Here is a 60,948-nt window from a genome sequence, read left to right on the forward strand (position 1 = left end):
AAAACAGGCCCAAACTTCTACTGAAATACTAGGAAGTTTATGTATGATAACATTGGGGTTGTTGTAGAAGTTCTAGAAGTATTCTCTCCTGACGTTTCACCCACATCTATGGCAGGCATCCTCAGAGGTTGTGAGGCATGGAGAAATGTTAACATTGTTCTTAATTTTAAATATTGTATAGTTGTCTTATTATTTTTGCACTACAAATAAGATATGTACAGTGTGCATAGGCATTTGCTCATTTTTTTCATACGAAAGTTCCCCCCCTCCCCAAACAATCGGAGGGACCATAAACCAGTCCTCTGCTTAAAAAGTTTGAGGACCTCTGATTTATATAGTCAATAAAGATAAACCAGTCTTCTTGTAATATGTTGTCTCTTTTTTGTCCATTGCAATATTTAGCTGAATGAGAACGTTTCTCCGTGAACCAAGTGACTAAATCTGTCTCCAGAAGATCAATGTATGATTTCTTGATTTCCAACACTTGGCTGCCTTCCTGATTTATGATAATCCTTAAGTGAATGTATCACTGGGTTTTTTCACTGTAGTCCACTGGAATTTCGAACCCAAATTTTCCAGAGTCATAATCCAACACACAAACCACTACACCATACTAGAGAGAGATAGAATTAAATTAGTTCCCACAACAAACATTTTGCAGGGATATCTCAATTATTCTTTCTGAAGTAGTCTTTTTCTTTTGTCAAGAAGTCTGCAGATTTGGCCAAGTCAATGCCTTCAGGGTCAATGCAGATAGTCTTCTACTACTCACAGAAATCTGGTGGGAAACCAATCATCACAGTATTTACCACTCCCTATTTGGAATTGTGAATCCAAAGGAAGGAAGGAAGACAGAAGTTATTATGATAGAGAACAGAGCTTCCAACAATCCTATAAGCCAGAGCCAAGGGGCTTCATGTATTTCTAAAGCACTTCCATGTGTTCATGGAAGCTGTGCCCATGTACTCTTTTTCCTACAGCTGCTCACAGTGTGTTAGATACCACTCTGGAGAGAGCATGGGAGCCATAGTGTTTTCAGCACCCAAAAATGAAAAAAGTAGTGGAAACTTTGAGAATCCTGCCTAAACATACATTTATTCATTTTGTCTCTAAGCTGTTCCATAGGCTCCAGGAGGAACTATATAACATATTTGTTGGGAGGAGGAAGCTTCAAGAACTCTTTAAAATCAAACCATGTGAAATCCAACTCTGTTTCCTCCTCATAAAGCTGGATCTTGCATGTGGCAGCACAAGCACATGATTTTGCACTTCTGTGTTATTAATTTAATTCACCACATATAAATGTGGGCTTTATCACACCAGCCTGTGTCTTGCATTACCCACCTTGCCAGAAGGGCAGTCACGTGGGGGGAAGCGTGGTGTGTGAGTGGTATGCACAGCTTCCCCCCATAGATTGGGCAACACGGGAAGTCTCCCATGTTGTTAGGGCAGTGCAGCATGCTGGTTCTGACCCTCTGTGCCCATGGAACTGGCACAGCATCATTTAATGGAGCCAACTGGCTCCACGGGTGACCAGGGCTAGATTGGTGTTTGCCGCCGAATCTAGCCCTGTCAATGAGGTCGTATGTGGCATGGATTTGCTCCACTCACCCTGCTAGTGGCACTATATACATGTTGATTTCCCATTTTGGGCCCTTCCAGTTTTCCTAATTGACTCCATCTCTGGGATCTCAAGACTACACAAAGTGCATCTACACTGTAGAATTAATGCAGTTTGACGCCACTTTAATTGCCTTGGATCAGGCATGTAGCCGGGGGGGGGGGGGCTTGAGGGGCTTGAGCCCCCCCCCCCCCCAAAATTCTCAGGGTGGTCCATGAGAAAGCCTTACATTTATTATGTAAACTCTTATGTTTATTCATATCATTATCTGATCACCATGCTTAATATATCCCGTATGCATGGGGGTATTGGGGTAACCATACAAAAGGTTTGCTAGGGTAGACCCTCTCCTGCTCAGACTCAGCCCCCCCTCCCCCCAAACCAAAATCCCAGCCCCTTTTGAAACAAAATCCTGGCTACGGGCCTGCCTTGGATCAATGCTATGGAATATTGGGAGTTGTTCCTTTAGAAAGTCTTTAGCTTTCTCAGCCAAAAAGTGCATACCAAACTACAAATCCCAGGATTCCTTCAGCCAAAGTCATGGTAGTTAAAGTGGTGTCAAACTATATTCATTCTATAGCAGGTGTGCACGATCTGTGGCTCTCCAGGTGTTTGAGATTCCAACTCCCGAGAAGTCCTATCCAGCTTGTCCAGCTTGCTAGGAATTCTGGGAGCTGAAGTCCAAAACACCTGGAGTGCCACAAGTTGTGTAGTCCTGTTCTACAGTGTGGATGCACCCTAGGTTGCTTCATGAACTCTGATGACACTCTTAAGACAGTTTACACACCTGGTAATACTCTTGGAACCAGGAAGAAGATAGCAAAAAATGCTTCCAACCACCATCACCCCAATCTCCTTTCTGCTCCTTCCTTCACAAGGTGTGTATCTCAGCCCCATCCTTAGCCAGAACAGTCTTCTGGCAAGAATTATTCTGAAATCCTTGTGTCCGCTAGTAAGAGAAAAGCCCTTTCCAAAACCCAAACAAGCTCACATGCAACAAAGTCTGTGTCTGGAATGACAAACACAGGAAATTAAATACAAAACTAGGTTACAATAGCAAAAAGTATCGGACTCAAATCAACCCAAACAAAAGTGCACAGAGTTTAAATGTTCTGTCCCACATTACAGTTTGTCCATAGCATGCAAGTCAGTCTGAATTTCAAAAGGAGTTTTCAACAATTGAATGCACTTTAGTGACCAAATTGGATATTTGTCTCTCCATCTTCCCTAATCCCAACTACCTTCCCAGATAAGTACAGAACATCATTTCAACTCTTGCATCATGAGAGAAATCCAACTTATCTGGGTGCATTTATACTGCAGAATTAATGCAGTTCTGACACCATCTTAACCGCCATGACTCAATGCTATGGAATCATGGCAGTTGCAGTTTTACAAGGTCTTTAGCCTTCTTTGGCAAAGAGTGCTGGTGTCTCATCAAACTACAACTCATAGAATTCAATAACACTGAGCAACAACAATTAAAGTGGTGTGAGACTGCATTAATTCTACAATGGTCTGTTTTCTACAAAGCAGATGGTCAGATGTCAGAAAAAGGACATAAAGTCGATGGCATCCTCTATGTATCTCTACACCCCAAATTCTCCCTTACAACTTTTTGAAAATAAATGGGACTCTTCTCTCCCCTTAAAGTCAGTTGTCAATGAAAGGGGAGGTTTATGTTGGGTCTAAAGGGCCTGTTTCTTGCATCCCACCAAAAGACTAGGAGTTCATTTCTTCTGGTTTAAATGGCAGCATGGATTGAAAGGGAGCTGAGAGTAATAAGCATTTCATTTCCATACTACACTGAATTGATTTTTTATCAGAACTGAGATGCTTGCTTGCTTGTCCTATATCTAAGTATGTGACTCTTCTTCAGGCACTTAGATGCAAAAGTAGGATTGCTCCCCTCAGACATATTTAAGAGGAATGCCAACATTATTCAAAGACAGACACCTAGAAGAATCTACTTCTCAATTTCTTTCTTGCCTGTCAACTTATGGTAACCTATGAAGTTTTCTTAGGAAATACTCAGAGGTGTTGTGCCATTTTCTTCCTCTGAAAGCAGACTAAAGCAGCTGGTATTCTCTGGCAGCCTCCTTTCCAAGTACTTGATAGGCCTGAGCCAAAATCAGACCAGGACAGGATCTGGTGCCTTCAGTGTATTTAGAGTGGGACTACTATTTTCTTTGACCTGGATGCTATACTCTTGTTGGCACAGTCTAGAATTGCCTTGGCATTTTGGCCACCACATCATGCTGTTGATTCATGTTTCATTATGACCTACTAAGAGTCTTATATTTTTCTACATGTACTGCTTTCAAGTCAAGCGTCACCCATCCTGCATTTAAGCAATTCGTTTTTCCTGCCTAGATGTATTATCTTAAATTTATCCCTGTTGAAATTCATTTTTTTTAGTTTCTCTAGTTTCTCTCAAGGTTATTTTAAACTCTGAATCTGCCCTCTGGGATATTTTCTACCATCGCTCCATTTGGGTCATCAGTGAATTTGATAAGCATGTTTTGCATCCCATCATCTAAATCAGTGTGGTCCAACCTTTAGTTACCCGAGGGTCAATCAAACTTCAATATAGGAATGTGAGGGTCAGAGACATTCCAGAAAGAAAACAAATTGCATAATTAATATTGAATTACATAATTAAAATATTAACAATTAATTACATAACTAAAATATTTTTTCCAGTAAGAAGAGCAAGGGCCAACAAAAATGAATTGGTGGGCCACATGCGGGCTGGAGGTTGGACCACACTGATCTAAATCATTTAGAAAGAGTCAGTCAATATCAGGCCCAGTTTTTCGGTGGTTTTCTTTTTTGCGTGAATCTATTGGGAAGGGCAAGATTCCACCTCTTCCTCTCATCTCTCTGTTGTGGAGTTCATTGAGTATAAACTACTTTTGTGCTTTGAACTCAGTTTACAGCAACTGAAGTAAATTAAGGACAAAGGGAGAAAATGAGAACAAGTGAGAGACTCTGGGGTCTTTTAAAACCAGCTGGAAAAGTGGGACAGCAGAGGATTAATCAAGACTGTTCTGCCTAAATTGGAGAGTTGGAGAGTAAGTTACTATTCTGTACCATTCCTAGTCTTTTTAAAACCTCTGAGAGACTGCTGGAGCTAGTTAAAAATTCTGCAGAGCCCCTGGTCTACATGCTATGGCTTTTCCTTCTCTTTCTCCCTCTCTGTTTTCTCTCCCCTCCCCAGAATTGGCACTTAAAATTCTTCATTTTCCACAGATGCTTACTTTTTTTTCTAGCAAAGCTCAAGAAAGAAACAAAGGCATTTTGGATGAGTAGATAATGGTAAGATTATGTTTTGTAAGACTTGATGTAAAGGAGGTTACTGAAGTGGGGGAACAGGGAACACCCTCCTCTGAACATTTTCTGTATCTCTACAAAATGTCCCCCATCTGCATCTCCTCCTGCAGGAGGGCCCATAATATTGAAGAGCATCCGCTTGCTTGCTTGCTATTTCTCGATCATCGTGGCCCATATCAGAGTAAATAAACAGCCAGGCACTATCCCAGACAATGGGCCCGGGCGATGAATTAATAAACTCTGCCTCTCACATTAGCAGAGTGTGACTGGAACTGGCAGGAGTCCCTGGCTAGACTCCAGAAACTATTATTACTAGACTGAGCCAAAGGAGTCTTGGCACGAAGCAGGGCCCACAGCTGGAGATTAGGTAACAGAGTCGGAGCGCTCCGAGAGCTGCCAGGGTGTTGGCCATTGTGCCTGAAGAGAGGGTCAAAACGCTGTTTCTGAAGCTCACTGCTGCACGCACAAGGCACCTCCACAACGTGCAGCAGTACAGACTGTAACAGCAGAGAAAGATTCTAAAAAAGATTTTAAAGGAAGGGGATCTGTTCTTCCAAATGCCATGGGGTGCTTACAACAGCAATTTATCTCTGGTCTACTAAGTAGCATGGGAAGTGCTGCTTGCCAACACAAGCTTTGCGGTTCTCAGGTGGTTGTTTGGTTTCAATCCAAGTAAGTTACTTCTGATGCTTCTTACCTTCCCACAAAACACACACACACACACAAACACACTCCCATCCAGACAGGCCCAAAAACCAGGATACATCTCAGTTTTACTGGTGGCATTCAAATGATGCCTCCAGGAAAACTGGATTAATTCAGAACAAACCAAGGTTTCCCTGGTTTGATCCAAATTAATTAGATACCCCATTAGATCTGGGCCTACCTGAAAGGCTATTGGGCCTGTGGGGACTCACTACTGGGTAGTCCTGGGACTACCCGGGGGCGAGTCCCGATTGCCATCTTGCACCTTTTGAGCTCTTGGAGCCCAAAGGTGCGGGATGGCACCCACCCCTCCCTCCAAGCCCCAAAATAGCCCCTAACAAGATTTTCCTCCTTGCCCCCCCCCCCCAATCTCCCAACGTGTCATTTCCTTGCACTAGGAGGGTGCAAGGAGGAACATAATGGTGGCTAGGTAAGTTTTCTTTACTTTTTAGGGGTTATTGAGGGGGGGACTTCAGAGTGGCTGCATGCCATCTCAATTGTTATTGGGATGGCATGTAGACACACACACACACCTGCCTGGGAAAACCAGGGGTTTTTTTGGTTTCTTTTTGGTAGGCACAAGGACTCAAATCTGCACCAAAGCGAGCTTTTAAAACACGCTTTGGCACAGATTTCTGGCCTGTCTGGAAGCACCCTAAGTGTATAGATATATAGAAAATCACATTCAGTGCCTCTCTCATTCAGCTTACATGCATAAGACTAAATAATGCAGCCATGGGAACCTCGTGTCTCCAAAGAGTCAACTGAAATGTCTAGAGATGTAGTTCAGCCTTCCTCCCTTCCTACACCTCTGACTTCCTCAGTCTAGAAAGTCAGAGGTGAGAAGCATAAAAAACAGCCTTCAGGGCCCATGTGAAGCCATAGGGCTGCAGTTTACTAGAGTTGCCAAATTAGAGATGACTCCTCTGCTTTTAATGGTTGGGCAGAAGGGGGAATTTCAGCAGGTGTTGCTTATCACACAGCCAGGTAGCAATCTACACATGTTGAAATTCGTGTTCAACACTTCCATTAAATTACAGTTTTCACTCTGGCAATGGTAATACCTCCTCTTAAGGTAGGCATCCAAACTGTCTTTTTTGAACTACAACTTCCAGTAGCTCTTGATGGCATAGCCAGGGAAGGGGAATGATTGGAGTTGCAATCAAACAACTTATCTACACTTTGAAAAACTCTGGACTCATACAGTGATATCCTGTGAGTATTGTGGTTGTGTTTTATTCTTTTGCTTTAAAATGATTTTTCCCTGCTTTGGGTAAAGTTGGGGGATACTCCAGAGTTTGCTGGAAACTCCCCCGGTTTCAGGGCAATCTGGACAGTGGTTTGGATCTGATCTGATTTAGACCAATGTGCTGTCCAGACTAGGCCTCAGCAACAGCACCCTTTGTGCTCATCAGGGTAGGGAAAGAAGATGGATCACACCCATGTTGCCATCACCATTCCTAACTCTCCATGGTACTCTATCTGGCTTTCTGGCCATTGCAGACACCTTCATTGACCTTAAAATAGGGCAATCTCTCTTCCTTCTCGCTAGTTGCACCAGCACCCAGTTCTGATGTCAGCAGAGGCACTCACAATAGTCAGGAGATCAAGCAAACCTCCATGGTTGGCTAGGAAAAAGCTGCAGTGGCAGCACAGAAGAGCTGAAATGTGCTCCCGCCCCAGCGGAACAGATGTGCTCTTGGGCTATCTGAAATCAGTCCCAGATTTAGCACAAATTGTGTTGGATATGGGGCTATATGGGGGCATATATGGGGGCCGGGCTGTGGCGCAGGCTGTTGAAATCACTCTGACCATGAGGTCATGAGTTCAAGGCCAGCCCGTGGCGGGGTGAGCATCCGTCAATTAAAAATAAAAATAAAAATAGCCCCTGCTCGTTGCTGACCTAGCAACCCGAAAGATAGTTGCATCTATCAAGTAGGAAATAAGGTACCACTTATAAAAAGTGGGGAGGCAAGTTTAACTAATTTACGACCTGGAATGAGGAAGTGCCGTCAGAGTGGATGATGAAGCAGCTGCTCCCCCCTGTGGCCAGAATCGAACATCCCCCCAGGAGAAGGTTAAATTGCCTCTGCATCTGTCTGTCTCGGTCTCTGTTTGATGTGTTTATGGGCATTGAATGTTTGCCATGTGTGTATAATGTGATCCGCTCTGAGTCCCCTTCGGGGTGAGAAGGGCGGAATATAAATACTGTAAATAAATAAATAAATATTTACACATGGCTAAACTGCCCTGTGATTGTTAGTCCCTCTAGATTAGAATTATAGTATTAATTGAAATGACTTACAATTTCCTTTTGATCAAGTGGTTCTAGTCTACTTGGGCCTCATGACTGAATTGAGGTAGGCACAGTAATATTTCTCTAAAGCTGGTTGGTATGAGGCATATTCTCCCAACTATCTCTCTGCTTGTTAAATGCAATATAATGCATGATTTGACATGGCAAAGAGGAGGTGTGAAGTGTATCCATCTGCACTATCCTAGACTGTTTATCAGATCAAACAAGCACACAGTAAACTCCTGGGTAAACTCCATAACACTGGAGTATATTGTATCTCACACATTAATGGTGGAAATGGCCACTGCAGGTAAACAAGGAGGGCAGTGCTCCCTGCACAACTTGTTAAAAGCAGTGGTTGGAAAGCAAAAGTAACTGCCAAACAAAAAGACAGGTGGTCAGTGTAAAGGGTGAAAATACATGGTGTGAGGAGGAAATATTTTCATAAAAATGAGTTGTCTTCCACTCAAAGTGGGAAAGCTGGCAGATGTAAAGATATCATCTGCATTTAATAGAGACCAGTGATAAAACATCCATTGGTTTTCATGGCAGCAAACTAAATCCCACGAGCTTGTAAAGTATTTTAAATTTGATTTTTGTGATAAGGAAAACTAAAGCAGTTCCATATTTAAAATGAAAGGTTACACAGGGAATCACCTTCTCTCTCTCTCTCTCTCTCCCCCCCCTCCCCTCCCTGGATGCTGCATGAAAATACAGTCAGGCCTCCATGTTCACTGCAGTTAGGAAAACAGAACCCCCATGAAAATGAAAGATTGCAAAGAAAAAAAATGCCAATTTTACCTAAGAATTTCTAGGTCCTTTGGCATGACTCTGTGGAAACTGACCACAGAATTGCACTGGAACCCTAGAGATTCCTAGAGAGAAGTCCTTGCTAGGAATCTCTAAATCCTCCAGTGCAACTCTATGTTTGCCCTGAAGGACCTAGAGATTCCTAGAGGGAACATTTTAATCAGGTCCATGTACTATTGTGATCGAGGTGACCACCCTCCCCCCCAGGACTTTGTAAAAGATAGTTCAAAAACCAAGACTTTATGTTCTATATTCCATATATTTATAGTAGAAGGTGATTGAGACTTTTTTACTGGAGTTTACTGTGGATTATCCCTGCACTCTGAGGCAAGAGATAACAACTTCATGAATTGTAAGATCATGCTGCTAAAACTCCACTTTTATGAATTTCCATATTGGGTTCCCCAGATGTTGTGAACTTCGTTCTTATCAAATGTTTTCAATTGTTTATATCATTCATGATTCCCCTTTATGCAATGTAACCCACCTTTATGGATTCTCCCTTATTTCCTCGAAATCTATCTATCTGCCTATATGTGTTTGTACTCTTTAGGATCCCCGGAAAATATGTATTTTTCCCAGCAGGGTTTATATTCCAACTTTATTTTATTTTTCATTTTATTTCATATAATTGTCAAATCATGAAATCAAATGGGAAATATTTTGACCCCAACATGAACCTCAGCTCCTATGACCCAGGCTTCCCCTTCCCAAAAACAAAAAGTGATTCGCCCCCAAGGCAAACATTGTCATATCTCACCCAAAGGAAAAACCAGGACATCTCAGGAAGGCACCCTGCTGGGCCCATTTCCACCCATCCTTACTTCCACCTCTGACACCCCAAGGCATATCTGAAATCAGTGTACATGACAGGAACCCCTGATGGCTGTCATTAATCCCTTTAGAAATCGGCCGGACAGGAATTAATCTGATCTTTCCTGCCCTGTCACTTCATTGTTCCAATAACTCCCGCCTTCCCCTTCCTGATTGGCCCGGGTGGGGACAAAAAGCAGCTCCCTATTGGGCCAGCAGAGCAAGGCGGGAAACGAAAGCCCGCCTCGTTCAACCCTCTAGCCTATCCGCGATCAGATGGGCGGGGGAGCGGGGCGGGAAATTCAAGGGGCTGTCAGACTGAAACACTGTATAAATATGGCTTTATTTTTGATATATGGTACGCTAGTAGACTGAATGATCGGTACTAGTGTCCTTTTCAGCTGAATCGCTCAATAAAGACTCCTTGGCGGATTTTCCTTCATCTTTGGCGGACCTTCTTCATTTCGGCTCCAGGTTGTATTGCGGCTCATATTCTCTTATCGGCTCCGCCAAGGTCCGTTCTCTCAGGACCGGATCGGCTCTCTCCTTAAGGGGCCCGATCCCCTAGAAACGCGGTCGATAACATAATTTGGCTTTACCACGAAGGGACTTGCTTGGAAGTTCCAAAAATCAATTTTTAGGCTAAAATTCCAAGCGGCGACCTTGGTCCAAATATTCTGGAACAGGTTGGGGAGAGAAACGGCTGCAAGGAGGGCCCTCCGACCAACAATTTGACCTCATTTCACATCTAAATTTCTCTGGCAGTCCCTTTCTCTCTCTAGATCTGATTCAGGGTACTGAACAAAGGAGCCAGATAGGAGGAAGCAGATTTTTAGCTCCTCGAAGGAAAGGCGCCAACGTGAAACAGGGGACGCCCTGAAAAAAAGGGAACCGGCTCCATTGTTGAGACCCAGGTGGGCGGAGCTCTGGAGGTATTGCACTTCGGATCAGAGCTCGGTAACAAATTCCTGGTGAAACGCGGGAACATCTGGCACCTGGAGGTGTGTGAGAACAGTCTGGCTTGTAGATTACAGGTTCAAGGATCGTGGGGTAGGGGAACGGTTGTGTTCCCGGGGCACCTGCGGATTCCACGGACGCCAGCCATTCAGTCTTGGTGGAGGGAACTCTTGGAAGGACGAGCGGCACCTGGCCGGTTGGGTGAGTCGTTACTCCATTAACTGTCAGGGTAGGCAGGGGCTGAGCCAAGAATGGGTGTTTGTTCAGCACGTCTAGGGTGTCCCACCCCAGCAGACATCCCCAGGGATTCTCCATTGGGCAAGATCCTGGCCAATTGGGGTGGGTTTGCATCGAAAAACATGGTGCAGGCCAGGTTGGGCCAACTCAGCGCGCATAAGTGGCCCCTTGTGGCCCTTGAAGGGGGAACAGCTTGCCCCCCCCCCGCTTGAGTCGCCGAATTCGGAGTGTTGGCCTAAAGGTGACTCACCATGGGGAGGGCAGGTGGTCCCAGCTTGCTTATGCCGCGATGTTCATGGCCCTAAAGCCAGGGAGAGAATTGGAGGGGGGAGGGGGTCCACGTCTTCCCATGCAGAGATTTGGGCTCCAAAAACAACCCCCCCCCCAAAGATTCCTCCCTAGACCCTTTCCCCTTACCCCCTCCTCCAGAGGATTTTCTGGACACATTTGCTTGCCTTCTCCCCACCCCATCAGCCCCCTCCTCCAATCCCCATCCCCACTTTTTCTCCTCACCCTGAGTCCTACACTGATCCTGGACTCCCAAATTGGCCTTCCAAGGGAACCCTTACTTCAGGGATCCCCCCCCCAAGAAATTCCCCTCCAGAGAGTTCAGCCCAGTCTAACGTGGAGGAGGGCTCCCAGCCCCCTCCCCTCTCACCCCGAAACACACCTGATCCAAACACTGTTCCCCTTCTCAAGACACACACACTCAACCATTCTCCACCTCTCCACCCCCCCCCAACCGAATCCCTCTAAGCCTTTTCCCATTCCACCCCAAAAAAACTCCTTCCCCCTTGCGGCCCCCCCTCCCTTAATCTCTCTCTTCCTCTCGCTCGCCCTTTTGGCCAGAGGAACAGGGGGAAAGGAGGGGCCGTGGGGAGATGAGGATCATCAGGAAAAAGGGGGAACTGACTGTTCAGAGACCATAAAACATCCATTGCCATCCTGTTTTATCTGAAGCCTGCATATTGAGTCAATAGTTTTCCAAAGAATCATTTTCCCTTCTCTCCCTCCTTTTAAAAAGCTATCTATTTTTGAATTTTTTTTGAGTCACAGTTCAATCCCCTTTTTTCCCTCTTCTTTTCTGTTTGTTTTACCCATAACTCCAGAAACTCCCCAAAGATCCCAGAGGAACATAAATTTTTAGACTGTCAATTTGCATTTTTTGTTGGTTACAAATTGCAAGTGGGACCTTTGATCTGGCATTCTTTCAAAATCGTCAGGTCACATCTTGAAATTAGCACAAACTAAAGGATCCTGTGTCCCCAAAGACTCCTTTCCCTTTTTCTCTTTTTTTTTACCTAATCCCTTTGGGCAACCCTGCAAAACCCCTCCCCTTTTTGAACGCTCTCTCTCAGCCTCACCCCCCCTCCACTCCCCAACCTTCTACTCTCTCTCTTTCTCTCTCTCTCTGCGCTCATTCCTCTCTTGGAGAGAGAGGAGAAGGAGGGGCCGCGGGGAGATTGTGCAAAGAGGACACTTTTTTTCTCTTCCTGTTTTTGGAGGGGCAAAAGGGGGAGAAGATTCAGTCCTGAAGCCTGCCACCAAGATCTATAGTTCTCCAAGGATCGCTTCCTTCTTTCAAATCAAATCTTCTCCAACTTGATATTCTGCCTTGCCTACCCTCAAATTGTACCCTTTTTTTCTTTTCTCTCTCTCTCTCTTCCCCGGCCTGAGTGAAAATCTCTCTCTCTCTCTCAAATCTCAAATCCATTTCTCCTCTCCTTCCTCTCTTCTCACCTTTTAAAATCCCTTATTTCCCTTTGTTCCCATTTTCTAGACACTATCCCTAAGATTTTACCTCAGTGTTGTCTTATATTTCCTTTGGTCCTTACAAAAGGGGGGAGGGGGGCCATTCCTTTAGCCGCTTCTGTTTCTTAATTTCCCCTTTTCTTTCTCTCCCATCTGGGAAGCATGGCAAAGGATTTGGGTGGGGGAGGGGGACTCCCAAAAAAGTGCTGGTTAAATTTTGTGTGTTTATGTAATGTGTGGGCTGTATACTCTTCTCTACTCACCCCTTTGCCTTAAAAGCCACCAGTGATATATAGTTTTCTGGGAAGGAGGGCTGGAATGGACTAGCTTAGTGCTATGCTCTCTCTCTCCCTTTTCTTCTGTGCCATCTCACCTCCCTATTTTCAAAGGTTCAAGCCCTAATATTTTGTGACCCCCCCCCCCAGAGAAATCCTGCTGCTTCTGTGGTTTTAACTTTTTCTTGTCTCTCTCTCTTCTCAAACCTCCCTTATCTTAGGGACAAAGGGGGGTGGAAGAATGCATGTATTTTTCTATATGTGAGTTTTTTCTCTCTCTCTCTCTTCCACTTCATGTTTTCCTAGGCCAAAATGCACTTCAACATTCTCCTTTTTCAAAGCTTCCCCCCCCCCCTTCCTTCCCAGCATCCCCATTTCTCCTTATAAACATACAGTCAAAATCCTGGTTTACTTTTATAGTAAAGGCACTCTTTCACTCTCCACTGTTCCCCAACAATCTCCTTTCTTCCTTTCGGGTCCTTCTCCCTCCCTTTCCCTGAGTGCATGCGTGTGAATGTTTTAAAAATCCCTCTAACTGCCTTTAATTATGAGGGGGGCAGTACAGAGTCCAGGGGACCTTCCAGGCACAGCTGAAGAGATCCAGAGGACCGGACCCAACCACCTGACTGAGGACATCAGACCAGACTGCAAGACCCATAATCCATACCTGCCACCATGAACAGTTCTAAGACCTGGGTAGGGGCTCTCGGAGTGCGCTGTGGATTTCATGCAGCAGCTAGAACCCAGAAGCCATTGGAGATGGTCCTGTGAGGGTAAGCCCGGACCCCCAGTCACCCAGAAGAGACAGCCCCACCTGTGGCTGATCTGAGACCCCCACGGGGGAAGCAGCCCCATCTGCCTGGCTCAGGGGCCAGAGACTAAGACACTGCTGAAAGGATTCTTGCACATGGCAGGCTTTTATGGCCAGACCACCGTATGGTGCCCTCCAGCTGGCCTGGTTCTGCCCTGGCAAGGGGCTACTGAGTGCAGGTCTGCCTTTGACGCTGCCAAGGAGGCCCTCATGACATCACCAGGGGACAGAATTGGCCGCCATGGCAGAAGATGTCCCAGAAGAAGTGAACAGGATTCTACCAGTGACCACCATGAGGGAAGGATGTTCCGCCCTCACCAGAGCTGTGCCAAAGAAGGACCCCAGGACTGCTGGAGCCCTCACAAGGTATGAGTGACTTCCCTGACTAACCCCACCACGGGAGGGAGGGGGGGCTTATAATCTGTCCTTAGTTTCCCTAGGCACTCTCTCCTTTCCGTCTCCTCTGTTGGAGTGCTGGACCTGCCTGCAGTCACCAGGAGGCGCCGTGCTGTGAGGAGCAGAAGCTGTGCCCAGTTGCCCCCAGCTGCCAACTACAAAGGGGGGCCCAAGCTGCAGCCAAGAAAAGGCAGCCAAATGGGAGTACTGCATCACAGCCTCCATCATCCCCAGCCCTCACCACCTCCACCTTCATGCTCCATTTCCCATGACTCCAGACCAAGGGACATCTGCTTCAACACCATGGGATCACCCACCACTGACTGAACCTCAGCTTTCACCTCTTCAAGCTCCTGCCCTCCAACAAAAGTCACAATCTGATCTACCAAGGCAGAGGCCCTGCATGCAGTGAAATGTCGGGGCTTTGGGAAATGTTCATAGCCATTTCCAAGCCCCGAAGGGGGGAAAATGTGATCGAGGTGACCACCCTCCCCCCCAGGACTTTGTAAAAGATAGTTCAAAAACCAAGACTTTATGTTCTATATTCCATATATTTATAGTAGAAGGTGATTGAGACTTTTTTACTGGAGTTTACTGTGGATTATCCCTGCACTCTGAGGCAAGAGATAACAACTTCATGAATTGTAAGATCATGCTGCTAAAACTCCACTTTTATGAATTTCCATATTGGGTTCCCCAGATGTTGTGAACTTCGTTCTTATCAAATGTTTTCAATTGTTTATATCATTCATGATTCCCCTTTATGCAATGTAACCCACCTTTATGGATTCTCCCTTATTTCCTCGAAATCTATCTATCTGCCTATATGTGTTTGTACTCTTTAGGATCCCCGGAAAATATGTATTTTTCCCAGCAGGGTTTATATTCCAACTTTATTTTATTTTTCATTTTATTTCATATAATTGTCAAATCATGAAATCAAATGGGAAATATTTTGACCCCAACATGAACCTCAGCTCCTATGACCCAGGCTTCCCCTTCCCAAAAACAAAAGGTGATTCACCCCCAAGGCAAACATTGTCATATCTCACCCAAAGGAAAAACCAGGACATCTCAGGAAGGCACCCTGCTGGGCCCATTTCCACCCATCCTTACTTCCACCTCTGACACCCCAAGGCATATCTGAAATCAGTGTACATGACAGGAACCCCTGATGGCTGTCATTAATCCCTTTAGAAATCGGCCGGACAGGAATTAATCTGATCTTTCCTGCCCTGTCACTTCATTGTTCCAATAACTCCCGCCTTCCCCTTCCTGATTGGCCCGGGTGGGGACAAAAAGCAGCTCCCTATTGGGCCAGCAGAGCAAGGCGGGAAACGAAAGCCCGCCTCGTTCAACCCTCTAGCCTATCCGCGATCAGATGGGCGGGGGAGCGGGGCGGGAAATTCAAGGGGCTGTCAGACTGAAACACTGTATAAATATGGCTTTATTTTTGATATATGGTACGCTAGTAGACTGAATGATCGGTACTAGTGTCCTTTTCAGCTGAATCGCTCAATAAAGACTCCTTGGTGGATTTTCCTTCATCTTTGGCGGACCTTCTTCATTTCGGCTCCAGGTTGTATTGCGGCTCATATTCTCTTATCGGCTCCGCCAAGGTCCGTTCTCTCAGGACCGGATCGGCTCTCTCCTTAAGGGGCCCGATCCCCTAGAAACGCGGTCGATAACACTATCAAACTCACAAAAGTGAAATCTACAAATGTAGAAGGCCAATTGTATTTGACCGATTTGCAGTGGTTTTCGCCTATTGCTTGAAAAGGACCACTTCTCACCTGCAACAGAAAAATGGTAATCAGATTATGCTATTCTGTTAGAAAAGAATCATATCTTACCTTCCAACCATCTCAAAAAAAAGATAGTCAGATGGCGTTGATAGGGACAGTCCTAATTCATCTTTTGTCATCTAATTTTTTTCAGCTCTTTTTCAGTTTCTTCTCTTCCTGCTTCTTTCCTTTGTCCTCAGTTTACTTTAGTTGCTGCAAACTAAGTTCAAAGTGCAACTAAGCTAACTCAGGAAGGAGAGAAAAAGAAAGGAGCGGCAGAAGCCTTCCTTTCCCAGTATGCTCAGGTGAAAGCAAACAATTGCAGCCTCTCTTCAGTTATGTGCTTTCCCACCTCATTTATTGCATTTGCCATCTTGATCACATTCTTGATTTTGTCTGGGGCACATCTGTCCCAGTTTTCATCTGTGAAATGTTACAGGGTACATATGGAAGGAGTGAAACCAGGTCAGGAATAATCAACGTAATACATGCAAACACTCAAATGAAATTTCTTTGATTTAATTTGAGAACCAGTTAGTGGGCAACATTCCTATAGAAATCCTGTTTTAATGACTGCACATTTGTATATTTTAAATGGCTATGCTAATGCTTTTATGTTAAACTGCTTTGAGTCCCCTTTGGGGGAGATAAAGTGGGGTATAAATATAATAATAATAATAATAATAATAATAATAATAATAATAATAATAATAATAAATAATCTGTGCATCCTAACAGCAACATTTTCCTGTATCTAGCAATCCCTTACTTAAGTTTATCTGTAATTTATCTATACTCCTTATGTTTTTTCTTTCCTGCCTCTAGATTTCAATGCATTTTACATTCCCTGCTTTAACATTCAGCCATCCCTCCCCATAGATTTCTGTCTTCTTTTATCTTCCATCACCTTCCTGACCATTTCTATCATAATTGTTCCAAATGGTGACCACTTAATTTTTCTCTTAAGCCCCACAGATTTCCCCTTTTAGTGCATATTCAAATATTGTTTTGTTTCTAATCTTAATCTTTCTTTTGCTAACAAGAGGGCTATTGTCTTAATTTCTTTTCTGCAAACTTTAAGAATAAAACTTTTTCGATTTTAGCATTATTAGTAAAGCTTTCTTCTTATTCCAAAATGTCCGTGGAGGAATGCCATACTTGTTTTGTTTTGCCTTGTTTTTTTTTTCTTTTTTAAAAGGTGTCCACACTTCTTTGGAGATTATCCCTCCTTGCCAAATTAACCACATACCGCAGGGTGCATCTATACTGTACAATTAATGCAGTTTAATTTAACTGCCATAGCTCAATACTATGGAATCATGGTAGTTGGAGTTAACATGGTCTTTAGCCTTCTCTGTCAAAGAGTGCTGATGCTTTAGCAAACTACAAATCTCAGGATTCCATAGCATTGAGCCATAGCAATTAAAGTGGTTTCAAATTGCATTAATTCTGCAGTGTAGAAGTCCCCACAGTGTCCAAAATAGATTCCCTTCCCTGTTTAGTCTTTAAAGCTTTCTCTTTTTCCCCTTCTTCACATCCCTCTTCCATTGCTTTATAATTTTATAAGCTCTTCAGTGATGTATAAAATGTGCAAAAATATGTCCCAGTAAAAACAATAAAACCCGGCAAACTGTGTTAATAGTGTGTTACTTTGGTCATGATAACTTCCTTTTATGCACTGTATATTGTTTTGAGGGTCCTGGTTGACCATAAACAGTGGCATTAAAATAAATGCTAGTAAAGACAAATACTAATATTTGCATTTGCAACAACATAGGGGTTTGCTGCCCAATAGACTTTCAGCTGCTGTGCCCATCCATGCCAATATATCTATATTTCCCTGAGTCCATATCATTTAAAAACAATTTGTTCCTTCATGATAGGGGTGGTCTTTTTGTCAGAATTTTATTTTCAACTTAGGGCTATCTTCATCTCTGCATATTGTATGTTTGTTGTTCTTTCCTGTTTAAAATAATGAGGGCTTTACTAATTTTGCAAGATTGACGAAATAAGAGACTATGTTCTATAACTCTTAACAATTAAGTGTCTTTGAAGATGAGATGAAGGCTGCCACTATAGGCAACAGCTATCTTGCTGATGAGAACATTTTACATAAACCACATAGAGCTGGTTCTAAAACAACAGTGTCAGCTCCCAATGTGCTTTAGAATTGGAATTCAAAGTCTTGGCGATGATATTTAAAGGCCCAAATAGGTTGGTACTTCAGTACCCAAAGGAGTGTCTCTCTTGATGTATTTCTGCCTAACCACTGAGGGTGTATCCAGACAGCATCTACAGTGTGCACCCTCCCAAGTTTTCCCCTGGGGTGTGTGTCTATATGATGCCTCAGAGAAAAATGAATGTTTTCTGGACATAGCAGGAAACCCCTGCTTTGTTGTGAAATAATTTGTCAGCTGGAAAGACCCTGGTCTTTGCAGCTGCAGGCACTGTGGAGATGGGCCTGGGGATTGCACTGTGCGACTTCTGGTGCCCATCTACACATCGGTCTTGGGTTTCCTGGGTTCCAGGAGCCCAAGAAACATGAGACAGCCCCAACCCCTCCCAAAAACCCCCAGAGAGAAGGTTGGCATGGATGGGCACAGCAGCTGGAAGCCCCCACCCCTCCCAAAACCAGGAGAGCTCCGGGGAAGGGGGAATGACAGCTGGGTAAGTTATTCTCCATTTTAAAGACTTTTCTAGGGGGTTTTGTTTAGTGTCTGGTGTCCTGCTGGAAAGTCTGACAAGGCATCTGAACACCACCAACCCCAGGAAAGCGTGGATGTTGGGGAGAGGTGTCTGGACTTCCACCGGGCCCAATTGTATTTAAGAAACACAATCGCTCCTGGGTTAAAAGCTGTCTGGAACCATCCTGAGATCTTCATGTGTTCCTTGTCTAGTATTTCACCAGTGAGGGTAAGGCATTTATGTGAAAATATGGAAGAAACTCATCAGTGCTGACTCCATAATGATGTCTCCTACCCATGAAAGACCTTTTAGTGAAGACACTGGATTTATTCAGGCACTAAGTTAAAACTTAGCTTTCAACCAAACATTTTAGATACCAGGAATTATAGACCTGACCTGACTGTATCTCCTCCTCCTCCTCCCTCTCCCTCCCCCTTTTTCTTCCTCCTCCTCTTCATCTTCATATCCCATTTCCTCTCTTAAATGAGAATCAAAGCAAAACTTGACCATCCTTAAAAAATAAGTGAACTATCTTGTTGCACCAAGAAGTTAACCTCCTTTAAAAAGTATCAAAATATATAGAAATGCAGCACAAAACCTTCTGGATCAGTTTATCTGACCTTGGGCTCTTAAGGGACCACTCTGGCCACAAACTTCATCCACTTCTGATAAAGTTGTGTGTTGGATAAGGATGCTGGAAGACTAACCTTTGAATTTCCACCCAGCTATGGAAATCCATTGGGTGATCTGGGGAAAGTCATGCAGGGAAACCCACTCTGAACAAATTCTGCCAAGAAAATCATGTGACAGGTTCTCCTTAGGGTGGCTGTAAATCAGAAATGATGTGAAGGCTCATGACAATGTCAACAACAACAACGATTTGTTCATTATTTGATTTTAATCAACAAGAGGCATAAAGATTTGGATTTCCAAATAGAGATTAAGATCCTGAGCCAAATGGAATAGGTCAGTCTATGAATCATAGCCCAAATTTGTGTTTGGTGTACACTCTCAGCACCCATTGTTATTGTTGTAGGGAGAAATACCAACAGTGTGGAGAAGCCATTGAGAATCCCTCTTTGTGTACTCTAATTGTTCGAGTCTGGTATAGTAAGACACCTTAAAGAGGGTGTTCCTCCAAAGAGTAACAGACCATAGAGGTTCTTTACTGAACAGAAGAAAGCTCTCTGCATATGCTCAGATATTGTAATTTGCATACACCAGTCATTTATTCTTACACAGGCAAAAAGAACAGTTTTAAAAAAGCTTTTTAAAAATTAAAAATCCTGGGGGTGTAAAGAATCTTTGTGATATTTCCCATATTTGAAAGTGATTTCAAATATTTGAAAGAATGTTTGTTTGTGATGTTATACTACAAATCAAGAGTTTGCCGATATTTTCATAGGGTTTACTTCCAAGTGTGCATAGGATCTAGCAGTCAATATGTTGCCACTGCCAATGAATTAAAGCTAAAGCTGTATGGTTTCTCTTATCATCATCTTTTCAGCTTTGAATTTTTGACCAAACTGGAGCCCACACTGCTCAACACTACAACAAGAGAAAATTTAAGTGGAATAAGAACATGCAGACAAATGGGTGAAACATTTCTGAAGGGTTTAAATCTGACATTCCAAAGCAAACAAAGAGGTCAAATGACCTTTCCAGCCTGACTTCTCTCTCTCTCTCTTTTCCCTGAGACATTTAGAAAAACATTTAGGAAAACAATGAATGTTCATGCTAATGTAACCTCCCTCATGGCCCAGTTCCTGCCAAAAACAACATTTCAATGGCTACAAGGTGTGGGTTATAGAGAGGAAGGGGAGAATAAGACAACGAAGGGCATTTTCCCACATGAGGTTTAAATTGGCTTTCTATGACAATGGTTCCTATTGCAAATGTGAAACTATAGTACTTTCAGTCTCACTCCTGAAGAGTCTTCTTCAACTCATGCACACAGTCACATACATATGCACAAAGCCAGATGGTGAGGAAGTTCCAAATACAATTCTGGGCCACTTCTGAAATGCCTGCAGTATGTACTTAATTTCATTCAGCAGTGGCCATCCATGGGTTAAAGGTCAAAAAGTTAGTCACACAGACGAATGCTAAATGATTTGTTCTCTGGATAGCTGTGAGAATATAATCAATGGGTGATAGAAATGGTTTTCATAGGGCATTCAAATTATCCTGAAAAAAGAATGAAGAAAGTCTCAAATGAAAGATGCATTTTGAAACTGGATCATCAAATTTTACACCAGTGATGATCACATTAAGATGTTCACAGATGTGTCAAACAAAATGAAAGTGTACATTTTGAATACAATATGTTTACATTAAAGGTTTAGATCGAAGCAGAAATTTCAGTGACACGTTTTTCCATTCCGTTGGACCAGTAATGTAGAAATCTCCTCCTTGAAACTGGTCAACTTCAAAGTAAGGTTAGGTATCCTTTTGGCTCCCAAAGGCTATCACATGGAGCAAGGACTGGTGGATTAGGGAATGTAACCTGAGAATAGATGGGCACATGCACAAACATACCCATGAGTGCAAAATCACATATAAGCATGCATACCCACAGTGCACCCCTTTCCCTCTTTATGTTGATACCCACGTTTCCTCTTTCCATTCTATCTCAAATACTATTGGGTGAAAATTCATTGCAATTGAGTAAAACCTTCCCCAAATTTGCAGTTGTTGAGGTCTACCTTCTCAGTGTGGCCAGTATGCATGAAACTATATTGACAGATTTCTACATCTCCTTTACTGTTTTTTTTCTCCAAATCGTCCTAAGAGGCACATTTCTGGATTCATTCTAATCTTTTAAATAATGTGTTGTCGAAGGCTTTCATGGCTGTAATCACTAGATTGCTGTGAGTTTTCTGGGCTGTATGGCCATCTTCCAGAAGCATTATCTCCTGAAATTTGGCCTGCATCTATAGCAGGTATCCTCAGAGGATATGGGGTATGTTGGAAAATGAGGTTTATATGTCTGTGGAATGCTCAGGGTGGGCGAAAGAACTCTTGTCTTTTTGAGTCAGTTGTGAATTCCTTTTCCCAGCCTGAACATTCCAGAGATATATAAACCCCATGGTGACATTGTCTTGTTCCTTTTAGGATCTCTAGATAATTTGACATTTGGCCATTTATCCTTAATTTGGCTTTTTGTTTTGAATCAATAGTACTGGTCGCTCTTTTAAATTGCTGGCCCACCTTATAATGAGCCAATAATTTTTCTATAAACTCCCAATAAACATTATCGACAGCTTTCTCCACATCTAGAAATAGAATCATACCTTCTTTGATAAGGTCTTGTTCAGCAACTTCTAGTATGTTTAAAACCCTTCTTACATTTTGATTTATCTGTCTGCTTGGAAGGAAGCCTGCTTGGTCTTCAGGAAAATCTTAGCTAGAATTAATTTTAATTTGTTTGTTAATATTTCTGTAAATATTTTATAATCACAGTTTAATAGCAAAATTGGCCTGAAGTTCTTAACTTGCTTCACGTCTCTTGTCTTGTTTGGGGATGAATACTATAATAACCTCTGCCCACAAATTTGAGGTTTCTCCTTTCTGAAGCACTTGGTTCATTACTGAAAGAAGAGTTGAAGCCAATTCTTCTTTATATAGCTTATAATTCAAGGCAGAGAACCCATCTGGGCTAGGGGTTTTATTTATTTTAGCTTATCAATAGCCTTATCTAACTCCTCCAGTATAATAAATCCATCTAATTCTACTTTCATTTCCTCTGAAAGTCTTGTAATATTCGGTTCATCCAGGTATTGATCTGTCTTTCTTGTATCTATCTGAATGTATGAATTCCTAAAATTATCTTCAAATATTTTATAAATGCGCCGCATTTCCATGATAGTTTCTCCTTTGTTCTTTATTTTTACAATTAATTGCTGCTTCTTGTGATCCTTCAGTTGCCATACTAACAATTTCCCTGGTTTATTTGCATTTCCAAAGAATTTGTGTCTATTAAACATAATTTTCCTTTCCAATCCATTCATAAGTAGCAATTCATATTACTGCTGTAAATTAGTAAACTCTTATTGTATTTTGCTTTTATCTGATTTATTATTCTCTAATTCTTTTTCTTTATCACTAATCCTGGTTAGGATTTTTAGCTGTATTTATTTTTCCCTTTAAACCACATAGTAATTAGTTGAATTAGTAAGCCTCTTATTACCTCTTTCCCTGCATCCCAAAAAATCCTTTCATGCATATCATCCTTTATGTTCTCTTGTAAATAATTTTATATTCCCACTATAATATTTTCTTTAATTTGGGGGTCTTTCAAGATGTGGTCTTTCATTCTCCACAGCTTCCTTTCCCAGTGCCTCCTCCCACCCCCAATTTTAACAAGACTGGATTATGGTCAGAAAACATTCTAGGTAGTATTTCCACCTTTTCAGTTTTTCAGACCAGCTCCTTTGATGAATATAATCAATCCTGGATGATGTGCCATACCTGTGGGAATAGAATAATATGTATATTCTCTTCTGCCCAAATTGTATAACCTCCACATATCTTATAGATCCCACTGTTGTAATTCTCCTAACAGTGAGTCTGGAAGTCCTTTGTATCCTTTTTCTATTACATTTTCTATCCAATTTAGGGTCCATTACCCCATGGCAGTGATTCAAGATAACCATTCTAGCTCCTGAAAGGCTCAGAAGCTATCTGGCTAGGATCCACTTTGTAATTGGTCTGGGATTCTCTCAGATATTATTGCTGGTTGGTCCCACCATGAGGAAATTCAAAGTGTAACTGGATTATTTTGAAGAGTCTGTCTGTCTATTGATCCATCCCCAAAAAGGGCACAATCAGAAAGGAATGTGGTGTGGCAGTTGATGATGGGCTTAATTTCTAGGCTCTGGTAGAAACAGTGGTGTTAGTCCAGATATCCAATGGGCAATTTAAAGTGATGTTGCAAAAAAAATGGATCTGGTACAAAGGCATGGAAGAGGAAACTTTTCCAGATCATATCAGGTAAAAACAAGACAAAGGACCCTGGGCTCTGACACAAGTTCGTTGTGTGTTTCCCCCACATGCCCCAGTTCATTATGGATTATTATAATTTGAGGAAATGTTTCCTTGAGTCTGGGGTGTGTTGGGCAACATGCCAAAGCAAAGTTCATGAAGGGTTACACTGGGCACACTGACTTGCTGTATATCTCAATGGAGCTGCCTAGAAATTCATATAATTCATAATTTGGGGTCTGATTTTTTGATAACAACATGTCACAATTTGGGGAGAAAGGCAGATGTAAGTAAATATAAAAATAATTAAAAATGCCTTGTCACAAACTGTGTCACAATGCAAAACTAACTTGCACTCCGTCACTTGGAAGAAGATTGAATTTTGGCCTTCTCTGTAGGCTCTGGAAAAGCAAATTGCTGCAGCCTCTCTCAGCCTGTAGCTTCTTCCTTATTTTTGTCATCTTGACCTCACTCACATGTATCCAGATTTTCCTCTTTGAAATGCTTCAGAATATGGGGAGACTGTACAGATTTTCAGATTGGCTTTAAAGGATAGAATCACTTTGTTTGTTGGAATAAAATGTCTTGAATTAAATCTAGGAGGCAAATGCTTCCTGGAATGATGAAGCACAATGCATTGGTATAAAAATGTAACCAATATTGAAAGGAGTTGGGGTTATAGCATGGAAAACAAATCTTTTGTACCATTTAGTACCATCAGTTCCCTTGCTGAGTAGTGCAACAGCTCTGGTGTAACATTTCCAGATGCTAAAGAAATCAAGAGGTTCGAGCTTCACTTATTTGGAAATCCAAAATACTTCAGGCTGAAATACTCCAAAATCAAAAATTTCCCTAACGGCGAAGCAAGTAAACATTCAAACACCGTGGTTGGAACTACACTGTAGAATGAATGCAAGTTGGCACAAATTTAACTGCTATAGCTCAATGCTATGGAATCATGAAAGCTGTAGTGTTGCAAGGTGTTTAGCCTTTTCTGCTACAAGATGTTATTGACTCACCAAACTACAAATCCCAGGATTCTGTAGCATTGAGCCATGGTAGTTAAAGTGCTATAAAACTGCATTAATTCAGTATAAATGTATCCTGAGTGTGGAACCAGACTTCTATTCATTCACCCAATGTGACCTGTCTTTGAAAGAACATGCAGAATGTGGGATAGCACTTTGGAACATGGGTGTGTGAGCACTGAAGAATGTAATGCTGTGTCCGACATTTGGAAAAGTTTTTCCCAGGCTCTGGTTATATATGCTGTCATCTGTTCTTCAGGATTTGTAAAACTGGAAAATTGAAAGGAGAAAACATAATAATTTGCACATTCACTTGGATTCACAATGTAAAACTATTTAAGCTGGGAATCTGTCCCCCGACTTTTGTAATGAGGGTTTTAGTGAGTCTGAGGTGCGGGTGTGGGAGCAGAAGAGAGGGTTAGGAAGGTTACATCAACAATTCATCTTGAGCCTTTTGTTAATGTTCATTTTTAATGACTCCTCTGTGGCAGAGAGTTTTTCAAAGAAACACAAACAAAACACAGTTCTGTGGCTCTTCTTCTAGACCCAGTATAAACGCATCAGGCATTATTTTTATTATCTGAGCCTTAGTGAGTAATGTTCAGTTTATTAAACAGTGACTCAATGTTGAGATTTTTTTCTCTCTTTCTTTTTCAGATAGAAGCTTATTTCCCCCCTTCAGTAGTAGGATTAAGCTGACCTGTTTCATCATAATTTACCTAACAGCTGCCCTCACATTGCAACAACTAGCTTCATTTTCATCCCACTAAAACCTCTCTCTTTTATCATATTGTAAATTATTTACAGAAGTGCTGAATCATGAAGGCTTTGAGACTGGAGACAAGGTATTTATAGTTTTAAAGAGGTTGTTCCCACATAATAGTAAGATCCCCCATCCCATACTATTGACATCTAGGGTTTGCCAGAGGAGCAGTTCAAGCAAGGGTCATATTGAAACCAAGGACATTAGCTTGGTGAGTGTTTTTCTGTCCTGACCCATTCAGTTTAGCTTATGCTCGATGGGCACAGATTCTTTTATCCATGGTCCTAGCTTATCAACTTCAATGGGATTTGCATTTCAACTCTTTTGAAGAGCACTGTGTGAGGAGAACTGCTTAGGGCAAAGGTCTAACATTTAAACCTAAATAAAATAAAGAGATCTGGTGTTATAAGGCTACACCACAAGGACCTATATACCATCCAAACCTGTTTGTATGCCTGGATGCATTCTGATGGTATGGAAAGTTTGCGAATCTTGAGAATTGTCTGCATGGGATGCTACTTCATCACAATCAAAGTACTGTAGTTCCACAGAATTAGCCATTTTTAATTCCATCATAAGTGTGCTTGGGAAGTGGATGTCCATGGTGAAGCAAGCTTGTTATTTCTATAATTGGCATTATTCTCAATTGGTTTGTCATTCAGTGTAGGAATTGAGGATCGTCTTCTCAGGAATTCATTTCAGGGTTGGAGGCTTCGTTAGTATCAAGGACTGGATTCTAGATGATGTGGTGGGTCTTTTGAGAACTATTTGGAAAAATTGTGATATTTTCATTCCTAATAGATGTTACATTAATAAAACAGGTGTGTAATAATTAGTCCTTGGAACTATAGTGATTTTCCTAGGACTGCAGTTAGAGAGTCTGTGCCTGGTGAGCAGATAGGCTAGGACAGAGAAACCAACTCACCAGGTTGAAGACAAGCCACAGAGGTTTATTACGATTCGGCCAAAAGGTATGCAAGTAAAAGCAATTTGCTTCCAAAGGTGCAAGGATAAAGATAGAGAGAAATGCAAGACATCTTATACAGTTCATATACAGTTCTGAAACCATTCAGAATTCCTGCTCCCTCCCCTGATTGGTTGGCAAAGAGGCTGGTCAGGAATCTTCACCCAATCTTCACCGGGATTGGCTGAGAGTTCAGTTGATGTCACTGGGGATTTCCTTGGCAGGGAGAATGGCAGACGGGGATTGGTCAGAGCGGATGATCAATCAGTTGTAGAGACACCCCCTGAAAGGGTGCAATCCAGGGAAAACAATGGTTATTGAATGCACATAAGCAGCAGATTCTCAGTTTCATGTGAATTGTATAAACATTTTGGGCTTATCTGGCTGGCAAAGGAAATCATATGTCTACGCATTCAAACAAGGAATCTGATAATTACCTGGCTTGGAAATAGCCAGAGGGATTTACCCAACCTTTTCTATTCCCAGGAGATTATCTGAACAGGGTTACAGAGGGGTGGCTGTCTCTAGGCTACATTTTGATAGAGTTTATATACCTTTCATATAATAAAAAGATAACAGTACACAGTTTGAAAGATAGATAAAGGTAAAGGTTTCCCCTGACGTTATGTTATGGTTGAGCCTCATGGCTCTGCTACTGGGAGACGTGGGCGTAAGACTCCTCGAGAGTCAGATACTCTTGAGGAGCGAGAAAGGAAGCGGCTGCGAGATATCTTTGCAGAACCATCTGATGAGGATTCTTTTGAAGGGTTTACTGAGGGAATGGAGGAAGAGATGGTTAGCTCGGAAGAGGATGACATGGAATGGACTCGTGTAAGGGAGGATTTGGGTGCCACTGGCAATGATAGTATGGAAGGCGATTGGGGACCTTCAGGATTAGACCCGTGGACAAGCTGGAGGGATGGGACGGGATCCACAGCTGGGGATGCTGTGGGGCGTAGTCAAAGGTGTTCCAGTTCTGATGAGGAAAGTGATGAGGAAACGCCCGGGCTAAGGAGGACAGCTGATAGCGATGAGGACTTGTAACTGGCATAAAATGGGGTTTGGGAGCAATAGCAAATTGCGTTGGGCAAGGTAATCTGGACGAACGCTTGGGATCTGTGTGGGAAGTTTTCCTGAAGACAGGTGTGATTCGTTTGCTGACTACCTTTGACCTTCCGTCGTCTTCTTGACGGACGCCATCTGCTTGTTCTGGACTTACGGACTGACTGACTACGGCCTCGGATTCTCCTACCTGTGTCTATCGTTGGAACTGGTGAACTACAAACGTCTGCATCTACCTTACGACCTTTGGAACGGATTGGGACTTCGCTGACTGCTTCTGCCCTCGTCTGCTGTGTTTGTATCGGGAATTTGCCTGCTGTGTGGAGGAGTAACCTCTAAGTTACTCAAACATAGCTCTTGGCAGCAGAGAAGCATCTGCTGCCAATTAGTTGCATTCCTTTGAACTCTTTGTTCACCAGCTTCTGTTTTGTTTATTCCCAGGCTGAAGCAAGCTGTTTTGATTTAACCCAGATTAAACTCCGGTTTAATCCGGTTTATCTTTTGAACGTTTTTCTTGTCTCTTTTACTTTTAAGGCCAGTGTTTGCCTAGCCCTTGTCTTTTACGGGCATTTTTGGTTCTGTAACTCCAATAAACTCTGTTATCTTTTATCTTGTGGCGTTCTGTCTTTGACACGTTAAGTCCAGTCGTGTCTGACTCTGGAGGGGTTGGTGCTCATCTCCATTTCTAAGCCGAAGAGCCGGCATTGTCCGTAGACACCTCCAAAGTCATGTGGCTGGCATGACTGCATGGAGCTCTGTTACCTTTCCGCCAGAGACCTATTGATCTATTCACATTTGCATGTTTTCGAACTGCTTGGTTGGCAGAAGCTGGAGCTAACAGCAGGCACTCACCCCGTTCCCCGGATTTGAACCTGCAACTTTTCGGTCTGCAAGTTCATCAGCTCAGTGCTTTAACACACTGCACCACACTGATACAGTTTATTAAAAGTTTAGGCACAATATTCATGAGGGTATGGCTGCTGCTGGGTTTATTCCCAATCTCCTAAGGCAATATTTCTCAAACTGTGTTCCTCCAGGTGTTTTAGACTTCAGCTTCCAGAAATCCCAGCCAACTTACCAGCTGTTAGGAATTCTGGGAGCTGAAGTCCAAAACACCTGGGGGAGCATAGTTTGAGGAACACTGTTCTAAAGCTTAGAACTTGTTCAACTCTGAACCTCTGGGAAAGGTTTTTAAGAAAAGGAAATATATATATATATCTATCTATTGCAGTGGTTCTCAGTCTGGGATCCTGAGATGTTTTTGGCCTTCAACTCCCAGAAATTTAATAGCTGGCAAACTGGCTGGGACTTTTGGGAGTTGTAGGCCAAAAACATCTGGGGAACCCAGGTTGAGAACCACTGATCTATTGGGTTGCTGTGATTTTTCCGGGCTGTATGGCCATGTTCCAGAAGCATTCTTTCCTGATGTTTTGCCTGCATCTATAGCAGGCATCCTCAGATGTTGTGAGGTAACCTCTCAAAAGCATGTATCTATTGATGGTCGCTTAGTGAACTATAAATCCTTTGGGGTGGGTGGGGGGAGGACCTCAATAACAGAACCGAACTTTTCTAAACAGTAAGTAAGTAATATTGATCAATAGCAGTAACACAAACTTTTTCATGATCCTTAAAACTAGTTCTGGTCTGCTTTAATTCTTATTGACTCACATTGTGCCTTTAATAGTTTCATTTATTAGTGTTATTTCTACATAATTGCTTCTAGTAAGAAGAATACAGTTAGATGATGCTTCACCATGCAAGGCTGCTAGCTGGTCTGCTTTTGGATTATTTCATGCAACGCTTCTTAATGTAGTGTTTTTGATTTTATATAGATATGATAATATTCCTGTTTTTCCATGTGTTTTCTTTTTCATCTTTACTCTAGGAAAAGGGGGGGTTATTCATTATTGTTCTCAAGCAATAACTGCATGAACATATATAAGGCCATAACATAATGTAATAATATTTTTAAATGGTTTTTGATTTGGGGTGCAGAAATCAGAAAATTACAGTACTGTTCACCTAAACCTGTTATCAAATTGATACATAGTATTATTAAAGATGGAGGGTGGATATTGTGTTGTCTAACAGGGTACTTTTTGGATCAAAAGGGGAGAGCTTTGGTAATTTTCTCTTTCTGCTGTAACATTCTGTGACATTTGAAAATCTGTTCCAGAGTTTTGGAGAAGACTCCTGAGCAAGATGGGAAGTGGCTCTGTTTGAAGAACATATGGGATAGACTGAAGATTATGTCCTCATCTCACTACAGTGGAAAGATGGGCAATATATGTTCTTAAAATCCCCACTTTCATATATTCTTGGAGTTGGAAGGGATCCCAAGCATCATCTAGTTAAATACGGACCACACAGGAATACACAACTATAGCACTATTGAGAGAAAGTTATCCAGCCTCTGCATAAAAAGGAAGGAATGTTTGCCATTCTCCAAAGCTGTATGTTCCACTCCTGAAAAGTTCTTCCTAATGTTTAGGTGTAATATCTCTTCTTGTAATTTTGCATCCACTGATATATGTTCTTGTCTCTGAAGAAGCAGAAACCAACTTCACTCCACCTTTCACATAATATACCTTCAGATATTGAAGAACAGCAGCTATAATATAATAGTGATCTTACTTACTTAGGCGATCCCTCGTAGCTCGAGGACGATTGTCTTCCATAATCATGATCATTCTCATCTGGATACATTACAAATTGTCAATATCCTTCTTGAACCATGGTACTCACAACCGGTCACAATATCCCAGGTGAGGGTTGATCAAAACAGAATAGGGTAGTTCTATTACTTCCCTTGAATTGGAATTAGAGTGTTCCCTTGCTACTTTGCGGTTCCCTTTTTGCAGACTCGCTATTTCGTGGTTTTTCTCAGAGTGGCAGCGCCTGCCAGTTTCCCTTTTGTGCATGCACCCTTCCTCTCGTCGGCATCCAGGGGCAGCTCTCTGTTGAGGTGTTGCTGCTGCTTCTCCTCCTCAAGGCTGCCCCTTGCTCCGTGCCTGCCATATTACTCTGGCTGCCTCTGCTACTACAGCCAGGGAAGAAAGGAATGCCGCTCCAGCCAGGCAACTCTGGATGCCAACAAGAGGGATGGCGCAGTGGGAGCTGGTGGGTAAGAGGGTGCCAAGAAGAAGCACAGGAAGAAGAAGAGCAAGGGGTCCACTGGCGCCAGTAGGGAACAAACAGTGCAAAAGGGCCCGCAAGCCTCTCTGGGGCTTGCGCAGGGGAGAAAGGCCACCTAACTACTAAAAAAAGGTATAAATATTAAAATAAATATTACGTCCCTATTTCATGGATTTTCACTTTTCGCGGGTGGTCCTGGAACGTAACACCCGCAATAAGTGAGGGAACACTGTATATTCCTGTTGAGTATAGAAATTGATTGTTTGTCCAATGCATCACATTGTTGATTCATGTTTAACTTATCATCTCTAAGATCCTTAAATCTTTTTTACATGTATTGCTATCAAGCCAAGTGTCACAATCCCATATTTGTGCCTTACATTTATCCTTGTTGAAGTTCATTTTGTTAGTTTTGACCCCGCTCTCTAATCTGTAAAGATCATTTTGAGTTCTGATCCTGTACCCTGGAGCACTTTCTCTCCCTTCATCTGGTGTCATCTGCAAATGTGATAAGCATACTGTCTATTCCATCATCCAAATCATTTATTTAGAAGTTGAAAAACTCTGGACCCAAGGCCAAACGCTTTGGCTCCTCACTAGTCAAATATTATTTGACAGACTACTGTTTGTCATAGCCAACACCCAAAACTGAAGTATGTGAGCACAACAATACATCACATGTAAGGCCAAAGTCTCCCATTTCTGTTGTAGAAGGTCAGCTAGCATGAGTGGTCTGATAGACATCACATTGCTTGGAGTTGGACTCTGACAATATCCTTTACCTGAATGGAATACAAGAACAGGTGGTCCTCTTATGGATTAACCTTTAATTAAACAGAAAGAAGAATGTAGGATTATACTGTCAAATCTCCTAATGAGAGGAATTAAGCAGTGAATTTTTCCAATCTCCTATATTTAGAACCAGTACACTTTAACTTTTACATAAATTATATAGAGTTGGGATAGCAGTGGTGGTCATATTTCTGTCTTGTATCAAATAAGTGTATGATGTGGAGCATGATGAAAAGCAAAGCAGACTGCAGAGAGTTCCAGAAGAGTTGTGTAAATGGTTCATAAAACGATGTGTTATATTCAGTGTAAGCAAGTATAAAGTGAGGCACACTGAAGCAATAAATATGAATGCCTGGATTGTCGGTGAGTGACTGGTAACTAACTAGAAAAGAGACCTATTAGCCATGGTGGATAGCCCAATGGAAACATGAACACAATATATTGCAGCTGTGGTAGAGGCAATTGCTATGCTAGAGTTTATTAGGAAAGCAATTGAAAATAAATCTGCCAGTAGCATAATGCCTTCACAGAGATCTGTGGTCCAGCCATATTTGGAATCCTGTGCACAGTTTGGTTGCCTTTTAGAAATAAGAGAGCTGGTATGATGACTTGTTAGCTAGTAGCTGGCATAATACCTGGGCCTACTTCTGTAGGGGATTAAGATCCATAGTGAAAGACGTTGCAGGCAATAAACAAACCAAAAAAAAAAACTGGCAGCAAACCTGTTTATTTCTTCTGTGGTGGAAGAGGTATAAGTCAAACCAATCTGGAAAGCTGGTATAAAATGTCTCTGATATACCAGGAGCTGACAGAAAATATTTTGGAACAAAACAGGTAGATTTGCCCAAAATAAAACCAAAAAATACAGGAACAAAATCTGGTATTTCCTGGTGTTTTTAGTCTTGTCTTTTAATTAGTCTGGATACCCTGCCATTCCCACAGGAACAATTTTGTTATGTAGCTGGGCATTTCTATAAGTGTCATAATACTTGGAACCTGAACGAGAATGAGAAATAGAATAATAACTTTTCTGCTGTTATTTCTGAAGCAATTCATGTGTTGTTCTGTGTTGAGATGAGTTTATAACCACTGGCTTGTTTCACAGTTAATAGGGATTTATGTATGCAAAGTTTCCATAACAAATTATTGTCATATATTCCAGCTACTTTATGATGCATGTTACTGCATCCCTGATGTGCTTCATACATATATACATACATACATACACACTTGCGCTATACTTCAGGAATATAGGGCCAAGGACAATGTGTGATCCCTGCATATTCAGATATATGTGGCTATACTGTGAACCGATACTCAGCTGTCATGTGATATTCAATTAGATCAGTACCAGATTTCTTGCAATCAGAACTGATGATTTATTGTGGAAGATCTGTTTCATATCATCAAAATGCTCTACATTTCCCTTTTTTGGATTTCTTTCCAATATTTCCACCAGGCCAGACTGTGAATCATACATCTGTAACAGTCACTTTTCTCTGTACATAACTAAGAAGTAGTCCACACCAGCAAATTCATTTAGCTGCAATTCCAAGTAATCCTCTCTGAATTCACACTTTTAGCACCACACCTATATTAAATAAACTGGACTCTGATTTCACCCCCCATGATTTCAAACATATGTAAAGCTTCCAGTTTTTCCCCCTAAAGATTAAAATGTGAATTTATAAATCATATTAACACCCTAAAAGAAGCCCTTTCATTGTGAAATACATAGTATGTCATATGTTTCCAAAGCACGGTGTCAAGGACAGAACGCCACAAGATTCAGAGTAACAGAGTTTATTAGGTTACAGAACTCAAAACAAGCCCGTAAAACACAAAGGCCAGGCAGTATTTGCCTTTAGGAGCAAAAAAGGGGCAAAATAAATGTTCAAAAGATAAACCGAATTAAACTGGAGTTTAATCCGGATAAAAAACAAACTGCTTGCTTCAGCCTGAATATAAACAAAACTAGAGACAAGAACAAAAGATACAAAGAATGCAGCTAATTGGCAGCAGATTCCTCTCTGCTGCCAACACAGTGTTTAGAGTAACTTGCGTCGCTCCCACACACACACAGCAGACAGGATTTCCAGCACGAACAGATCAGCCAGGGAATGCAGCAGAAGAGTAGACCAGTTCCGTTCCGTAGTTCAAAGCCAGAAGCAGACGTTTGTAGTTTTCCCAAGTCCAAGAAGGGGATGAAGCCAAGCCGTGGTCAGTTCAGTCCGGGTATTCAAAGCAGGAGATGGCGTCCGTCAAGAAGACGACGGAAGGTCAAGCTAATAAGAGTAAGCACAGGTTTGCACAAACAAATGCCCACACAATCCCTCCCGCCGTCTGACCCTGGATTCCAATCAACTTACGTCTCAGCACAGGAAAGCACACAAGTCTTCAGGGAAGCGTCCCACACACACACGGATCCCAAGCGTTTGCCCAGATTACCTTGCCCGACGCAATTTGCAATTGCTCCCAAGCCCCATTTTATGCCAGTTACAAATCTTCATCACTGTCAGCTGTCCTCCTTAACCCGGGCGTTTCCTCATCACTTTCCTCGTCAGAGCTGGAACACCTCTGACTACGCCCAGCAGCATCTCCAGCTGTGGATCCCGTCCCATCCCTCCAGCTAAGCCATGGATCTGATCCTGAAGGTCCCCATTCATCTTCTGCCCCATCATGGCCAGTGGCCCCCAATTCCTCCCTTACCCGAGTCCAATCCATCTCATCCTCCTCCGAGCTAACCTGCCCCTCCTCCATTCTCTCCGTAAACCCCTCGAAAGACTCTTCATCAGATGGTGCTGCAAATATGTCTCGCAGTCTTTTTCTCTCTCGCTCCTCGAGAGTATCCGACTCTCGAGGAGTCTTACGCCCACGCCTGTCAGTAACAGAGCCACGAGGCTCAATCATAACACTATCCCCTCTCACAAAGGCCTCCTCCTCCGATGGTGGAGAAGTGGCAGTGATACTCTCTGCTATAGCACCACGACGACTAGAGGTATCAAGTTTCAACAGCGAACGATGAAAGACTGGATGGACCTTTAAACTAGATGGTAAACGCAAACGAAACGCAACGGAAGAAATCTTTTTAACGATAGGAAAGGGACCCAAAAACCGAGGCGCAAACTTTCCCCCAGCCTGCTTAATATATTTGGAAGATAACCACACCAAATCCCCTTCCTCCAACTCCTCCCCTGCCTGCCTGCGGCGGTCAGCCTGAGTCTTCTGCGTTGCCTTAGCTTCCAACAGTAAGCGACGGGCAACATCGTGCAATGCAGCCATTTCCGTAGAGCGGTACACAGGGTCCGAAGAGACCACATTGGTCGACGGCGCCACACCTCCCCGTGGGTGAAAGCCATAAGTAAGCTCAAACGGCGTATGCTGACTAGACGTGTGCACCGCATTGTTGTAAGCAAATTCCGCCACCGGTAACCACTTCACCCAAGCCGTGGGTTGATCTAAACAAAAACAACGCAAATACTGCTCTAAGAGCCCATTAACCCGTTCCGACTGTCCATCCGTTTGCGGATGGAAGGCGGACGACACGTTTAACTTAGTCCCCAAACACTCATGGAAGTGTTTCCAAAAGCGTGACACAAATTGCGGAGCCCTATCGGAAATAATCACCTCGGGTGCTCCGTGCAAGCGATAGATGTGCTTTGTAAATAGTAAGGCCAACGTAGGGGCCGCCGGAATGGTTGAACAAGGAATAAAATGAGCCAGTTTACTAAATAAATCCACCACCACCCAAATACAAGTATAACCCCCAGACTTAGGCAAATCTGAAATGAAATCCATGGAAATGATTTGCCATGGCCTCTCCGGAACAGGTAAAGACGACAACAACCCTCTAGGGCGCCCAACAGGCGTCTTACTCTGCTGGCAAACGGCGCAGCTGTCACAAAAGCGCAGAATGTCTTGCCGCATCTTTGGCCACCAGTAGCTCCTGGTGATAAGCTGTACGGTCTTGAACCTGCCAAAGTGCCCAGCCATGGGTTCGTCATGGTGGGCTCTAATCACCTCCAACCTGAGGGCCCCCACTGGTACGTAAACCTGCCCCCTACGCACCAATACCCCGTCTTGATCTTGGAGATGCGGTAGTATGGTACGGTTACCTGCTGAGAGCAGCATCAGTTGCTCCTGAGTCCACACATCATCTTTCTGAGCCTCAAGGATCTGGTCATGTAACCCGAGCTCATTATCTACAACACACAGCGAGGCAGTAGGCAAGATGGTCTGACATACTACCTGCTCATTGGTCTTAAATTCTGGCTTGCGGGATAAAGCATCGGCCCGCAAGTTTGCCTTCCCCTCCACGAACTGCACCTTGAAGTTAAACCTGGAGAAAAACAAAGCCCAGCGGATTTGACGCTGGTTTAACTTCTTTGCTGTTTGCAAGTGCTCTAAGTTCTTATGATCAGACCTGACCACGATCTGGTGCCGTGCCCCTTCAAGCCAGTGCCGCCACACCTCAAACGCCACCTTAATCGCCAACAACTCCTTCTCCCATATGGTATAGTTCTGCTCGAAGGGTGTTAGTTGCCGCGAGTAAAATCCACAGGGACGCAAGGTCCCTGAGGAATCCTTCTGAGACAATACAGCCCCCAACGCGTAGCTAGAAGCGTCCGCTTCTACCACGAACGGTTTGTCAACATCAGGATGTTTTAGTACGTTGTCCGACTGAAAACTAGACTTAAGTCGTAGAAACGCCTCGTGAGCTTCCCGCCCCCACACAAATGGCTGTTTCTTACGCAGGAGCTGCGTCAAAGGTACCGTGAGCTTTGCAAAGTTCGGAATAAATTCCCGGTAGTAATTAGCGAAACCTAAGAACCTTTGTACATCCTTCTTAGTCTTTAGCTCTTGCCATGAGTTGACGGCGTCAACCTTATGTGGGTCCATCTTAAGTTCCCTACCTGACACTACATGACCTAGGAACTCCACTTCAGGCACATGAAAGACGCACTTGGAAGCCTTGGCGAAAAGCCCATTAGCCCGCAGTCGGTGCAGAACCTGCTTGACATGTTGACGATGTTCTTTCTCGTCCTTAGAAAAAATCAAGATATCATCCAAATAAATCACTAAAAATTGGTCAATTAGGTCCCTGAACACATCGTTCATGAACCTCTGGAAGACCGCGGGAGCATTACAAAGCCCAAAAGGCATGACTCGGAACTCGTGGCATCCGAAACACGTGTTAAATGCCGTCTTCCATTCATCCCCTTCCCGTATACGGATTAAGTTATAGGCCCCCCGCAGGTCAAGCTTGGTAAAGACCTTAGCCCCTTGCACCCTTGATAACAGTTCCGAGATTAAGGGTAGCGGGTACCTATCCCGAATGGTGTATTTGTTTAGGATCCGATAGTCGCAGACCAGCCTAAGTTCCCCAGTCTTTTTGGCTACAAAGAATACTGGTGCCGCAGTTGGAGAACTAGATGGGCGAATGAACCCCTTGGCTAAATTTTCATCTAGAAACTCCCGCAAAGCTTGCCTTTCCGGTACAGTCAAGGCATACAGCCTCCCTGCTGGCAATTTCGCACCTTCTGCCAGCTTGATGGCGCAATCATATGGCCTGTGCGGTGGTAATTTGTCCGCATCCCTTTTACAAAATACATCAGAGAACTCCCCATACTCAGCAGGCACTCCTTCCATATCAGAGTGAGTAACATTTAGAGTGCAACAGTCCTGCCTCTTTAAGATCACCTTACGTGTAGCCCAATCTACTTGTGGGTTTACTACAGCTAGCCAATCCATCCCCAGGATCACATCATATCTAGGCAAGCTTGTAATATCCCACACAAACGTTCCCGTTACTCCCTGCACCTCCCACGTTACTGCTGAGGTTTCATGGTTAACCACCCCAGTCTCCAGCAGTCTCCCATCTGCTCCTTCCACCCACACGTCGCATGCCTTGCGCACTCTAGGAATGCCATGCTTCTTAGCAAACTCAATATCTACATAAGAGACCGTAGCCCCTGAGTCCAGCAGTGCCAAAGTAGAAACAAGTTCCCTTCCCCCAACAGATAATGTAATGGGTACGAAAACATGCTTCCTCCCCTCAGTTGACTGCTTGAGGAGCCCTAGTGCGTTGGACTCACGTCGCACTAGGGCTGGCCTTTTCCCGAAAGCTGGGAAGGTTTCACATTACAGTTTTTGGCAAAATGCCCAGCATTCCCACAGTACAAACACAAGCCCAGCTGCCTCCTACGGCTCTTTTCCTCGGTAGACAGCTTTTTAAAGACCCCAAGCTCCATAGGCTCTTCCCCCATCACCACAGGTGCCCTGGTTACATGCATGGGTGGCGCACACATTGCTTTTGAGTGTTTACGAGCCTCGAACCGTTCCGTTCCGTAGTTCAAAGCCAGAAGCAGACGTTTGTAGTTTTCCCAAGTCCAAGAAGGGGATGAAGCCAAGCCGTGGTCAGTTCAGTCCGGGTATTCAAAGCAGGAGATGGCGTCCGTCAAGAAGACGACGGAAGGTCAAGCTAATAAGAGTAAGCACAGGTTTGCACAAACAAATGCCCACACAATCCCTCCCGCCGTCTGACCCTGGATTCCAATCAACTTACGTCTCAGCACAGGAAAGCACACAAGTCTTCAGGGAAGCGTCCCACACACACACGGATCCCAAGCGTTTGCCCAGATTACCTTGCCCGACGCAATTTGCAATTGCTCCCAAGCCCCATTTTATGCCAGTTACAAATCTTCATCACTGTCAGCTGTCCTCCTTAACCCGGGCGTTTCCTCATCACTTTCCTCGTCAGAGCTGGAACACCTCTGACTACGCCCAGCAGCATCTCCAGCTGTGGATCCCGTCCCATCCCTCCAGCTAAGCCATGGATCTGATCCTGAAGGTCCCCATTCATCTTCTGCCCCATCATGGCCAGTGGCCCCCAATTCCTCCCTTACCCGAGTCCAATCCATCTCATCCTCCTCCGAGCTAACCTGCCCCTCCTCCATTCTCTCCGTAAACCCCTCGAAAGACTCTTCATCAGATGGTGCTGCAAATATGTCTCGCAGTCTTTTTCTCTCTCGCTCCTCGAGAGTATCCGACTCTCGAGGAGTCTTACGCCCACGCCTGTCAGTAACAGAGCCACGAGGCTCAATCATAACACACGGGAAGCAGAATGAGTTTGATGTTTTTAAATCTGTGTAGACAACCCCTTAATTATCATTCAAAAATACTCACCTACCTATGTACTAATTCTGGTCTCACCTATTCTACTCTAAACCTGTGAATGTTTGAAAGCCAGGACCAGGACCCACCATGAGTCCACTCATAAGCACAACTAGAAAAACCTAGGGGAGGCAAGTGAAGAAAAGCCTTTCTCCACACCAGCTAAATGGACAAGACATTTTGCTACTTCAGGCCTACCCCACTGACCTATGCAAAGTTGCATAACACACAAAGCTAAGCAGTGCATGAAGTTGAGAATTGTCTAACAACCTCATCATACCTGGCAAATTTCGGCGGCAACTCCAGTTGTGCCATAGCTTTGCCACGGAGCCCACCAGTTCCCACTACTCATAGGAGAAGTACTTCTGGGACCGCTATGGGGCAAAACTGTGGCAGAACCAGAGTCGCTGCCGAAAAAGCCACCACCAGGAAGCTTCTGTGTTTCATTGCCCTCAATGGGGCAAACCGGTTGGCAGATGCTTCTTCCCATGTGATGAGGGAGAAAGCTGAAATGGTGTGAGGCCTCCTGGGCTGGCACTGCCAGGATTGCCACAATGTGCAGCGATTTGCAGTGATTACGACGGCACGTGTGACAAGGCTGTAAGTACATTCTCCCATCTCTGGGACTAAAAATACAGTAATATCAGTCACTACATTTGCTGGTTTGTTTGGTTGGTTGTTTGCATGCTTCTGGTTGTGAGAGAATCAGCCATCTACAAAGACATTGCCTAGGGGACACCCGGATGTGTCACAATCCTGCAGGCAGGCTTCTCTCATGTCCCCTGGCATCAACCGGGAAGTAGCAGCCAGCAATGAAAGGACCAAGGCAGTAGCATCTCCAGCCCATCCCTTGTTTGGATATCAGCCAGCAAGGCAACGCCTTAAATCAAAAAATTGTTTTCTAAGATTTATAGAAATACTTGCAGGAACACCTAAGCAAGCAAAAGTCCAAATGTGGCAGGCTAAAACCCGGAACCTTAACCCATGGTTGATACTGACCAGGAACAACAAATGGAATGGCTACCAGGACAATAGCAGGCTCTGTTATCCCAAGTTGTTCATGCAGTTATGCTGCAGGCACTTGGTCAGGATCTTCAGCCAGGAGTATAACATGCCCACCCTCTGAGCAATAGCATTGGTTTTGATGTTACTGTACTTAATTTTATGTACAGTGAGGTTGGGGAAGACCCCAAGTGACCTTCAAGCATTTGAAAATATATAAGCAATTTCTGCCTAAGGCAAGCTACAACCTGCACCTAGTCTCTGACCCAGTAAATGTGGGGTAGAAGTTGGGTCTTCTCCAAAGGAAAATGTCCCTGCCACACACACTGTCCAACAAATTGTCCAGAATGAAGCACTTTATGGATGTGTTTGCTCTAAGGTTTATCTAGGAAATCTTCCAAATAATCTTTTGATTTAATGAAATAACATATGGAAAATGAATACACAACATGGAGCCCCTGCATTGGCATGTGGCTTGGAGCACATTCGGCCAGCCCAATTACCTTTTGAAGAGGCTGTGCAGCAGCTCTGAGAAAGGCAACTGCAGTCCTGAATATGCCAATGGAAACCTAAGGTGCAGGATACTTTATCTACAAAAGAAACATTGCGTGGAAGGTAAACCCAGCCAGCAAATTGCTTTAGAGCAGGCAAGCCTCAGACAAAAGCATTCAGCATAACCCAGTACTGACCTTGGACCCTCTTGCCGATGTTGCCAAGGCTGTGGCTTTTTTCCCCCTGAGAACAGTTCATGATCCTGGGTTTTTAATAAGGGAAATTCTATTTTACTCTATCACTGCTTCATTAAACAGCTTGTAATGCGCTAGACAAGCCAGATAGAGGGCAGATTGTTAAAGGTTTAATGAGTAAAAACATTTTCCCCATCCCACCCTTAGCTTTATCCATGGTCATTCAGCCTTAAATAGGACTCTGCCGGGCAAGTGAAGGGGCTCCTGTTCTTGTCCTCAGCACAGAGGAGGTTGTGATAAACCTAACTCATTGAACCAGAACACAGTTCTAAAGAGGAGGCTGGATTTTATGCATGTGATACCATCAACGGCAGTCACTCAGAAAGAGTTAGATGGAAGACCTACCGTACATTTCTCATCCCAACAGCCAGAAATTAAGAGTGTTGTCTGTGTTCATGTGAGTTAGCCACATTTTATTGGGCAGAAATGGTGAGTGGGCATTGAGGTAGTAGTGACAATGAATGGCCAAGAATCCTCTTCAAAAAACTTCTTGCCCCTTCCAAGGTTTCCTCAACAAATGTGAGTTGGCAATTGTTACATCACCAAAAAAACCCCTCTGAATTGTTATCTCTATACTGCATGTTATCTCTATACTACATGAAATATTATCTCTATACTACATGAAATATTATCTCTATACTGCATGGAGGACTGAGCCTGAGAGAGAAAGAGAGAAAATGAAAGTGAAAACAAGGATCTTAGGATGTATAACTTCCACTAAAATCCTATGCATATGTATGCAGGCAAGTCTCATTGAACTGGACTTTTTCTTTGAGTAGACATACCCGTTTTAATGTATTTCTTTCAATTGGTACAATGCGAGGATGTGGACAGGATCCCTGGGGAAGTGAGGGCTACCACGTGCATCATAGACCCTTGTCCTTCAGGGTTGATAAAACAAGCCAAAGGGGGCCTGGCAGAGTAGGTAAGGCTGGTGGCTAACACCTCATTGACCCAATCCATATTTCCATCTAGCCTAAGACCAATTTTGAAAAAGATATCCCTTGACCACTCGGTGATGAACAACTTCCGGCCAGTATCAAATCTCCCCTTTCTGGGCATGGTGGCCTCACAATTCCAGGGGTTCCTGGATGAAAAGGATCATCTAGGCCCATCCCAGTCTGGTTTCAGGCCTGGCTATTGGTTGCCTTGGTAGATGATCTATGTAAAAAACTAGATAGAGGGAGTGTGCCCCTACTGACCTCTCAGCTGTTTTCGATACCATAAATCATGGTATCCTCTTGGACTGTCTTGTGAGAATTTGTAGTGACTCCAGTCCTTCCTGGAGGGTCAGGATCAGAAGGTGATGCTGGGGGACTCCTGCTCAACCCCATAGCGCTCAGTATTGTCCTCTATGTAATTTAACATCTACATGAAAACACTGTGAGGGATCATCTGGAGTTTTGGAGTTCAGTGCCACCTGTACGCAGATGACACCCAACTCTACTACTCTTTTCCACCAAATGCCAAGGATGCCATCCTGACCCTGAACTGGTGTCTGTCAGTTATGATGGCTTGGATGAGGATGAACAAATTGAAATTGAATCCCAGCAAGACAAAGGTCCTCCTGGTCAGTCATAGGGCCAGCCAGGGTATAGGGTTGCAACTTGTGCTGTATGGGGTCACACCCCCTATGAAGTCACAGATCCGCAGCTTGGGGGTCTTCCTGGATTCAGCACTGACCCTGCAGGCCCAGGTGTCAGCGGTGGCCAGGAGGGCCTTCGCACAGTTAAAGCTTGTGCGTTAGTTGTACCTGTACCTTGAACAGCCTGATCTGGCCATGATAGTACACGCCATAGTCACATCCAGATTAGACTACTGTAATGCACTCTACATGGGGCTGCTCCAGAAGAGTGTTTGGAAACTTCAACTGGTTCAAAGGTCAGCTGCCAGATTGCTCACAGGAGCTGGGTATAAGGAAAGAACCACCCCACTTCTAAAACAACTGCACCGGTTACCAGTCTGTTTCTGGCTCCAATTCAAGGTGCTGGTTTTAGCCTATTAAGTTTTATAGGTTTTATAATGTTGTAAGTTGCAAATTTTATGCATCTTGTGGTTTGTGATTATGTTTTTATGTTAAGTAAGTTCTTTCTGATTTTATATGTTGCATGCCGCTTTGAGCCCCTTTCTGGGAGAAAAGCGAGATAGAAATAAATAAAGAATAATAAAGAATAATAAAATTTACACTGTTCTGAAGTGATACTGAACAAGGAAAGAAAAAAGGACAGTGATGGAAAAGACAAGCTGACTTGTAGCACCAAGGCATTTCAAAGTATTCAAAGTTTGGAGTGCTAATGCTGTATATATCTCAAATGAGATAACTTACTCAATCCTGGCTACTAGATGCAATATTTTTAATATGTGGGAGGGGGGTTTATCTAGAGGATCTGGCTATCTTCAGCAGAAAAGCTATGGGGAGAGGAGTCCAAAACAAGGAAAGCCCCCTGCACACCTGTAATTTTACTTAAATGTCCCTCAGAGACTCTTTGAATTATGGCCAAGATGAAGCAATCCATCAAGCACAGTTTGTGGAGCCTCTTTATTTGGGATGATGGTTCAGGTTCCATTTGTTCATGTTAGATTCAGCAAATGCTAACTAGCCCTTCTATTATAGTGCTGTTGGGCAGCAGGCTTAGGACAAAAAGCCTGTCTCAGGTGTGTAACTGTCTTCCCCTTCTCTCCTTTGGATTCGTCTTGTTCTAAATCAAGTGACCTCCAATTTATTTTTTTCTTTCTTTTTGTGTTTCAATTATTAATGCAGCAGCTGTTCATTGTGTGACTGAATTGTACATTTACCAAGAATCTGATAGCTCTTTAACTGCCATGGCTTCATCTTATAGAATCCTTAAACTTGCACTTCGGTAAGCTTTCTAGAAGAGAACCAGAAGCATCTCAACAAACTGCAAGATTTAGTGGGAGGAAGCCATTGGGATAGAACAATTTTAACTGTTAGTGTAGATGGCATGCACCTTTAGGCATTAGTCATTCTAGGTTATAAGTCAACAAATTGAGGAAATGACACATGGTCTTTACCAGACATCCCTCCTGGCTTAGGTCCTTCCGCCAGTTGGAACGGCTTAAAAAATGGATATTAAAAACACGGGCTTTCATCCTGTTAGTCAGTTACAGTTGTAAGTTGAGTTTGCCTAGCCAGCATGGTATAGTGTTTTGAGTGTTAGACAGGGGACCTCATCCCATGAATGGCAGGAAAGTGGGGTAAAGTGGAGGAAACCATCTTATCCCATTCCCTCCATCTTTTCCCATCTTCTGGGATGGCCAGCCATCGCATGTCCTTCCCGCTACAAGGTCCATCTTTCCCCCCCTTTCTGCCGTTTTCAGGACCCCGATGGCTAACAGAACCCTTTGATGCTCAGAAGCCACAATAGGCAATGACACATTAAATTTTGTTCCTTATATGAAATAGCAAAATCAAGGTTTTTTGGAATTTGAAAAAAAGTATTTCCAAGCCATGGATGGTTGAATCCATTGGTGCATGATCTGCGGATATAGGCAGTCCCGAGTTACAAACACCTGACTGGTGGGCTCAGGTGCATGCCAGGCATTTGGGGCATTTGAAAATGTTTAAGCATTTAGATGCACAGGTAAAAATAAATAATATGTTAAGACAAATATATTTACAAGTTGCATTTAAAGTAAAACTCCATGCAATTTAGTTTTGGTTAGTATAGTGTGGGGTTAGAGCCTCTGTGAGATTTTCTATTGCTGTCTGTATCCTCATTAGAAAGTGTGACCTCTTCACACTGCCGGCAAAAGGAAAGGTACATGGGACAGCTCGTGGCACCCTTTCCCTCCTCCCATCAGATGGCATAAAGGGCAGCAACGTGTGTTGCTTCGCCGCCCTTCCTGCCATCACACTGCTAAAAGAAGAGGGAAGTCCAATGGAGCTACCCAAACTACATTCCCCCCTTTACAGAACTTCTCCTCCACTTTGGAAGGAATGTGGGCAGTGCCTGCCGTGTGTCGTGTGATGGCACATGGCTGGTCTCCTCCTTACAGCACATAAAAGTGGCAAAACAGGGCAAAATTGCCCTGTGTGAAGAGGTCCCTAATCTCACTTCCTGTCCCTGGGACAACAGCAAGTAAGAGGAAACTTATCCCTCAGAAAGGAAATTCACTCTTGTAAGAGTTATCATGGGGAAAAGGTAACCCCACTGAAGCTTTATCACCAATCCGTGTTTCCAGAACAACCCAACATTTTCAATATCCAATTGTCACAGGGACAGAAAGTGAGGTAAAATCTTCCGAACAGGGACACACATAACAAAACAAATGCTACAAGGGTGTTAACACTTTCCTATGCTGTCCAAAACTTTTAAAAAGCAGTTTTTTAATATTGGTAGCCAGATTTTGTTCATTTTCATGGTTTCCTCCTTTCTGTTGAAGTTGTCCACATGCTTGTGAATTTCAATGGCTTCTCTGTGTAGTCTGACATGATAATTGTTGGAGTGGTCAAGCATTTCTGTGTTCTCAAATAATATCCTGTGTCCATGTTGGTTCATCAAGTGCTCTGCTATGGCTGATTTCTCTGGTTGAGTTAGTCTGCAGTGCCTTTCATGTTCTTTGACTTGTGTTTGGGCTCTGCGTTTGGTGGTCCCTATGTAGACTTGTCCACAGCTGCATGGTATACGGTAGACTCCTGTAGAGGTGAGGGCGTCCCTCTTGTCCTTTGCTGACCATAGCATTTGTTGGATTTTCTTTGTGGGTCTGTAGATAGATTGTAGGTTGTGCTTCTTCATCAGTTTGCCTATGCGGTCAGTGGTTCCCTTGATGTATGGTAAGAACACCTTTCCTCTAGGTGGACCTTTGTCTTTACTCTCCTGGCTTGCTCTTGGCCTTACAGCTCTTCTGATGTCCATGGTGGAGTATCCATTGGCCTGTAGAGCCCAGTTTAGGTGGTTTAGTTCACCTTGGAGGAGGTGAGGTTCGCAGATTCTTTGTGCACGGTCTGTCAGGGCTTTGATTGTGCTTCTTTTTTGACTTGGGTGATGGTTGGAGTTTTTATGAAGGTATCTATCTCTGTGTGTAGGTTTTCTGTAAACTGTGAAGCCCAATTGTTTATTGGGTTTGCAGATGACCAGAACACTTAGAAATGTCAGTTTTCCTTCCTTTTCTTTTTCCATGGTGAATTGGATGTTTCCATGGTGAATTGGATGCTGTTGAGGTGGTCCAGGAACTTGCTGAGTTCCTCTTCCCCATGGCTCGACAACACATAGAACCTTTCTTGTTTGTAACTTGGGTATTGCCTATACATAGGACCAAATGTACCAGAAGTAAATTTACATAGTGGCCTGTTACATAATGAATGTATTTACTGGTCAAATAGCAAGTGTACAATCCAATAAAAACCAAGTGGCAAAAGATTCCTCCAAACCTTTCCTCCAAGTTTGCTGACTACCCCAATGCCATCTCCCTGTTTGGTTAGTAAGAATGAATGCAATCATTCAGAAAATGAATGGGGCAAATTATAGGGCCATCAGCAATCTGAACAAAATCAGAAGGACCAGTACACCTACACTTTTGTTTGCCTCTACAGAGGGCTTTTCCATTGCCAAACTCCTGGGATGAAGATAAGTTTACAGTGCGTTGTGTAACAATCTAGTTACTGTTTAACCTTTTTATTTCTTCATCTTCCAGGGACTCCTTCTAAGCATAACAAACAGATGACAGGCTCCTGATAGTTCAGAGGAGATGGGGGGGCCTAGTCCTGAGGCAATGATGATGAACACAAGTCCCCTTCCCCCTCTGTTTTGATTTTCTGCTCTGTTACTCCAGAGCTTTGGCTGGGCATGACCCCTGGCTGCTTTTTTCTGTAATTGCCAGCTCCTGCCAGATTTACTGTGGAAGTTAATGTCTGTCCCAGCCAAGTCAACCTTTGTTGTTACGCTACACATCAAGACAGTAACCCCTTCATGGCAAGGCAGACAGATGGCAGAAAGAAAGGGCAGCGGGTGGGGTGGGAAGAGACCCAAGGAAGCTGTGATGTCTTTCGGGGAAAGCGTTGAAGGACTGCTGACATTTCCTTGAAGAGATTTCACTGAGCAGATGCACTCGGTGGAATCCTGCCCAAAGGTTTTCTAATCCTGAACAGCACTACTTCTGAATGCTGATAAGCAAGGACAAAAGTCTCCTGGGTATTAAAATCTCTGGATTCGTTTTCTTTCAGCCACATAATTGTGGATTTTCTTTCTGACATTGCAAATGTTTCTGAAACACCTTTTTGTCTAGCCATTGCAAATCCATGTTGGTTTACCCTCCAAAAGTAGCCAGCCAAAAAGTCCGCAAAGCTGGATTTCTACTATAATTTAACACACAGGCTTCTTGAACTTTCTCATATTGCATTTGCTTTTCTTGACAACGGTGCAGGGATTGTCACCACCTTTGCACTGACATATCAGGGGAATACATAGCCTGAAAAATATCTCCACTCTTTCCAGGACTGCTTTATTAGGTCAAGTCAGTTGGAAGAAGGGAGCAGTGGAGAGTTCTGGCACAGTTATGGTATCTGTGTATTGTTATGCTCGCCTCCTTCTCTCAGTAGCAATTCTAAGGATGCCGCAGTTACTATGTATGGTTTCCTCTGAAAGGCAGTTGCTAGAGGTTGATTGTTGTTTTGTAAAATTTGTCTTTATTTACAAATTTCTAGGTGGTGCCTAGGTAGAGAGATGCAGCTTAAGCATTTTGATGAACAGCCAAAAGTCCACTGCTTCCATAGCAAGAACAAGCAGCTCCCCAAATTGTCATTCCAGCAGGCTCTTTTATATCTCTGTGCCTTTCTTTTCCTTAGAGTCAAATTGGAGCCTCTGGATTGCTTTCTATGCAGATACCTAAATTGCATGATCCTTAGTGGAAAGGGAGCAAGATAGTTTTTTGTTTCTTTTCATTTATTTCATGAGATTTAAGTACAATAGCATAGCAGTTGGTTCCCATGGAAACACGTTGCCAGACTCTTATTACACTTTTGTTAAGTCCAGGTTTCATGTCAGATGTTACTTGAATACAAGACAGTCTGACAGCCCTATTAACAGAACTCTGATAAGAAACTCATAACATTTAGGACCTCTTCACACTGTCCTTTTGGACCATGCCATTGCACCGAAAAGGAAGGTGCACGGGGAGGTTCGTGGTGCCTCGTGCGCCCACCCTCCTCACACAGTGGGGACGAGTGAGGGTCCTTTGTCACCCTTTCCATCCCTAATCAGATGGCAGAAAGAGCAGCAATACCCAGTGCCCAACCGCCCTTTCTGCCATCACATAGAAAAAAAGGCGGTGGAAGTGCAGGTAGCTCCACTGGAGCTACCTGAACTACACTTTCCTCCCCATAGTTGAGGAGAAAATGCCTTTCAGCGCTTCTCCTCCACTTTGGGCAGAATGTGGGCAGGGGCTGTCATGTGTCGTGTGATGGCACACAGCAGACCCCATCCTTGATGCGCATAAAAGCAGCAAAATGGGGCAAAATGCCCTGCATGAAGAGGTTCTTATAAACATACTGAATGAATATGTCGGGAAATGAGGCAATTTTTCACTATGGTTAGCTGTTTTGAGTGTGATATAATGGCATTTTGATATACCCGTAATTATTAAAGGCTAATATGCCATTGACTCTAATGTGCACCTCAATTTTCAAAAGCCTGGAACCAAAAACAGTGTTTGCTGGTGAATGGAGTGCACAGTGGCTAAAAGTGCACTCTACATAATTTGGCCAAAAAAAGGTACACATTACAGTGGCTGCATGCTTGCAATTCCTCCTTTAAAAGAAAGGTGTTAGAACATCAAAGTTAGCTATGGAAAAAAAACCCTATGCATCTATGCCAGGGGTCTCTAAACTAAGGCCCGGGGGCCGGATGTGGCCCTCCAAGGTCATTTACCTGGCCCCTGTCTTAAACTTTAGACTTAGGGTTGACCTAAGTCTAGCTGGTTTTTGGAGGTCTCTTTGCTTACCTATGGTCTTATGAGATTGTCTAGATGGTCTTTGAAGGTCTCTTTGCTTAGCTACAGCCTTATGAGACCATCTAGATGGCTTTTGGAGGTCCCTTTCCTTACCTATGGTTTTATGAGATTGTCTAGATGGCCTTTGGGAGCTCCTTTCCTTACCTATGGTCTTATGAAACCATCTAAGTGGTCTTTGCGGTTCCTTTCCTTATCTATGGTCTTCTGATGGCCTGATGAGATCATCTAGATTGGCTTTGGGGGTCCCTCTCCTTACCTATGGTCTTATGAGACCATCTAGATGGTCTTTGGAGGTCTCTTTGCTTACCTATGGTCTTATGAGATCGTCTAGATCAGGGGTCCCCAAACTAAGGTCCAGGGGCCGGATGCGGCCCTCCAAGGTCATTTCCCTGGCCTCTGTCCTAAACTTTAGACTTAGGGTTGACCTACATCTGAAATGACTTGAAGGCACACAAAAACAATCCTAATTTTGGACTATTTCATCATAGTCTGGCCCCACAACACTCTGAGGGACTGTGAATCGGCCCTTCACTTAAAAAAGTTTGAGGACCCCTGATCTATGCTGTAGAATGAATTGACTTTTAACTGTCCTGGCTCAATGCTATGGAGTCATGGGGTTGCCAAAGAATGCTGATGCCTCACCAAATTACAGACCCCAGGATTGCATAGCATTGGGCCATGGCAATTAAATTAGAGATCACATCCCTCAAATAGGAGCTCCAGGTGCTCCTGAAGTAGCTGCCTCTTAAGCTTTGACTCAGCACTAAGATTACCATATTACACAAATCTAATGCACAGTCTAATTTTGGGAAGGTAATTTAGCTAAAAAAAAGGTGAGCATTAGATTAGAGTAAATATGGTATGTAAATATTTTTTTATTCACAGGTACACACATAAATAGGCCCATTAGCAATCTGTGCTAGTCTTCCAAGTATTATTGTACCTAAAATAACTTTTAGTCATCCAAATCCAGTGTATGAGCTGACTTTGAATAAATACATTAGAGTCTCTATTGCCTGTGGTTCCGGCTTTATTTCTAGAAAAAGCCACATTACAATAAAGGAGGCTATTTTGACCTTTTGTGAAGAAGTCAACTATCAATCTCTTTGTTTGGGAAATTATAGGACAGCTTCAAACATGTCATTTTCAGTTTATCAGATCTGTGCACTTTTAAATCCATTTAAGTACAGTTTAAGGCCAAGGCTTGAGCTGAAAACTGTCTTTGTTGCCCTGAATGCTATAGTCCTTACTGGAAGAGAGCAAGGGAATGTGTGACCCCATTACTTTTATCACTTTTGATTCCAGTGACCATGTATACTTCTAAGACATTTTTGTGGATTAGGAGTAAAGAGTCTCATTGCAATGGTCTCATTCTTCTCACACTGTTTTTTTAAAAGACTTTAGTTCTGTAACACAGAAATTATCTTGTGCAAAATATATATCATAGCATTTCATTGATATTTATAGGTGCCCCCAGTGGCGCAATGGGTTAAAACCCTTGTGCCAACAGAACTGCTGACTTGAAAGTTGGGTTGCTGACCTAAAGGTTGCTAATTCGAATCTCGGGACAGCGTGGATGAACTCCCTCTGTCAGCTCCAGCTCCATGTGGGGACATGAGAGAAGCCTCCCACAAGGATGGTAAAACATCAAACATCCAGGTGTCCCCTGGACAACGTCCTTCCAGACGGCCAATTCTCTCACTCCAGAAGCGACTTGCAGTTTCTCAAGTCACTCCTGACACACACAAAAAATTGATATCATACTTCAACAAAAAGCTTTTGGAAGGAATATAAGTACACATTCAGGTAAAGACACAGCCTTCTCTACCTTCAAATGTACTACCCAATAAGAGAAAGCTCTCTCCCATGTTCCCAACAAACAGACCTGTGATAGGTGATGAGACACAGGGAAATCCCTCTCCTGATGATCTTAAAAACATAGGCAGTAGTTTTTAAAAGAGGTGGTCAGGTATGTGAGCCTTTGCAGTGGCTTTACATCATCAGCACTTTGAATTCTTCCTGGAAACAAGCTAATAGCAAGCGAAGCAATTGTAACTAGAGAAATATGTGGTTCTTGTGATAGCCCCAGGCTGCATTTTGGATATAGTGAAGTTTTTGAATTGTTTCCAGAGGTAGCCCATGCAACGTGTGCTATAGTAATCCAAGTTGAATGCAATCAAGGCATGTGTCATCAAAGGCAGATCTGACATTCTAGGAATGAGCACAGCTGGTACACTAGTTTTAGTTGTGCAAATGAACTTTTGGTTTCTGTCGAAACCTGGCACACAGGCTACAATCTGCCCAAAATGCTAACTTGTGATTTCAGGCTGAATGTAACATCTTCATACATATGCTGAATCCTTATTTTCTAAATTGCCTTCCAGTTGAGCAGAGGCGCCTCTGTATTTTCTGGCTTAAACTTTAATTTGTTCACTGTCAACCATCCAGTCTGTTACTGAAAGCCGACACTGGTTTAGCACTACAGCAGTTTCCTTGCAATTAGATGAAAAGGAGAAATAGAGTTGGGTATCAGTATAGTGGTGGCACACCGGTAGATGATTTCCACACCTTCTACCCAAGGCCCAAAATGTACGTGTGGATACGATTATGTTTCCGACTTGACATGCTAAGTGAATGCATTTTCCAGGAGTTAATAAGAGAAAACATAACAAAGCAAACTTCAACTTTAACTTACCAGGTGTCTACCAGGGTCCTCAGAAGGGACCTAGCCTGGTGCTTCTTCAATTCATCCTCCTCCAGTTTTCCATCAGAATGGCTGAGGTGGGTTTCAATGACTCTACAAGTACATTACATCGGTGGGGCATTGATTGCTACAGAGGAAGGAAGGGAATAGACCAGAAATAGACTTAAAGTAAAGGTAAAGGTTTCCCCTTGACATTAAGTCTAGTCAAGTCCGACTCTGGGGGTGGTGCTCATCTCCATATCTAAAGCTGAAGAGCTGCTGTTGTCCGTACATGCTTCCTAGATCATGTGGCCGGCATGACTCCTTGGAGCACCGTTACCTTCCCGCCAGAGCGGGAAAAACCTTTATCTTTTATACCAGTAATAAAATGCCAGCCATATAGTGGATTTCTTCCCATAATAGTTTATTGTATTACTTGAAAAAACTACTCCTGTAGGTTGAGAGACTCTCAGGAAGGCATTTGTGTGAAATGCTCCAGTCAGATTTCCATGCTTAAAGCACGTATTGTGTGTGTGCACAATTCTTTATATTTTTCAAAATGCACAAGTCAAGTTTGTAAGTTGTCAATGCTACCATCTCACATAATGTTTTCTGTATGGCTCCAGGACTTAGCATTAACTGTGCTGTATTCAACAATAATTTCTGAAATGAAAAGGACCTTCTAAGCCCAACAAGCTGTTGGTATTCAGATTCGGTTCCAAATTTTATTTGGTGAGTATGTTTTATGTGAGAATGATTTTTTTATAAAGGGCCCAGCCACAAGGTTAAAGATGCATGTCAGAGAGTTAATGGTTTTTTGAAGTTTATGATGTTCGTTTTTGATCCATACTTGCATTTAGATGTTGATTTGAGAAATATATTCACTTTGGGTTTCTTATGGCGACTGTTTTAAACAGAGGAGGAGACTTGCACTGGAGGCAGTAAACATGATTTAAATGATTCCTGTCTGGGAATGAAGCCAAGCAGCAACTCCTTCTGTTTGCAGTGGGGGTTTCTCCCCTCCTTTTTGTGGCTTTAAAAACACAAACACACACACACAGATTGACTTACAAAACTCTTAAAGACCATCCTATGTGAGCTTCCCTCTCTCTCTCCCAAACAAGCTCCATCTCCAGTTGGACAGCTGGCCAGTGCTTCTTTTGATGTAGCTTTTATCTTCTGGGCCAGGGTGAAGCTTTCTCTTTCATTCTCTCTCTCCTCCTTCTTGCCTCAGGCAGCTTTCCACCAGGGTCTCTGGGGAGCTTTGTCTTTCATATGTGTTTAAAAAGAATTGTAAGACTGGCACAATGGCTCCACAGTCTGACCTTTCACCCTTTTCAATTATGAGAGGCCATAAAGTGGGGACGGGTGGTAGCCAGGCATGTTTCTAGGGCAGATCACAGCTCGGGACACAGATTGAGTTTCTGGGGATTATGTTGGCCCAAAACAAGGAAAAAAGAATGGTCCAAAGCAAGCATTGTTTTTCATTGCCTTTCTATTGGTATTATCACTAGTTGCTAACACAAGTGGGCTGGAATAACGACAGGATGGAAAAGATACAAACTCTTCCCTAGGTATTTCTAAAAACCAGCTTTCATACTGTGTCCTGTCTAGGTGCTTGAAAAGGATGATGGAGATATAAGGGGATACACCCAAAATCCTGAAATTCTTTTTATTCTAATAAAAGTAGAAGATTAAGTAACCTAAGAATCAGAACTGAAATGTAGACCATAGATCAGTGTTTCTCAACCTTGAGGTTGGGACCCCTAGGGGGTCACGAGGGGGGTGTTAGAGGGATTACCAAAGACCAGTATTTTCTCTTGGACATGTGGTAGGTTTGGCCCAATTCTATAACTGGTAGGGTTCAAGGAGCTCTTTGATTGTAGGTGAACTATAAATCCCAGCAACTACAACCCCCAAATGCCAAGATCTATTTTCCCCAAACGCCACCAGTGTTCCAGTGTGGGCATATTGAGTATTTGTAACAAGTTTGGTCCAGATCCATCATTGTTTAAGTCCACAGTGCTCTCTGGATGTAGGTGAACTACAACCCCCAAACTCAAGGTCAATGCCCACCAAACCCTTTCAGTATTTTCTGTTGGTCATGGGAGTTCTGTGTGCCAGGTTTGGTTCAGTTCCATCATTGGTGGAGTTCAGAATGCTCTTTGATTGTAGGTGAACTACAAATCCCAGCAACTACAACTCTCAAATGACAAAATCCCCAACCCCACCAATATTCAAATTTGGACATATCAAGTATTTGTGCCAAATTTGGTCCAGTGAAGGAAAATACATTCTGCATATCAGATATTTACTTTATTATTCATAACAGTAGCAAAATTACAGTTATGAAGTAGCAATGAAAATAATATTATGTTGGGGTCACCACAACATGAAGAACTGTATTAAGGGGGTCACGGCATTCGGAAGGTTGAGAACCATTGCCATAGATAGATAGATGGGTACAGATAAGATTTCTTTGTATCTCTTTTGTTTCCGATTTAGGGTTTTCTTCGCAAAATTTATTCAGAATGGGTTGCCTTTGCCTTCTCTCAGGGGCTGAGAGAGTGACTTGCACAAGATCACCCAGGGGGTTGTGGTGGTTCAAATCCTGAGGTCCAAAGTGATAGTGCAACACTCAGACATTATAGATAGATGCCTGATACTGATACAGATACAGACACACACACACACACACACACACACAAATGTTTAATGTTTCTTCCTGGCATGTTATTTCTGCTCTTTCATAATTTATTATTAAAGAAATAGCAAAGCTCAACTGCTCAACTGAAGAAGAGTTAGATCTTAAATCATGCTGTAATCCCAGACTACATATCCCATAATTGTCTAACCATTATTGAACCTTGTAATTTGTAGTTTTCCAAGGACGGAGGACCTAATGAACTGGAAATGGCCTCTGTCCCTATGGTCTCTCCCGGGCCTCCCAAGGACCACCAGCAGCCCACCCACCATAGCCCCTGAGCCCCCACACATGGGCATGCCCCCCCCCTGCTCAGCTGCTTGGGCCCAGGCTGGTCTGCTCAATCTGGTCTCTGCTGCTTCTACGGAGATCAGCTACCTGATCCTCTCCCTTCCTCTCAGTCAGGAAGCTGGATGGCCACAAAGTAACCCAAGCACCTCCATTAACCAAACCCCTGCTAACACATATCTCTTTTCCTGATACTATGTACCTCTCCCTATTTATTTTATTTTATTTTTCTTTCTCTTCTGTGAACATGCGCATGAGCGGAAGAGATACAAATATAACAAAATACTGCAGATGACCTTTCCAGCTGCAGCTCAGCCTTGGTGAAATCCCCCACCCCTCTCTTCACCCCTTTCTCTCCTCTCTATATGTGGTATATACCAACTACCACACCAAGCCTATTCTTTATTTTCATCATTTTTGATGTTATTATTAAACTCTATAAAATAAAGGTGAATGCACATGAACTCCAATAACCCCTCTCTTGCGTCATTCCAGACGCCCTATCCACACTTTGGATGGAAGTCAGAGATGGGACATAATCCATAGGACAAAAGACTTTCCTGGATCTCAGCAGGAGCCCATCCACTTGCTGCCCAGCCATTTCCCTTTGGGGATCTTAGGCACCCACAAAACAAAGGTTTAGACAGTGATTACAATCCCATCAACAAATATACATCTGTGAGACTCTTTCTTTGTCTCCTGGCATGGAGATATGTCTAGGACAACAACTCTCATTGTGTTCTCTGATGGGACCCGGTATCTGTGTAATCCTGTCAGATTGGCTTTTGGACATTCCATACACCCAGGGGCTGGCATAGCCTCTGGAGCTCCCTCGGACCACCTCTGCCGGCTCATTGGAAGCCTTGGGGCTTCCCTGCCCAACTGGGAGGAGATCCTCAGTTACATCACCAGCTCCTCCACCAATCAGGGCAAGCGCTGGCTTGGACCCACCTCCCAGCCAATCAGAGGCCAAGAAGGATGCTGGGCGGCTTCTCAGAGCTGGCCAATCAGGGAAGAGGGAGGGAAATTTCGAAACAGGACAATGTCAGTGAATGGAAACTTATGTTGTCTGCTTAAAGCATCCATGCTGTACAAGTGTCCCTTTTGTGCAAATTGAATAACGTCCCTGTCATTTACTTTCAACTTGGTGAGATTCTCAGTTTTTGCTACCTAATTAACACGCTTGCCAGGTCCTCAGCTATCCACGGGACTTAGAAAACTACAAATTTCGGCATCAACAGGACTATTTAAGTGGGAGAATAAAACATCTACTGAGCAATAAGATGCCTGACATGGGTATAATCTCAGTAATCTTTTAAACTAAGAATGCACTGACTGTACATTATCACCTTAACAACAAGCAATACTTGCACAGAATTCCACAAAGACCCCAAATCCTCAGCTGAGCCTAACAGGAGTTCAGACATAATTAATCAATGGGAACACCATCCCTGTCAGGGATGCAAGTAGCACCACCCACCTAGACCAGGTATATATGGCAAAGAAGGAGAAAAGTATAATTTATCCTGACACTGTATGAGCAGACATTGAAATAAATATGACTCTTGTCCTGTTAGCAAATATTGATTTCAGTTATGGTGAATTAACTATGCAATATCTCTTTATAGGTAGCCTATGGTATCCTTAAAACCACTACACCAGCATGTAAAACCACTAAACAGTGTGTTGTAATAGTTTAAGTATAAACACTCTACAGACCTATGTTAGAAGCCCTGCTGTGAACCAGAACATACTCTTAAAGCCCATCAAGATACAAAAGATACATCAGGTTTCGGAAGCTGAGAGGGGCCAGGATCAATCTGTGGGATAAACCACCCTCCAAAAAGCTCCAAACAGTTGAAAATCCACTTCTATTTTGTTTAAGAAAACCCTATTAAATTCATGGGGCTATCATAGGTCAACAAGCAACTTGAAGGCACGCACACGCACACACACACAGATGTTCCACAGATTGCACTGCAAGTTGTTAACAATGTCTTTATAGGAGTAATGAATTCAGTAATTAAGGTTTAATAGGCAAAACAATTGATATCAGAAATAAAATCTGAAGAGACCATCATTTGGTAAAAAAAACTTGGCATTTGATAGTATATGACTAATGATTTGTGGGGCCTTTCCTTGGCTTACAGCTTTTTCCTTCTAGTAACTTTATCTGCTGTTGTAGTGTGGATTTTTAATGCTTTGTTGCTGTTTTGATTTGTTTTGTCTATAGTCACACTACTCTGAAAGTTACTTGATCCTCTCAGATCTGTTTTTTTTTAAAGTTTTAATTAGTTTACTATTTCTTTTTAGCTGCCGCTGACCTTTTGGTCAGCAAATTCAGCAGCTCAGCGGTTTAACCCACTGTGTCATCGGGGGCTCAAAAGGAATAATACAATTCCCTAAATCATATACAACAAATTAATAACTTACAACATATACCATTAAAAATTCCCTAAACTCACACCACTGAGGTTATTAATAAAACAGGTTATACAAGATTCTAAAATACTCCATTTTCATTAGCCCATGCCACATTGCCAGGTCCGATATAGCATTCAGAGGTGAATATTACCAGCAGCTATCTGGTCATTGCCTATTATAATTCATCTGAGAAGGCCTGACTCCACAAAAAGGTCTTAATTTGTGATCAGAAAGCTAGCAAAGAGTCGACCGATCACACCTCTCTAGGAAGGCAGTTCCAGAGCTGTGGGGTCACCACCAAAAAGGCCCCCTCTCTCGTTTCCACCAACAGCACTTGTGACAGTGGCGGGACTGAGAGAAGGGCCTCTCCTGATCATCTCAAGGCCTGAGGGGCTGGTAGGAGGAGATGAGGTCCCTCAAGTAGTCTGAAGCAGAACCTCATTCAACAGCTCTGAAACACAAGAAACTAAGGACTAAAAAACATATAATCACTCAGATGTGTAAATGCATCTCCATCACCTTACACTTCTTTCCCATTCATGGTCCTCCTTATGTGAATCATGATAACAACAGACAAAGTTAATTCTTGAGTGCATGTTGTGGTCCATAGTCAAAACTGGCCCCTTAAGCTGCTATGTATGTCAAAGATACTAGAATTCATACATCTCTGTTGTGACGCGTAACTAATTTGACCCTGTCTTTCTGCCAAATATCATTGTTCTCTTGGCCCATTCACAAAGTCCTGTTTTTGTTACACTGAACCGGGGAGCTTCATTTAATCCCTATACCTAAGATAAAGCACCTGCTGTTGTTTACATAGTCACGTATATCCTGAAATGAAGCAGAACCTCAAGATCCCCTTGTTAAGTAGGGTTTCTTTTATTTGCTGTATCTTCCTATTAATCCCATACATAAAATACACCGAGAGACAGCAATGAAATAATTCTGTATATGTACTTACTTGGAAATAAATCCTGTTGTGCAGCAATTCCTAAAGACCACGGTTAAGAGAAACTGGTGGGGAGGGGCATCATCTCCTCAGTCGCCAGCTCAAGTGTTGTGTATTCCAGCTTAAGTAGCGGGATCTGTCAGGTATAGAGATTTGATTTTAAAGGCAATACAATTTAAGGACCCAGGTTTAATTCCTGTTGGATATTTGTTTATTTTGGTTCATGGCCAACACAGCTATCCCTGAGTAGCGTTTAGTAAAATAGTGTGGAACAGCTTTAAGTTTGGGACTTTTCAGTGTGACTAAAGGAGTTAGTTAAATGCAAGCTGCTTTTTAAATGGGATCTGAGCATGTTACATCTGTGGACAGTATTTTGATCAGAACTGAGAAGTGCACTTATTTGAAACTGCTTAACCCACAAAACCTCTCCTCTCTGATGGCAGCGGTTTTGTTACCACAGCAATAGGCCTCTAGGCAGTCTTCGTGCCATAGTGTCATGTCACAAACTCTCAATTTACACTTTTATTGCCTCCCATCTCCACTGCAGAATCACAGGCACAGCTGCTGGCAGAAGTAACCACACACCACAGATCTGCAGGTGCGCTTGGCCCCTGTGGGAGAGAATATTAACCATTTCCTGTTAAATGGAACCAAGGCACAAAACTCTCTGAGAAGAGACAATCTCACTGCCATTCTAGCTTGAACTTGCAGGAGGTGGTTCACAAGAGCAGCAATGGCCAACTTACTTATTCTTTTGGGACACCCAAACTATGTCTCCCAAGAGTGAACAGGTATGGAAGCATCCAGTGGCCAAAGGTTCACTGTTATAGAGCTCACACAGGCATAGCCTTGGCAATACATTTTAAATAAATAAATATAATAATAATAATAATAATAACTATTCTTATCTTGATTATTTTCTATTTCTTATAATAGTACATATTTTCCCTGTATGAACAAAAACAGAGATTGAAAATAACTACCAGCTATATGAGCGTGTTCTAGCAGCATTTTCTCCTGACATTTCACCTGCATCTGTGGGCATCCTCTGAAAACGCCAGCCACAGATGCAGGTGAAATGTAAGGAGAAAATGATGAACAAAAGGAGAAAGGGGGCAAATCTAATGTCACTGTGTAGGGAATTCCACAGTCAAGGGGCCACCACTGAAAGGGCCCTGCCTCTCATCCCCACCAGTCACGCTTACAAGGGGAGTGGGATCAAGAACAGGATCTCCCTGGCAGATCTTAATGCTCTAACTGGTTCATAGAGGGAGATAGATTTGGACAAGTAAGTTGGGACAGAACCGTTTATGGCTTTATAGGTTAGAGCCAGCACTTTGAATTGTGTTCGGCACCAGAGTGGCAGCCAGTGGAGCTGACGCAGCAGGCGGGTTATATGCTCCCTGTACACCAATCCAGTGACGAACCTGGCTGCCACCCATTGGACTATTTGGAGCTTCCAAACAGTCTTCAAAGGCAACCCCATGTAGAGTGTGTTGCAGTAGTTTATTTGAGATGTAACAAGAGCATGGGCTACCGTATCCAAGTCTGGCTTCTCCAGGTACAGATGCAGCTGGCGCACAAGTTTAAATTGCGTAAAAGCTCCCCTGGCCACTGCCGAAACCTGGTTTCAGGCTCAGCTATGAATCCAGGAGAACTCCCATATCCAAAGCATGTGTGTGTGTGTGTGTGTATATATATATATATATATATATATAGATAGATAGATAGATAGATAGATAGATAGACAGACAGACAGACAGACAGACAGACAGACAGACAGACAGACAGACAGACAGACAGACAGACAGACAGATAGATAGATATCAGGAGTTACACTTAAAAATGTATCTGTTCCGACTTACAAACAAATTGAGCTTAAGAACAAACCTACTGAACCTATCTTGTTTGTAACTTAGGGACTACCTGTAAGTAGTTGGAGCCTGTTAGCAAGTACCAAGTGCTGTAGGCCATATTTCAGAGGAAGGAACTTGAAAACCACTTCTATGTAAACCTTTATTCAACGTGGTCACCCTTATCTGTACACTATCCAAGTTGTTTAATATACTTCTTGAAATTTGGGTACCCAGAACTAGATAGAGTATTCAAGGTAAGGTCTGACCAAAGCAGAATAGAGTGGTACTACTATTCCCTTGATCTGGACCGATGCTCCTGTTAATACGGCTCAGAACTATATTGGTTGCTGCATCGATCATAATGCCTCTGCTGGCATTCCTGTTTACCATCTGCCTCAGTACCTGGAGCATGGAGTTTTTAAGCTGTTTGGATTATACAAAAAAAGGAGTGAGGAGGTTTGATGGAAGTTGGATGGTTTTGTGAGGGGAGGACAGGAAATAAATGGAAGAGTGAGACCAGATTCAAGTATGAAAAAAGTGGAATTGTTTCATTTTTCCCTCCACATATCCTTTCCTTTTTGCATTGTTTCTTTTTTTAAATCATAAGTCTAAGTGAATGGACTGTTGTTTTGCTTTTAATGGCCATGTAAGCCATTAGGCAGAGGGAATAGAAATGCTATAAAACATATTTTAAAAAATATTATAGGCCCACCTGAAAAGATATGAGATAGCTTCTCCCTTTCTTCCTAGTTGCAGCACTCCTTATGTAAATAGGATTGAGCTGAAAGTCTTCATACACTTTTTCAATGCATTTGACAACTGTATATAAGCACTTCATTGACCCGCTCTAATTTGTTTATTCATCATAATTTTCTGGAATTAGAAACTGTCTGTTTCACTTAATTTTTGTCTGAGAGGGAGAAAGAAAGCAGGTGAAACTCTACTCAAAGGGTCACCTGCTAAAAATGTGCCTGGTAGGCTGTAAGAACTATGAAGGTGCAGAAACAAAGAAACTCTAAGAAAAAGGGAGTTGGCAACACCTGATTTGATATTCTCTGAAGTGGAGTAATAGTTTGCATTTACAAGATGGCTTGGTATAGTAAGTAATATGTAAAACAATTTTTAGTAAATGGCTTGTGTTTACACTTTGCTGACAAACTATTCAGTTAACTGAAGCTATCCAGGATTCTGATCTTGGCTCATGCACTTGGCAAATGGTATTGATGACACATGCAGACAAACTATATTCTTTCTTGGGACTATTTTGGCTCCGTAAGTTAGTGGACACTTCTGTCTTTCAGAAATTAATATTGCAGAAACGTCTGACAATAAAAGACCAGTAAAGACAGGCTGAGATCTCTCATAAGCGCAGAAGCCATTAAGATAATGAAACAGCCTATCAAAACCATAAGCCCACATCATAAAACAACGGGAGCTACAAAAATGAACGAGCATCACAACAAACAGCTTGGAGGGAAAATCCTTTTTGAGTTAATTTCCCAGAATCCCCCAGCCAACATAGCTATTACGGCTTAAGAATTCTAAGAGTTGTAGTTCAAAAAAGTCACATTTGTAAACTATGAAAATAGCAGAATAAAACTAGCTTTGACGGCTTGTTAAACATACTGGGAAAATAGCTCTTTATCTTTTACCAGTAAGGTACAAGAATTGGTGACACATAAGTTTACCTTAGTGTAATAGTCTAAAACCTGGAGGTCCTTCCACATAGCCACATAACCCAGCAGTGTGCAGAAAGGAATGAGGAAATAATCCACCAAGGACTCGGTGTCACAGTGGATGATGAAGCAGCAGCTCCCCATATGGCTGGAATTGAGCATACCCTCATGAAGCAGGAAGCTGGAAAATGTTAAATTGCCCTGTCTCTGTCTATATGTCATATGGCATTGAATGTTTGCCATGTATATGTGATTTAGTAATACCATCACTTTGAAT

At 43.0% G+C, this 60,948-nt stretch overlaps 1 protein-coding gene and 1 long non-coding RNA gene across 3 annotated transcripts in view; one reads left to right on the forward strand and one right to left on the reverse strand.

Moving 5' to 3' along the window:
- Positions 1-367, forward strand: part of bmf (Bcl2 modifying factor) — an 81,221-nt gene extending 80,854 nt beyond the window's left edge. The window contains exon 4 of the mRNA XM_016995934.2: positions 1-367. This exon is cut by the window's left edge and continues 3,464 nt beyond it. The gene's annotated coding sequence lies outside the window, so the exon portion shown is untranslated.
- Positions 368-26,178: 25,811 nt separating this feature from the next.
- On the reverse strand, positions 26,179-60,264 carry LOC103279854 (uncharacterized). Of its 2 annotated transcripts, none has more exons than XR_507018.3 (5): positions 59,708-60,264; positions 57,152-57,275; positions 50,787-50,922; positions 39,881-39,967; positions 26,179-31,192 (listed from the first exon to the last, which is right to left on the reverse strand). It is a non-coding gene; the product is annotated as an uncharacterized LOC103279854 (long non-coding RNA). The 2 variants fall into 2 exon arrangements; XR_001730683.2 differs by having other exon boundaries at positions 26,179-31,234.
- Positions 60,265-60,948: the final 684 nt, after the last annotated feature.

Source organism: Anolis carolinensis, chromosome 1 (genome assembly GCF_035594765.1).
Source record: "Anolis carolinensis isolate JA03-04 chromosome 1, rAnoCar3.1.pri, whole genome shotgun sequence".
In the NCBI taxonomy this organism is placed as follows: Eukaryota; Metazoa; Chordata; class Lepidosauria; order Squamata; family Dactyloidae; genus Anolis; species Anolis carolinensis.